Raw genomic sequence first — 72,089 nt, forward strand, 5'->3', positions numbered from 1 at the left:
GGAATGTTGTTCTCTTCCTAAGTAATTTCCTGTAGGATTTACCATCCGTTCTAATGGTAGCACATTCCTAACCTCTTAAAACAACCCTAATATTTCAGCCCAGTTTTAACTTGTTTGCGTCATTCTACACAGCAGCCACACTCCTGAATGTTCTAAACTGGCTATCCTCACTGTTTGTTGTTCTAAAGGCATCTGAGACATAGCTGGTTCTCTGTGGACTGCTGTCTCACACACTGCTGCCTGCCTCAGGGCAGAGTATCCAGGGAGTAGGGGGTAGGAGCCCAGGGTAGCTAGGGTGTAGGGATGCCCAGGGAGTAGGGACCCTGGGAGTATGGGGTAGGATGCCAGGGAAGTAGGGGGTAGGATGCCCAGGAGTATGCGGGCAGGTACTCAGGGAGTAGGGGTAGGGTATCCGTGGAGAGGGGTATGGATGCCCAGGTAGTAGGGGGTAGGGTACCCAGGGAGGTAAGGGGGAGGTACCCAGTGAGTAGGCATGTAGGGTACCCAGGGATAGGGGGGGTAGAGCGCCATGGATATGTGGGTAGTGTACGCCAGGGAGTAAGGGGTAGATACCCAGGAGTAGGGTAGGAGCCAGGGAGTAGGGGTAAATACCCAGGGGAGTAGGGGGTAGGATGCCCAGGGAGTAGGTGGGTAGGGTACCCAGGGAGTAGGGGATAGGATGCCCAGGGAGTAGGGGGTAGGGTGCCCAGGGAGTAGGGGGTAGGGTGCCCAGGGAGTAGGCGGGTAGGGTACCCAGGGAGTAGGGGGTAGGGTACCCAGGGAGTAGGGGGTAGAATACCCAGGGAGTAGGCAGGTAGGGTACCCAGGGAGTAGGGGGTAGGTTACCCAGGGAGTAGGGGGTAGGGTACCCAGGGAGTAGGGGGTAGGGTACCCAGGGAGTAGGGGGTAGAATACCCAGGGAGTAGGCAGGTAGGGTACCCAGGGAGTACGGGGTAGGTTACCCAGGGAGTAGGGGGCAGGATGCCCAGGGAGTAGGGGGTAGGGTACCCAGGGAGTAGGGGGCAGGATGCCCAGGGAGTAGGGGGTAGTGTGCCCACAGAGTAGGGGCAGGGTACCCAGGGAGTAGTGGACAGGATACCCAGGTAGTAAGGGGCAGGATACCCAGAGAGGTAGTGGATCTCCAGTCTACAGTAGACAAATACTTGTGTTTATAATCGTATCTTTCAAGGAAGAGGATCCCTCACAAGATCCATTTCAAGGAAGAGAATCCCTCACAAGATCCATTTCAAGGAAGAGGATCCCTCACAAGATCCATTTCAAGGAAGAGGATCCCTCACAAGATCCGTTTCAAAGGGAGAGGATCCTTCACAAGATCCATTTCAAAGGAAGAGGATCCCTCACAAGATCCGTTTCAAAGGAAGAGGATCCCTCACAAGATCCATTTCAAAGGAAGAGGATCCCTCACAAGATCCATTTCAAAGGAAGAGGATCCCTCACAAGATCCATTTCAAAGGAAGAGGATCCCTCACAAGATCCATTTCAAAGGAAGAGGATCCCTCACAAGATCCATTTCAAAGGAAGAGGATCCCTCACAAGATCCATTTCAAAGGAAGAGCATCCCTCACAAGATCCTCAGCCAACTATGGAAGATAGCCTGTCTGTGATCGCATATCCTCAGCCAGAAATGGAAGATAGCCTGTCTGTGATCGCATATCCTCAGCCAGAAATGGAAGATAGCCTGTCTGTGATCGCATATCCTCAGGCCAGAAATGGAAGATAGCCTGTCTGTGATCGCATATCCTCAGGCCAGAAATGGAAGATAGCCTGTCTGTGATCGCATATCCTCAGGTCAGAAATGGAAGATAGCCTGTCTGTGATCGCATATCCTCAGCCAGAAATTAACTCTGATGGGGCGGCAGGGTAGCCTAGTGGTTAGAGCATTGGACTAGTAACCGAAAGGTTGCAAGTTGAATCCCCGAGCTGACAAGGTACATCTCTGTCATTCTGCCCCTGAACAGGCAGTTAACCCACTGTTCCTAGGCCGTCATTGAAAATAAGAATTTGTTCTTAACTGACTTGCCTAGTTAAATAAAGGTAAAAAAAAAAAATGTTGTTGGAAGAACATATGAAGCCATGCCACACAGCATGTTACAATATCCGGTAATCATACGCATAATGTGTGGTTACGAGTAATAATACTGATAGAAACAATGAATTTTGTTCCATTGATTTGAATGTCTCTTGGACATTCGATAACGGTATACAGTAGGTGTAATTGTACATTTGAATATTCAAACTACTCTGTGTGCATATTTACACACACTAATTGAGCATGACATTTATTTTTTTGTCAAAATGTTTGACAGGGGTGCAAAATTCCACACCTAGTTAGTGTCATTATTATAGCCAAGTGTTGACACCTGTATCTTAAGAGGCTGCTTCATTTAATTTCAGCTTTGTGACAACAGCAAAACAATCTGTTACCTACAGTTGAAGATGGAAGTTTACATACACTTAGGTTGGAGTCATTAAAACCCGTTTTTCAACCACTCCACAAATTTCTTGTTAACAAACTATAGTTTTGGCAAGTCGGTTAGCACATCTACTTTATGTATGACACAAGGTATTTTTCCAAAAATGGTTTGCAGACAGATTATTTCATTTATAATTCACTGTATCACAATTCCAGTGGGTCAGAAGTTTACATACACTAAGTTGACTGTGACTTTAAACAGCTTGGAGAAATCCAGAAAACAATGGATTTATGAGCTTCTGATAGGTTAATTGACATCATTTGAGTCAATTTGAGGTGTACTTGTGGATGTATTTCAAGGCCTACCTTCAAACTCAGCGCCTCTTTGCTTGACATCATTGGAGAAATTTAAAAAATCACCCAAGACCTCAGAAAATAGATTGTAGACCTCCACAAGTCTGGTTCATCCTTGGGAGCAATTTCCAAATGCCTGAAGGTACCACGTTCATCTGTACAAACAATAGTACGCAAGTATAAACACCATGGGACCACGCAGCCGTCATACCGCTCAGGACTGGTGCACTTCAAAAAATAGATGTCATCATAAGGCATGAAAATGATGTAGATATATTGAAGCAACATATCAAGACATCACTCAGGAAATTAAAGCTTGGTCGCAAATGGGTCTTCCAAATGGATAATGACCCCAGGCATGCTTCCAAAGTTGTGGCAAAATGGCTTAAGGACAACAATGTCAAGGTATTGGAGTGGCCATCACAAAGCCCTGACATCAATCCTATAGAAGATGTGTGGCACAACTGAAAAAGTGTGTGCGATCAAGGATCCTACAAACCTGACTCAGTTACACCAGCTCTGTCAGGAGGAATGGGCCAAAATTCACCCAACTTATTGTGGGAAGCTTGTGGAAGGCTGCCTGAAACGTTTGACCCAAGTTAAACAATTTAAAGGCAATGCTAGCAAATACTAATTGTGTGTATGTAAACTTCTGACCCACTGGGAATGTGATGAAAAAAAAGCAAAAAATTATAATTCTCTCTATTATTATTCTGACACCTAAAACAGGGAATTTTACTAGGATTAAATGTCAGGAATTGTGAAAAACGGTGTTTAAATGTATCTGGCTAAGGTGCATGTAAACTTCCGACTTCAACTGTACCTTGTTGTGTTGAACAACATGCACCATTACTTGCACCATTACCATTACAAATAGCAGCACCTCGACTGTTATTGTCTGACAGAAACATACTATATGCTTTAAAATAGGTATATAAACATCGGCTGACGTAAGAAAGAGAGGATGACTCAAACCAGCGTCAGGCATATTGATGGAGAGAAAAAAAAACTTCACCATAGTCAACTCTAAATACAGGGAGTTGTCCTACAAATATTAACCACGTGGAAGGAACCTTAACAGGGGTTTTCAGAAAGAATATAGACAATAAGAGTGCTGGATTGATGAAGTAATACAATACATTGTCGTTAATGTGTGTAAAAGTGACCGTTATTGTCCGTTAAACTTGCCAATGAGAACCATTGGTGTCTGTCTCTGTCTGCGTCAGACTTTACGCGCATCACCGCATGTCATTTTCCACCAAGGAACTCGCGGTGATTTTGCATCTCTGCGCGCAGAGAGATGCTGGTTTCGGAGGTTGTGCCTGAATGAAGATTTGCCTTACTAAATGTGTGAATTTTTAATTGTTTTGAGAACAAATACTTTTGCTGTTGTACTTTGAATAAGGTAAGGAGGGCATTTACGATTCTTAATCCTTTCTTTCCATCTAGCAACGCATTAGGCTACTCGATTGCATCATGAAATATCTAGGCTAATAATAAGATAATCGTTAAAGTCAATGGAAAATAATTTTCATGTCTCACCTTTTCAAATCTGCATGATTGTTTCATAGGCTATTTCATACTGTAGCTTTGTCTTTTTGAAAGCGTTTGTCTTTTTTCCGTGCGATTTGAGGCTGAGCGCTCATTGGCGCGGTCACTCTAGGTTGCGGTGCTGTCCACAATATTTAGTTCGATTATAAAGCCCTACAATAAGCATCCCCGACGTTCAGGTATAGCATTTATTGAGTGATCAGGTCACATTTGGAGGAAATAGGCTACCGTGCTCTGTCTTTGGATGCATGGACATCTTATTCGGGGTTTTCTTACCTTGACCTTGGCGACGATTCATGAAATGTGTCCTCCAGCTGTGCACTGTTTGAAGCAATAGTGTTTATTTTTTTCCACAAGGAGTCACACACGACACAGTGTACCTGTGGACATTAGGCCAATTGGCTATGACATGATGGTGTCTCTCAGTTGAGTTGGGCCTGGAGGAGGCACCCCTAAGTGGGAAGATGCTAGATGTCAAGATGCTATGGGATTTCAACTCCGTTTTTAAAAAGTCCCAAATCCTCTCAAAACCACATGGAATAGAATAGTTTATATAGAATATAATAATTTGTTGTCTTCAGAAAAGGCAATTATTTCCCCCAGTATACAACAATATACTATAGTTTTGAGTTTGACATGGGATGTACTGAAACTGTCCAAGAACAAGTGATTAGACTCAATATGGGTGGACCATGGCCTGGATATATTTAATTCACTCCTAGCCTCTATCCCGGTTGTGAATAGGGTGTGATGTCTGGCAGGTTAGGGCTAGTTCACTTCTATTTTGTCACAGTAACACTATGTGATTGGCAGCAGTCCTTCCAAGAGATGACAATGACAGTCTGTGAGATAGTGAGAGGAGGAGAGGTTGGGTTTCACTGATGCTGCAGGGATGGAATGTACATGGAAGAACCATTGCCTAGCAACCCCATTTGGATAAAGTGGAGCATCTCCTCTAGAAATGGCACCACAAGGACCTGGACTGTTATGATTTAAGCAACAACTCTTCCCTGGAGAGATGGGGTCTTACTGGTTGGTCTGATTGCAGGTTTCAGCTATCTACTACTATCCAAATACCCTTCTTAACTTCATTTTGTGTTGTTTACACAGGGTTTGTTACGTAGCGTCACTACTCTCCACATGTATGAAGGATCCATCCAGTTATTTGGCCTACAGAAATGCCATGATTCATAGTTGATGAGCAGACACGACAACAGTCTGGTTGATAAGGTCAAGGCTAAAGTGACAGACAGTCAGACAGGTCCGAGGGCCCCAGGATACTGTAGCTCATTTCTCTCTCTCTCTCTCTCTCTCTCTCTCTCTCTCTCTCTCTCTCTCTCTCTCTCTCTCTCTCTCTCTCGCTCTCTTTCTCTCTCTCTCTCTGTTCCTCTTTCTTCCTCTCCATCTCTCTACACCCCCCCTCTCGCGTGTGCTCTCTCTCTCTTGCTCTCTCTCTCTTGCTCTCTCTCTCTTGCTCTCTCCCCTGTCTCCCTCTCTCTTTGTCCCTCTTTCTTTCTCTCACTCTCTTTCTCTCTCTCTCTCTCTCTCTCTCTCTCTCTCTCTGTTCCTCTTTCTTTCTCTCCATCTCTCTACTCCCCCTCTCTCGCGTGTGCTCTCTCTCTCTTGCTCTCTCCCCTGTCTTCCTCTCTCTTTGTCCCTCTCTTTCTTTCTCTCACTCTCTTTCTCTCTCTCTCTCTCTCTGACTTCCTACAGTGAGAAGTGAATCACTCAGTAGATTTTCATCTGATAAACTATCCCAACATCTACTAAACATAGTATTTAAGGCCAGAGGTTTCCAACTTGATCATGATTTGCGTACGCACCATAAATAGGAGGCCACTATAGGCCAGAAATAAATCATTGTCAAGTGTCAGTTGTGCAGAGGTGAGGACGGAGTCAGGTGCAGGACACAGAACCGAGTAAAATAACGTATTTTACTCTGAAAAATAAACAGCCAATAAATCCACGCAGGGATAGCAAACCCGAACACAAAAGACTAACACAAAACCAGGAACAAACACGCACAAAACATAATGAGAACCATAGGGTTAACACATGGAAACAGAAACGTAGATCGGTGGCAGCTAGAAAGCCGGTGAGGACGACCGCCGAACACCGCCCGAACAAGAAGAGGCACCAACTTCGGCGGAAGTCGTGACAATAATCTCTAGGCTATGTCACAAATAGCACCCTATTCCCTATGTAGTGCACTACTTTTGATAGGGCTCACTAACTAGTGCACTAACTAGTCCGACGAGCCTGACGGGAATGACATACTGCTTTCCCCTGAACAGGCCCAGATCCCCGTCATTTGCGGGAAGAGAAGGCGGAGAAAATGGGGCTGCTTTCTGAGAATTCGTAGGCGATCAAATAAATCCCCACTGCCTTCCATTCTGCTAGCAAACGTGCAATCTTTCGAAAATAAAATCGATGACCTACGCGGAAGATTAAACTACCAACGTGACATTCAAAACTGTAATATCTTATGCTTCACGTAGTCGTGGCTGAATGAGGACATTATCAACATGCAGTTGGCTGGTTATATGCTGTATCAACAGGATAGAACAACAGCGTCTGGTAAGACAAAGGGAGGCGGACTCTGTCTTTTTGTAAATAACAGCTGGTGCACGATACCTAAGAAAGACTGGTAAGGTAAGACAAGGGGAGGCGGACTCTGTCTTTTTGTAAATAACAGCTGGTGCACGATACCTAAGAAAGACTCTAGATTTTGCTCGCCTGAGGTTAAGTGTCTCATGATAAGCTGTAGACCACACAATCAGCCTAGAGAGTTTTCATCTGTATTTTTCATTTGCTGTCTACATACACCACAGACTGATGCTAGCACTAAGATCGCACTCAATGAGATATATTCCGCCAAAAGCAAACAGGAAAACTCTCACCCAGAGGTGGCGCTCCTAGTGGCCGGGGACTTTAATGCAGGGAAACTTAAATCAGTCTTACCAAATTTCTATCAGCATGTTAATTTAATGTCCAGCTGGAAAAAAACTTTGAACCACTTTTACTCCACACACAGAGATGCATACAAAGCTCCCCTCACCCTCCATTTGGCAAATCTTGCTTACAAGCAAAAATTAAAGCAGGAAGCACCAGTGACTCGATCAATAAAAAAGTGGTCAGATGAAGCAGATGCTAAGTTACAAGATTGTTTTGCTAGCTCAGACCGGAATTTGTCCCGGGAAGCACAGCCGAGAGCAAATAACACTGGCAAATAACACTGAAACATGCATGAGAGCACCAGCTGTTCCGGAAGACTGTGTGATCACACTCTCCGCAGCCTTCAGTCCATTGATTATTGATTTCCATTACCATTAATATTTATCTATTTCTTCTGCTATTGGTCACTATTATTCCTCTTTACATGTATATATTACCATTAGTATATTGAGCCTCCCGAGTGGCGCAGCTGTCTAAGGCACTGCATCTCAGTGCAAGGTGTGTCACTACATTCCCAGGTTTGAATCCAGGCTGAATCATATCTGGCCTTGATTGGGAGTCCCATAGGGCGGTGCACAGTTGGCCCAGCGTTGTCCGGGTTTGGCCAGGGTAGACAGATGTTGTAAATGAGAATTTGTTCTTAACTGAATTGCCTAGTTAAATAAATACTAAATATTACAAGAAGTATTTATATATTACCGCTATCACACAATTTTCAGCCCTGTATATAACTACCAGTACATTTTTATTGTATAAACCCACCTCAACCAATCCAGTACCCCTGCACATCGAATAAGGTACGGGTACTGACCTGTATATACAACCAGTCCTGTATCCCTGTACATTGAATAAGGTACTGAGACTGACCTGTATATACAACCACTCCAGTACCCCTGTACGTTGAATAAGGTACGGGTACTGACCTGTATATACAACCACTCCAGTACCCCTGCACGTTGAATAAGGTACTGAGACTGACCTGTATATACAACCAGTCCAGTACCCCTGTACGTTGAATAAGGTACGGGTACTGACCTGTATATACAACCAGTCCTGTATCCCTGTACGTTGAATAAGGTACTGAGACTGACCTGTATATACAACCAGTCCAGTACCCCTGTACGTTGAATAAGGTACTGGTACTGACCTGTATATACAACCACTCCAGTACCCTGTATGTTGAATAAGGTACTGGTACTGACCTGTATATACAACCACTCCAGTACCCTGTATGTTGAATAAGGTACTGGTACTGACCTGTATATACAACCACTCCTGTACCCCTGCATGTTGAATAAGGTACTGACACTGACCTGTATATAGAACCACTCCTGTACCCCTGCATGTTGAATAAGGTACTGACACTGACCTGTATATAGAACCACTCCTGTACCCCTGCATGTTGAATAAGGTACTGACACTGACCTGTATATAGAACCACTCCTGTACCCCTGCATGTTGAATAAGGTACTGACACTGACCTGTATATAGAACCACTCCTGTACCCCTGCATGTTGAATAAGGTACTGACACTGACCTGTATATAGAACCACTCCTGTACCCCTGCATGTTGAATAAGGTACTGACACTGACCTGTATATAGAACCACTCCTGTACCCCTGCATGTTGAATAAGGTACTGACACTGACCTGTATATAGAACCACTCCTGTACCCCTGCATGTTGAATAAGGTACTGACACTGACCTGTATATAGAACCACTCCTGTACCCCTGCATGTTGAATAAGGTACTGACACTGACCTGTATATAGAACCACTCCTGTACCCCTGCATGTTGAATAAGGTACTGGTACTGACCTGCATATAGAACCACTCCTGTACCCCTGCATGTTGAATAAGGTACTGACACTGACCTGTATATAGAACCACTCCTGTACCCCTGCATGTTGAATAAGGTACTGATACTGACCTGTATATAGAACCACTCCTGTACCCCTGCATGTTGAATAAGGTACTGACACTGACCTGTATATAGAACCACTCCTGTACCCCTGCATGTTGAATAAGGTACTGACACTGACCTGTATATAGAACCACTCCTGTACCCCTGCATGTTGAATAAGGTACTGACACTGACCTGTATATAGAACCACTCCTGTACCCCTGCATGTTGAATAAGGTACTGACACTGACCTGTATATAGAACCACTCCTGTACCCCTGCATGTTGAATAAGGTACTGGTACTGACCTGTATATAGAACCACTCCTGTACCCCTGCATGTTGAATAAGGTACTGACACTGACCTGTATATAGAACCACTCCTGTACCCCTGCATGTTGAATAAGGTACTGACACTGACCTGTATATAGAACCACTCCTGTACCCCTGCATGTTGAATAAGGTACTGACACTGACCTGTATATAGAACCACTCCTGTACCCCTGCATGTTGAATAAGGTACTGACACTGACCTGTATATAGAACCACTCCTGTACCCCTGCATGTTGAATAAGGTACTGACACTGACCTGTATATACTTTTATCCGTGTGTTTCTTTAACTCATCGTAGTTCTTGTGTTTTTTATTCTTACTTTAATGATTTTTTTCTACTTTCTATTACTATCTATATTGGTATCAGTGTATTGTTGGGAAACAGCTCTGAATGTAAGAATTTCACTGTACTGTTTTACACCTGTTGTATCCTGTGTACGTGGCGAATAAACATTGTAACTTGAATAGAATGGGCGTCTCAACTGACATTGCAAAAAATCCATTCCATTGCATGAGCCACATCAGTTAGTATAATTTGAATGAACATTCTACATTACCATGGAAATGATTGCATCACCACACCATACCACTCATACCATGAGTTTACCAGTCAAATCGCCAGGGTTAGAGCTTATAACCAAGCCTGTTTCATTCATTATCTTTCTATGTGTTCTGCGGCTGCATTGTGGTCATTCAGTCAGCTGTTCGTTCAACTGCAAAAAATGTAATAATAATAATAGTTTAAACTGTTATGACAGTCTTCATTCATAACCATCACGGTTACACGGTTATATTGTAATTGTGCCAGCCCTACCTAGAGTTGAAGTCAAAAGTTTACATACACCTTAGCTAAATACATTTAAACTCCGTTTTTCACAATTCCTGATATTTAATCCTAGTAAGAATTCCATGTCAGTTAGGATCACCACTTTATTTTACGAATTTGAAATGGCAGAATATAAGTAGAGAGAATGATTTATTTCAGCTTTTATCTATTTCATCACATTCCCAGTGACTCAGAAGTTGCATACACTCAATTAGTATTTGGTAGCATTGCCTTTAAATTGTTTAACTTGGGTCAAATATTTCGAGTAGTGTCATATATATATATATATGTAAACATTCATATACATGGCTCATATATTATACAGCGCCAAGCCAAACCACCTGACTCAAGTCATCTTACGTACCCCTGCTAAAACAGGAACTAGCTCACACAGCCAGCAATACAACTACCCCCCTAACACTATCCCCTCAGCTTTGTTGTCTCCCGACCCCAGGAAACAAAGACATTCCATCGCATGAACACATACACCCAGCCATAAAAACTGCCCCTCTACCTCACGAACCACTGACATAAACATCTCCTAGTATAAACACACATCTCACCCCCTCTACTGGTCGGGAGCTCAGAGAACAAGACTCTGCTGTGCACCAATGGGGCTTCTGATCTGGCTAGAGCAGGTCCGCCTCCAACCCTTTGGGACCAGTCAGAAGACCAACACGACAAGACTCCACCTACATATTCCATGTATAAAATCTGCTGTGACCAATGTCTAGGTCTCTTTTTCACCTGACTCCTTACCGAGTTAAATTAACTAGATCCGTGCACGTAAAACTGCAGGACGAGATATCTTTGACTCAATAAATTGCCTTTTGTTACAACTGAAATCCACTCTGTCCAGCGTCCGTGATTTGGTCCGTTATAAGTGAAATAATCTGTCTGCCAACAATTGTTGGAAAAATACTTGTGTCATGCAGAAAGTAGATGTCCTAACCGACTTGCCAAAACTATAGTTTGTTAACAATAAATGTGTGGAGTGGTTGATAAACGAGTTTTAATGACTCCAACCTAAGTGTATGTAAACTTCCAACTTCAAATGTATAGCACAGACCCCTCCCCCCATCAGATGTACTGGCTAAACCAACAACATAGCATCCCTCTGAGGAAAGGACAGGAAAGGAGCTACTGACTTGTCAAGCAGCCAGTCAGCCGACCACCCCAAGCAGCCAGTCAGCCGACCACCCCAAGCAGCCAACCAACCAACCAGAGATTAGAGGGTTTTACACAGTCTCCCTCCACAAAGTTACATTCAATTGCCCAATGCCGTGAGCTGATTTCCATTCAGACTCAATTTCTAGACAAATCTCCTTTAGCTATTACCTTAGACCTGGCATAATTAATGGGACTGACATAAATACAGCTGAATCATGCTGAAAGGCTCTTTGATCAAAACTACTGTGGTTTTAAAGAGCCCATACAGGAGGGGAGAGGAGACTGCTGTGGATAGTGTGTCTGTATTTGTCTAGTTGCATAAGATATAGACATTGAGCTTTTGTCGCTGTAAATTATCTGTGTTTTAAGGCATATACAGAGACATATTTGCAAGTCTGATTGTTTAGGACATAGAAAGATTTATCTAACCAACTCATAACTTGTCTCTTTCCAGGTTCAAGACAAAAAACATCTTTACGCCTCTATCTGTGGAATCTACCTTTTGACCATCTCTGACCCCTTCTGACATCGTACCCCTGACCCTAAACCACCCTCACCATCCACCGCCACCATGCCTAAAAACAGCAAGGTAACCCTGGGACTCCCTCACAGTGATCCCGTCACTGAGTCAGTGGCGGACCTCCTGACCCTGGCCGAGCCCCTGGACTATAAGAGCAGCCGGATGAGTATGGGTCTCAGCCCTGGGGCCCAGCCGGCCATGGGCAAGGGCCTGCTGCCTTCTCCAGGGGACGAGGAGGGGAGGCCGGCCTGGAACAGCAAGCTCCAGTACATCCTGGCCCAGGTCGGATTCTCTGTGGGGCTGGGCAATGTCTGGAGGTTCCCCTACCTGTGTCAGAAGAACGGAGGAGGTGGGTAACGCTGGGGAATCTGGGTATTGTACTTAGTTACTGGTGGGGATTCTGGATAGTGTAGTCACAGGGGGGGATATGGGTATCTTAGTCTTTGTCAGGATTATCTGTGGGGCTGGGAAATATTTGGAGATTCCCCTACCTGTGTCACAAGAACAGAGGAGGTGGGTTCTGGGTATTGTAGTCACTCTTGGAGTGGGGGAATATGGATACTGTTGTCACTAGTGGGGATTATGGATACTGTATTTTCTGTGGGGTGAGCCTCCCTATAGGCCTCACTATCGTATTGAGGTTCCTCTACCTAGGCCGGAAGAATGGAGGAGCTGGGTATTGTAGTCGGAGATTCTGGGCACTGTAGTTAATCTGCATACTGTAATTACTAATGAGGGTTTTTTGGAACTCTGTGAAGCAGTTACTGTGTTATAATAATGATGATGATAATGACGATCATGAAGACCCATGCTGTGTTTACTATGTATGTATCAGAACACCCTCATCCTTTACAGCTTTACAAGGCTTGAGAAAGTGCAGTTTGTTTTGATGTCACCAGTCACCCCAGGCTGGTGGAGAAATGGTGGGGGGTAAGAGCATCACATCTCTCGACAAGGCGGGTCATTGTTCTGGCAGACTGGACAGGTGTGAAATAGCAGGCAGTTGTAGCTGTCACTATTCACATTTTCTATGGTGTAGTAACAGGCTGAGTCAGGTAACATCCAATAGGTGACCCTGAGCATCTTGTTCACTTGTTGCAACAAGGATAAACATGGTGAAGGACTATAATACATTTGACTTCAAAGATATACTGCCCTTGGCTATACTAGTACTATAATACCCTAGTATCCCCTAGTACAGTGTTTCCCAAAACGCGAGGGATGGAAGGTGGGTGCGGGTCCCCCCTCCGTCTTAAAATCATTGAATCAGTATATATATATATATATATATATATATATATATATATATATATATATATATATATATATATATATATATTACGGTTACATACAGTATATACATACAGTAGCAGTCAAAGGTTTGGACACACCTACTCATTCAAGGGATATTGACTATTTTCTACATTGTAGAATAATAGTGAAGACATCAAAACTATGAAATAACACATTTGGAATCATGTAGTAATTTAAAAAAATTAAATTTATTTTATCTTTGAGATTCTTCAAAGTAGCCACCCTTTGCCTTGATGACATATTTGCACACTCTTGGCATTCTCTCAACCAGCTTCACCTGGAATGCTTTTCCAACAGTCTTGAGGGAGTTCCCACATATGCTGAGCACTTGTTGTCTGCTTTTCCTTCACTCTGCGGTCCAACTCACCCCAAAGCATCTCAATTGTGTTGAGGTCGGGTGATTGTGGAGGCCAGGTCATCTGATGCAGCACTCTATCACTCTCCTTCTTGGTCAAATAGCCCTTACACAGCCTGGAGGTGTGTTAGGTCATTGTCCTGTTGAAAAACAAATGAAAGTCCCACTAAGCACAAACCACATGGGATTGCGTATCGCTGTAAAATGCTGTGATAGCCATGCTGGTTAAGTGTGCCTTGAATTCTAAGTAAATCAAGACAGTGTCTATATTATATATTCTGTATACCACTCTAACCATATCACAACACTCAATGCAGCTTCAAATGCATTAAGAAAGAAAGAAATTCCTGATATTTGAAATGCATTCCAGGTGACTAAATCATTAAGCTGGTTGAGACAATGCCAAGAGTGTGCAAAGCTGTCATCAAGGAAACGGGTGGCTACTATATATAATATACATTTTGATTTGTTTAACAGTCTTTTGTTACTACATGATTCCATATGTGTTATTTCAATGTAGAAAATAGTCAAAATAAAGAAAAACACTTAATGAGTAGGTGTTCTATATATATATAAAGCATCTTTTTGAGGAACTCAGTCAGTCTCAACTTACTCTTAAAAGTCGTGTGCCATCAGGTGCCATTTCTAAACTGTTGTGTCCCAGTGAAACCTGACACCGTGGTAGCCTGTAACCTCAAGTCCAGGCTTGTCCTAGTGATGATTGATTCTGATGCTCCTTGACTACCCATTTGTGTCTCCCTACATCTCCTCCTCTCCTCTCCTCTCCTCTCCTCTCCTCTCCTCTCCTCTCCTCTCCTCTCCTCTCCTCTCCTCCTCTCCTCTCCTCTCCTCTCCTCTCCTCTCCTCTCCTCTCCTCTCCTCTCCTCTCCTCTCCTCTCCTCTCCTCTCCTCTCCTCTCCTCTCCTCTCCTCTCCTCTCCTCTCCTCTCCTCTCCTCTCCTCTCCTCTCCTCTCCTCTCCTCTCCTCTCTCTCTTCTCCTCTCCTCTCGTCTCGTCTCTTCTCCTCTCTCTCTCTCTTCCTCCTTTCCCCCCTCCTTCATGTTCTCTCTATTCTATTGCCTTTTGATGAAAGGCCAGTAGAGATGACATTGAACAAAGGCTACAGTATTACAGTGCTCAATTACAGCAGCAAAAAGCACCACTATATTATAAGCCCTCCATCAAAATAATTGTGTTCCAAAGACTAAAGAGCATTATAAACCTGGGCTTTCACTCTGCTGTGTTTGGATCCGCACAACCAGTCCAGGCCTCCTAGTCCCAGGTGTGTTATTACTGGGATTTGTTTTCTGGTCTCCTGGAATAGCAGCAGCAAGTGAGAGTTGGCTGGCAGCCAAGGTTGTGTTGATTAGGGTATTCATTAGGGTGCAAATGTGTTGTTTGTGAGTGTATGACGATGCTCTGTGTGCTCAGTGGAGCTAAAAGAGGGAGAGTAGAGAGGTACAGTTTAGTGCAAGACAGAGGGAGACAGGAAGTGGTGAGGCTGCAGAAGGCAGAGAGAGACAGGAAGTGGTGAGGCTGCAGAAGACAGAGAGAGACAGGAAGTGGTGAGGCTGCAGAAGGCAGAGAGAGATGGGAAGTGGTGAGGCTGCAGAAGACTGAGAGAGACAGGAAGTGGTGAGGCTGCAGAAGACAGAGAGAGACAGGAAGTGGTGAGGCTGCAGAAGACAGAGAGACAGGAAGTGGTGAGGCTGCAGAGGTAGGATAATAGAAAACATGACCATGACAAACCATTCTGTCTTTCTTGCTTGAGACATTTCTTTCAATGTGAAATATAGTGTTCTAGCCTTTTCCTTCCATCCAGAAGGCTGTTTCAATTTTACCTTTACTGACTTGTACCTAACCTTCTCCCTCTTCATTCTCCCTCTCCTTCTCATTCCTCTTTTTTCCACTTCTCCTTCCCATTCACTCTTCCCCATCCCCTCCCTCCACCCCCTTCCTCTCTCAGGTGCGTACCTGGTCCCGTACTTCATCCTCCTCATCCTCATCGGGATCCCTCTGTTCTTCCTGGAACTGGCGGTGGGACAGAGGATTAGGAGAGGCAGCATCGGGGTGTGGAACTACGTTTACCCTCAGCTAGGAGGCATCGGGGTCTCCAGTCTAATGGTGAGAGGCTTGCACACACACACTAAAGGACTGTGGCGGTCATGACATTTTGTCAGCCCGGTGAATGTCTGCTGGTGCAAATAACTGCTGGTCTCATGGTACTTGACCGTTAATTACAATAAACACGTTTAGCATCTCTAGGATTTGAGCCACTGGTGCGGACCTTTAGCACATCTACATTTTACATTTTTCTAATACATCCATTTGAATGTAGCCTACACCATCATACAATAAATCCATTATTTATTTAAGCAGGTTTAAAGAAATGTTATGATATGAAGAAAATTTTACCTATTTCAGAAGAACAGAATAGCATATTCTGAGACGACCTTATGTTGGGCCCTGATCTATGGCTATGCCATAGGCTGTGGGCTACTTTAGTTAATTTAGCAGACAAGATTGGTTTTCATTCCTGTAGTATCATTTTATAGTAAGAAGAATACAATTGAACATAGCTGAATAAAATATAAAATATCGTTTTTTCCCAAACAATTTTTGAGGGAATAATATAATAATAAAGCCTACTAATGTACAGTACACACCTACTCATTCAAGGGTTTCTTTATTTTTACTATTTTCTACATTGTAGAATTATCATGACACAAGGTGAGACCCAGATGTAGACACAGGAGGCAGATGGTTGGAGTCTTACAATGTTTATTAATCCAAAGGGGTAGGCAAGAGAATGGTTGTGGACAGGCAAAAAGGTCAAAACCAGATCAGAGTCCAGGAGGTACAGAGTGGCAGACAGGCTCGTGGTCAAGGCAGGCGGAATGGTCAGGCAGGCGGGTACAAAGTACAGAAACAGGCAATGGTCAAAACCAGGAGGACTAGAAAAAGGATAAATGCAAAAAGCAGGAGAACGGGAAAACCACTGGTTGTCTTGGAAACATACAAGACAAACTGGCACAGAGAGACAGGAAACACAGGGATGAATACACTGGGGAAAATCAGCGACACCTGGAGGGGGTGGAGACAGTCACAAGAACAGGTGAAACAGATCAGGGCGTACCCCACCTGTCGTCCTACCTGGGTGCATACCTGGCTGACCGGGGTGCCGGCGGTGGAATTGGCGATGAGGGCCAGGTCCAGGATGTCTTTAGCAGGTTTCCAGGTCTTGGTTGGCTCGCTCCGACTGACTGTTGGTTTGGGGATGGAATCTGGATGACAGGCTGGCCGACGGCCCAATAAGGGTGCAGAATGCCTTCCAGAATCGAGACGAGAACTGAGGACCCCGATCAGAGACCATGTCTACCGGGAGTCCGTGGATCCGGAAGACATGCTGCATCATAAGCTGAGCTGTCTCCTTGGCAGAAGGTAGTTTGGGGAGATGGATGAAATGGGCGGCCTTGGAAAACCGGTCGACTACCGTCAGAATGACAGTGTTGCCATCATACGGAGGAAGCCCAGTGACAAAGTCCAGAGATATATGAGACCAGGGACGATGAGGGACCAGTAGTGGCTGCAGGAGGACAGAAGGAGCTTGTCGTGGAGTCAATGTTCTGAGCACACACTGGGCATGCAGCGACGAAGGCTGAGACATCAGGAACCATTGTGGGCCACCAGAAGCGTTGTCAAAGGAAGGCTGGTGTATTTGACGGGACCCTGGATGACAGGTCAGCCTGGAGGAATAAGCCCATTCCAGGAACCGGGACTGGACTGGATTAGGGACAAAATTCTGGTTAGCCAGGCTCCCTTCAGGTCCAGGCTGGGATCGTTGTACCTCGCGGATCAGGTTCTCAATACCCCAATCCACAGTGGCAGCAAGGCATGAGGTAGGGAGAATGGTTTCAGAGGTCGAGGGTGTGGCAAAGGAACTGTATAGGCAGAGAGGGCATCAGGCTTCACATTATTTGACCCTGGGCAGTAGGAAATGCTGAAGTTGAATCTGGTAAACAAGTGGGCCCACCGTGCCTGCCTGGAGTTGAGGCGCTTGGCTGTACGGAGATATTCCAGGTTTTTATGGTCGGTCCAGACCAGGAATGGCTGTTCTGCTCCTTCTGGCCAGTGCCTCTACTATTCCAATGCCATCTTCACCACCAGGAGTTCTCGGTTGCCAACATCATAGTTCCTTTCAGCAGGATTGAGACCATGGGACAGGAAGGCACAGGGATGAAGCTTCTGGTCCTGGGCAGATCGCTGGGACAGGATGGCCCCCACTCCAACAACCGAAGCATCCACTTCCACCACAAATTGACGCGAGGGGTCCAGATGGATGAGGATGGGTGCTGTTGTGAACAGATGCTTCAGGTCCACAAAGGCTTTGTCGACATCTGGAGACCATTTGAACGGCAAATACACTGGGGAAAATCAGCGACACCTGGAGAGGGTGGAGACAATCACAAGGACAGGTGAAACAGATCAGGGCGTGACAAGAATCATAGTGAAGACATCAAAACTATGAAATAACACATATGGAATCATGTAGTAACCAAGAAAGTGTTAAACAAATCAAATATATTTTAGATTTTAGATTCTTCAAAGTAGTCACCCTTTGCCTTGATGACAGCTTTGCACACCCTTGGCAAAAAAAGCAAACTCGGCTCCATCCTTCAAAATACAAACCTGATGGCTTGTTCCTAACAAAACCCTTTGGTATTGCCAACCACTTGAATAACTTTTTTTGTTGACAAGATTAGCAAACTTAGGCCTGAAATGCAAACAACAAATGCTAAGCCTTCAGCACTGTAGTTTTGAGTTCTACAAAGTGGGTGTGGAAGAGGTGAAACAATTGTAGCTGTCTATGAATGAGGACAAACCACCTGGTACCCACAAAGGTTGGCACACAGTTCAGACACTCATCGGTACAAGACATGTAACCAGAGGTCTCTTCATAGTTCCCAGGTTCAGAACAGAGGCTGGGAATCACACGTTATTTAAATAGAGCCATGACTACATGGAACTTTATGCCATCCCAGGTAACTCAAGCTAGCAATAAAACCAGATTAAAAACCAGATCAAATAACACTTTACTGCACAAACGGGACTGTGAAGAGACACTGCCATTTTATCAATATTTGTATTATAATTTGCCCTGTATTATGTGTGTATTAAATGTATGTATTTCAGTCCTTGACTAATAGTGTTCTGTACTATGTCTTATGTCATCTTTCATGTGGACCCCAAGAAGAGTACGGCTAATGGAGGATCCTAATAAGTACAAAATGCCAAATATGCCTTCTGGCAATGCAAGAATAGAATAGTTTATTGTTCTCCAATGAGCAGCCAAGTCTGTCTCAAACATATACCATTCACCAGGACACGAAACAGCAGGTTTGATGTCATTGTCTCAGTTTACCTGACAGACGTGTGGTCTGATGAAACATTTTGCGTCCCTCAGAAGGCCTACCCACATTAGTGTCTCTAGAGAGTTCAAAGTAGACTGACATACAGACGTCAGCACTACCAGTCGCTTTCATCTGTCAAATGTCACACTCCTCCATCCTCAGTACTCTCAGGCAGAGGCTTCTGTCCAGGAGAAGATGTGTGCTCTGGATGTCTATGTTGCTATGTGGCTAACTGAAGGACCAAGAGGCTAGCCTGTCTGTCAAATACAGTTGACTTTAGAGCTCAGGTCACTCACCACAATCACATCTGCTATGTCCACAGTCAGCCAGCCAGCCAGTCAGTCAGTGAGTGACACAGTCAGTCAGTCAGTCAGTCACGCAGTCAGTCATTCAGTCAGTCAGCCAGTTAGTGACACAGTCAGCCAGTCAGTCAGTCAGTCAGTTAGTGACACAGTCAGTCAGTCAGTCCATCTGTAGTCAGTCAGTATCTAATAGCTAGCATACCAATGAAGCATTGTATTGGGCACACATCTTAGAATGAAGCATTGTATTGAGCACACATCTTAGAATGAAGCATTGTATTGGGCACACATCTTAGAATGAAGCATTGTATTGGGTACACATCTTAGAATGAAGCATTGTATTGGGCACACATCTTAGAATGAAGCATTGTATTGGGCACACATCTTAGAATGAAGCATTGTATTGGGCACACATCTTAGAATGAAGCATTGTATTGGACATGCATTCTAAGTAGTATTCTACTATAGCTATTGGAAATTGCAGACAGTGCAGGAGGCCCTATACAGTACTATGCAGTGCTGAGGCAGTGAGGGTTGAGGCGGGAGGGCACAAGGCATTGAGGTGTGAAGTGTAAGGTTTGAGGTGTTAGGCTTGAGGGTTGAGGCTGGAGGGCACGAGGCATTGAGGCGTAAGGTTTGAGGTGTTAGGCTTGAGGATTGAGGCGGGAGGGCATGAGGCATTGAGGCGTAAGGTTTGAGGTGTTAGGCTTGAGGGTTGAGGCGGGAGGGCATTAGGCATTGAGGCGTAAGGTTTGAGGTGTTAGGCTTGAGGGTTGAGGCGGGAGGGCATGAGGCATTGAGGTGTAAGGTTTGAGGTGTTAGGCTTGAGGGTTGAGGCTGGAGGGCACGAGGCATTGAGGTGTGAGGCATAAGGTTTGAGGTGTTAGGCTTGAGTTTTGAGGCGTGAGGTTTAAGGCGTGAGGGCCTGAGGCTTGAGGCAGTGAGGCGTGAATGTTGAAGCGTGAGGGTTGAGGCGTGAGGGTTGAGGCGTGAGAGTTTCAGGCATGAGGGTTGAGGCGTGAGGGTTGAGGTGTGAGGGTTTCAGGCATGAGAGTTGAGGCGTGGGGGTTGAGGCAGTGAGGTGTGAGGGTTGAGGCGTGAGTGTTTCAGGCATGAGAGTTGAGGCGTGGGGGTTGAGGCAGTGAGGTGTGAGGGTTGAGGCGTGAGTGTTTCAGGCATGAGAGTTGAGGCGTGGGGGTTGAGGCAGTGAGGTGTGAGAGTTGAGGCGTGGGGGTTGAGGCAGTGAGGTGTGAGGGTTGAGGCGTGAGGGTTGAGGTGTGAGGGTTTCAGGCATGAGAGTTGAGGTGTGGGGGTTGAGGCAGTGAGGTGTGAGGGTTGAGGTGTGAGGGTTTCAGGCATGAGAGTTGAGGCGTGGGGGTTGAGGCAGTGAGGTGTGAGGGTTGAGGCGTGAGTGTTTCAGGCATGAAGGTTGAGGGTTGAGGCAGGCTGGATGGACCTGGATGTTTATGTACCTACACTAGCATACCACGCAATGTATTGGACATGCATTCTAAATAATATGCTATGCCAGTATGTATACTGCAGTCATTCTGTCAGACCCTGGAATGGTGAGGCGTTATTCATATTCATACTAGCCTACCACTTAGAATGACACCATTATGCTCCTATTGATATTAGAATGTAACCACTGCAGTCGATAAATCAGTCCTGCAGGCTCTGCTGCAGAGGCAGATAGACAGTCAGCCAGGCCCTGCTGCAGAGGCAGATAAACAGTCAGCCAGGCCCTGCTGCAGAGGCAGATAGACAGTCAACCAGGCTCTGCTGCAGAGGCAGATAGACAGTCAGCCAGGCTCTGCTGCAGAGGCAGATAGACAGTCAGCCAGGCCATGCTGCAGAGGCAGATAGACAGTCAGCCAGGCTCTGCTGCAGAGGCAGATAGACAGTCAGCCAGGCTCGGCTGCAGAGGCAGATAGACAGTCAGCCAGGCTCTGCTGCAGAGGCAGATGAACAGTCAGCCAGGCTCTGCTGCAGAGGCAGATAAACAGTCAGCCAGGCCCTGCTGCAGAGGCAGATAGACAGTCAGCCAGGCTCTGCTGCAGAGGCAGATAGACAGTCAGCCATGCTCTGCTGCAGAGGCAGATAGACAGTCAGCCAGGCCCTGCTGCAGAGGCAGATAGACAGTCAGCCAGGCTCTGCTGCAGAGGCAGATAGACAGTCAGCCAGGCCCTGCTGCAGAGGCAGATAGACAGTCAGCCATGCTCTGCTGCAGAGGCAGATAGACAGTCAGCCAGGCCCTGCTGCAGAGGCAGATAGACAGTCAGCCAGGCCCTGCTGCAGAGGCAGATAGACAGTCAGCCAGGCTCTGCTGCAGAGGCAGATAGACAGTCAGCCATGCTCTGCTGCAGAGGCAGATAGACAGTCAGCCAGGCCCTGCTGCAGAGGCAGATAGACAGTCAGCCAGGCTCTGCTGCAGAGGCAGATAGACAGTCAGCCAGGCCCTGCTGCAGAGGCAGATAGACAGTCAGCCAGGCTCTGCTGCAGAGGCAGATAGACAGTCAGCCATGCTCTGCTGCAGAGGCAGATAGACAGTCAGCCAGGCCCTGCTGCAGAGGCAGATAGACAGTCAGCCAGGCTCTGCTGCAGAGGCAGATAGACAGTCAGCCAGGCCCTGCTGCAGAGGCAGATAGACAGTCAGCCATGCTCTGCTGCAGAGGCAGATAGACAGTCAGCCAGGCCCTGCTGCAGAGGCAGATAGACAGTCAGCCAGGCTCTGCTGCAGAGGCAGATAGACAGTCAGCCAGGCCCTGCTGCAGAGGCAGATAGACAGTCAGCCAGGCCCTTGTAACCTGGGACAGTGAGGGTTGAGATAGGCTGGATGTAACCTGGGACAGTGAGGGTTGAGGCAGGCTGGATGTAACCTGTGACAGTGAGGGTTGAGATAGGCTGGAAGTAACCTGGGACAGTGAGGGTTGAGATAGGCTGGAAGTAACCTGGGACAGTGAGGGTTGAGATAGGCTGGAAGTAACCTGGGACAGTGAGGGTTGAGATAGGCTAGATGTAACCTGGGACAGTGAGTGTTGACATAGGCTGGAAGTAACCTGGGACAGTGAGGGTTGAGATAGGCTGGAAGTAACCTGGGACAGTGAGGGTTGAGATAGGCTAGATGTAACCTGGGACAGTGAGGGTTGAGATAGGCTGGATGTAACCTGGGACAGTGAGGGTTGTGATAGGCTGGATGTAACCTGGGACAGTGAGGGTTGAGATAGGCTGGAAGTAACCTGGGACAGTGAGGGTTGAGATAGGCTAGATGTAACCTGGGACAGTGAGGGTTGAGATAGGCTGGATGTAACCTGGGACAGTGAGGGTTGAGATAGGCTGGAAGTAACCTGGGACAGTGAGGGTTGAGATAGGCTAGATGTAACCTGGGACAGTGAGGGTTGAGATAGGCTGGATGTAACCTGGGACAGTGAGGGTTGAGATAGGCTGGAAGTAACCTGGGACAGTGAGGGTTGAGATAGGCTAGATGTAAACTGGGACAGTGAGGGTTGAGATAGGCTGGATGTAACCTGGGACAGTGAGTGTTGAGATAGGCTGGAAGTAACCTGGGACAGTGAGGGTTGAGATAGGCTGGATGTAACCTGGGACAGTGAGGGTTGAGATAGGCTGGAAGTAACCTGGGACAGTGAGAGTTGAGATAGGCTGGATGTAACCTGGGACAGTGAGGGTTGAGATAGGCTGGAAGTAACCTGGGACAGTGAGGGTTGAGATAGGCTGGATGTAACCTGGGACAGTGAGGGTTGAGATAGGCTGGATGTAACTTGGGACAGTGAGGGTTGAGGCAGGCTGGATGTAACCTGGGACAGTGAGGGTTGAGATAGGCTGGAAGTAACCTGGGACAGTGAGGGTTGAGGCAGGCTGGATGTAACCTGGGACAGTGAGGGTTGAGATAGGCTGGATGTAACCTGGGACAGTGAGGGTTGAGATAGGCTGGAAGTAACCTGGGACAGTGAGGGTTGAGATAGGCTGGATGTAACCTGGGACAGTGAGGGTTGAGATAGGCTGGATGTAACCTGGGACAGTGAGGGTTGAGATAGGCTGGAAGTAACCTGGGACAGTGAGGGTTGAGATAGGCTGGAAGTAACCTGGGACAGTGAGGGTTGAGATAGGCTAGATGTAACCTGGGACAGTGAGTGTTGACATAGGCTGGAAGTAACCTGGGACAGTGAGGGTTGAGATAGGCTAGATGTAACCTGGGACAGTGAGGGTTGAGATAGGCTGGATGTAACCTGGGAAAGTGAGGGTTGAGATAGGCTGGATGTAACCTGGGACAGTGAGGGTTGAGATAGGCTGTAAGTAACCTGGGACAGTGAGGGTTGAGATAGGCTAGATGTAACCTGGGACAGTGAGGGTTGAGATAGGCTGGAAGTAACCTGGGACAGTGAGGGTTGAGATAGGCTGGATGTAACCTGGGACAGTGAGGGTTGAGATAGGCTGGAAGTAACCTGGGATAGTGAGGGTTGAGATAGGCTAGATGTAACCTGGGACAGTGAGGGTTGAGATAGGCTGGATGTAACCTTGGACAGTGAGGGTTGAGATAGGCTGGATGTAACCTGGGACAGTGAGGGTTGAGATAGGCTGGAAGTAACCTGGGACAGTGAGGGTTGAGATAGGCTAGATGTAACCTGGGACAGTGAGGGTTGAGATAGGCTGGATGTAACCTGGGACAGTGAGGGTTGAGGCAGGCTGGATGTAACCTGGGACAGTGAGTGTTGAGATAGGCTGGATGTAACCTGGGACAGTGAGGGTTGAGATAGGCTGGAAGTAACCTGGGACAGTGAGGGTTGAGATAGGCTAGATGTAACCTGGGACAGTGAGGGTTGAGATAGGCTGGATGTAACCTGGGACAGTGAGGGTTGAGATAGGCTGGAAGTAACCTGGGACAGTGAGGGTTGAGATAGGCTGGAAGTAACCTGGGACAGTGAGGGTTGAGATAGGCTAGATGTAACCTGGGACAGTGAGGGTTGAGATAGACTGGAAGTAACCTGGGACAGTGAGGGTTGAGATAGGCTGGATGTAACCTGGGACAGTGAGGGTTGAGATAGGCTGGATGTAACCTGGGACAGTGAGGGTTGAGGCAGGCTGGATGTAACCTGGGACAGTGAGTGTTGAGATAGGCTGGATGTAACCTGGGACAGTGAGGGTTGAGATAGGCTAGATGTAACCTGGGACAGTGAGGGTCGAGATAGGCTGGATGTAACCTGGGACAGTGAGGGTTGAGATAGGCTGGAAGTAACCTGGGACAGTGAGGGTTGAAATAGGCTGGAAGTAACCTGGGACAGTGAGGGTTGAGATAGGCTAGATGTAACCTGGGACAGTGAGGGTTGAGATAGACTGGAAATAACCTGGGACAGTGAGGGTTGAGATAGGCTGGATGTGACACCAGGAGCTCCGCTCTGCTCTGGAGCTATAAATACATAGAGGCCTAGAACACACAGAGGACTTTAATTATTCAGAGAAACTTCAGCTGTGGTTTGCCTGAGTGTCTGAGAGTGAATCACAGAGAAAAGCCGATTCATATGATAGCATTTCCTGTGTAGCTTTCTGTTGGTCTTTGCGTATCGGCTAGGAAAGCCATATGTATGTGTAACCAGCTAGACGACACCACCGTTTGGTTGATGGAAACTCTGATATGCTATGGGTTTCCCAAAACCCAGCCCTATCACATAAAAACACAGCCCTATCACATAAAAACACACAGCCCTATCACATAAAACACAGCCCTATCACATAAAACACAGCCCTATCACATAAAAACACAGCCCTATCACATAAAACACAGCCCTATCACATAAAACACAGCCCTATCACATAAAACACAGCCCTATCACATAAATACACAGCCCTATCACATAAAACACAGCCCTATCACATAAAACACAGCCCTATCACATAAAAACACAGCCCTATCACATAAAAACACAGCCCTATCACATAAAAACACAGCCCTATCACATAAAACACAGCCCTATCACATAAAAACACAGCCCTATCACATAAAACCCAGCCCTATCACATAAAAACCCAGCCCTATCACATAAAAACACACAGCCCTATCACATAAAAACACAGCCCTATCACATAAAAACACAGCCCTATCACATAAAAACACAGCCCTATCACATAAAAACACAGCCCTATCACATAAAAACACAGCCCTATCACATAAAAAAACACACCACAAAACAAACATTGTAGTTTGAGCAATGACAGACATTTCTTGGAAGAACTAAGGATTTGTTTTACCTTTCTCTCTCTGTCTCTCTCCAGGTGTGTGGTTTCGTGGGCCTGTACTACAATGTGATCATCGGCTGGAGTATCTTCTACTTCTTCCAGTCCTTCCAGTACCCGCTGCCCTGGGCAGAGTGCCCAATCAGAGTGGTCAACGGGAGCCAAGCCAGTAAGGTCACACAAGCAGCACAGTTTAGAACAGTACAGCAAATGAGAACACAGCGAGACACAGCACAGCATCATGTAGTACAACACAGTACAGCATCCTGTAGTATAACACAGTACAGCATCATGTAGTATAACACAGAACATCATCAGAGTAGTAATCACTTCATATGACATCGCAGCACGTTATATGACATCATATCACTTCATATGACATCGCAGCACGTTATATTTATTTATTTTATTTTTATTTTACCTTTATTTAACCAGGTTAGGCTAGTTGAGAACACCTTTATTTAACCAGGTTAGGCTAGTTGAGAACACCTTTATTTAACCAGGTAGGCTAGTTGAGAACACCTTTATTTAACCAGGTAGGCTAGTTGAGAACACCTTTATTTAACCAGGTAGGCTAGTTGAGAACACCTTTATTTAACCAGGTAGGCCAGTTGAGAACACCTTTATTTAACCAGGTAGGCTAGTTGAGAACACCTTTATTTAACCAGGTAGGCTAGTTGAGAACACCTTTATTTAACCAGGTAGGCCAGTTGAGAACACCTTTATTTAACCAGGTAGGCTAGTTGAGAACACCTTTATTTAACCAGGTTAGGCTAGTTGAGAACACCTTTATTTAACCAGGTAGGCTAGTTGAGAACACCTTTATTTAACCAGGTTAGGCTAGTTGAGAACACCTTTATTTAACCAGGTAGGCTAGTTGAGAACACCTTTATTTAACCAGGTAGGCTAGTTGAGAACACCTTTATTTAACCAGGTAGGCTAGTTGAGAACACCTTTATTTAACCAGGTAGGCCAGTTGAGAACACCTTTATTTAACCAGGTAGGCTAGTTGAGAACACCTTTATTTAACCAGGTAGGCTAGTTGAGAACACCTTTATTTAACCAGGTAGGCCAGTTGAGAACACCTTTATTTAACCAGGTAGGCTAGTTGAGAACACCTTTATTTAACCAGGTTAGGCTAGTTGAGAACACCTTTATTTAACCAGGTAGGCTAGTTGAGAACACCTTTATTTAACCAGGTAGGCCAGTTGAGAACACCTTTATTTAACCAGGTAGGCTAGTTGAGAACACCTTTATTTAACCAGGTAGGCCAGTTGAGAACACCTTTATTTAACCAGGTAGGCTAGTTGAGAACACCTTTATTTAACCAGGTAGGCCAGTTGAGAACACCTTTATTTAACCAGGTAGGCCAGTTGAGAACACCTTTATTTAACCAGGTAGGCTAGTTGAGAACACCTTTATTTAACCAGGTTAGGCTAGTTGAGAACACCTTTATTTAACCAGGTAGGCTAGTTGAGAACACCTTTATTTAACCAGGTAGGCTAGTTGAGAACACCTTTATTTAACCAGGTAGGCCAGTTGAGAACACCTTTATTTAACCAGGTAGGCTAGTTGAGAACACCTTTATTTAACCAGGTAGGCTAGTTGAGAACACCTTTATTTAACCAGGTTAGGCTAGTTGAGAACACCTTTATTTAACCAGGTAGGCTAGTTGAGAACACCTTTATTTAACCAGGTAGGCTAGTTGAGAACACCTTTATTTAACCAGGTAGGCTAGTTGAGAACACCTTTATTTAACCAGGTAGGCTAGTTGAGAACACCTTTATTTAACCAGGTAGGCTAGTTGAGAACACCTTTATTTAACCAGGTAGGCTAGTTGTGAACACCTTTATTTAACCAGGTAGGCTAGTTGAGAACACCTTTATTTAACCAGGTAGGCTAGTTGAGAACACCTTTATTTAACCAGGTAGGCTAGTTGAGAACACCTTTATTTAACCAGGTAGGCTAGTTGAGAACACCTTTATTTAACCAGGTAGGCCAGTTGAGAACACCTTTATTTAACCAGGTAGGCCAGTTGAGAACACCTTTATTTAACCAGGTAGGCTAGTTGAGAACACCTTTATTTAACCAGGTAGGCCAGTTGAGAACACCTTTATTTAACCAGGTAGGCTAGTTGAGAACACCTTTATTTAACCAGGTAGGCTAGTTGAGAACACCTTTATTTAACCAGGTAGGCAAGTTGAGAACAAGTTCTCATTTACAATTGCGACCTGGCCAAGATAAAGCAAAGCAGTTCGACAGATAAAACGACACAGAGTTACACATGGAGTAAAAACAAACATACAGTCAATAATGCAGTATAAACAAGTCTATATACAATGTGAGCAAATGAGGTGAGAAGGGAGGTAAAGGCAAAAAAGGCCATGATGGCAAAGTAAATACAATATAGCAAGTAAAATACTGGAATGGTAGTTTTGCAATGGAAGAATGTGCAAAGTAGAAATAAAAAATAATGGGGTGCAAAGGAGCAAAATAAATAAATAAATTAAAATTAAATACAGTTGGGAAAGAGGTAGTTGTTTGGGCTAAATTATAGGTGGGCTATGTACAGGTGCAGTAATCTGTGAGCTGCTCTGACAGTTGGTGCTTAAAGCTAGTGAGGGAGATAAGTGTTTCCAGTTTCAGAGATTTTTGTAGTTCGTTCCAGTCATTGGCAGCAGAGAACTGGAAGGAGAGGCGGCCAAAGAAAGAATTGGTTTTGGGGGTGACTAGAGAGATATACCTGCTGGAGCGTGTGCTACAGGTGGGAGATGCTATGGTGACCAGCGAGCTGAGATAAGGGGGGACTTTACCTAGCAGGGTCTTGTAGATGACATGGAGCCAGTGGGTTTGGCGACGAGTATGAAGCGAGGGCCAGCCAACGAGAGCGTACAGGTCGCAATGGTGGGTAGTATATGGGGCTTTGGTGATAAAACGGATTGCACTGTGATAGACTGCATCCAATTTGCTGAGTAGGGTATTGGAGGCTATTTTGTAAATGACATCGCCAAAGTCGAGGATTGGTAGGATGGTCAGTTTTACAAGGGTATGTTTGGCAGCATGAGTGAAGGATGCTTTGTTGCGAAATAGGAAGCCAATTCTAGATTTAACTTTGGATTGGAGATGTTTGATATGGGTCTGGAAGGAGAGTTTACAGTCTAACCAGACACCTAAGTATTTGTAGTTGTCCACGTATTCTAAGTCAGAGCCGTCCAGAGTAGTGATGTTGGACAGGCGGGTAGGTGCAGGTAGCGATCGGTTGAAGAGCATGCATTTAGTTTTACTTGTATTTAAGAGCAATTGGAGGCCACGGAAGGAGAGTTGTATGGCATTGAAGCTTGCCTGGAGGGTTGTTAACACAGTGTCCAAAGAAGGGCCGGAAGTATACAGAATGGTGTCGTCTGCGTAGAGGTGGATCAGGGACTCACCAGCAGCAAGAGCGACCTCATTGATGTATACAGAGAAGAGAGTCGGTCCAAGAATTGAACCCTGTGGCACCCCCATAGAGACTGCCAGAGGTCCGGACAGCAGACCCTCCGATTTGACACACTGAACTCTATCAGAGAAGTAGTTGGTGAACCAGGCGAGGCAATCATTTGAGAAACCAAGGCTGTCGAGTCTGCCGATGAGGATATGGTGATTGACAGAGTCGAAAGCCTTGGCCAGATCAATGAATACGGCTGCACAGTAATGTTTCTTATCGATGGCGGTTAAGATATCGTTTAGGACCTTGAGCGTGGCTGAGGTGCACCCATGACCAGCTCTGAAACCGGATTGCATAGCAGAGAAGGTATGGTGAGATTCGAAATGGTCGGTAATCTGTTTGTTGACTTGGCTTTCGAAGACCTTAGAAAGGCACGGTAGGATAGATATAGGTCTGTAGCAGTTTGGGTCAAGAGTGTCCCCCCCTTTGAAGAGGGGGATGACCGCAGCTGCTTTCCAATCTTTGGGAATCTCAGACGACACGAAAGAGAGGTTGAACAGGCTAGTAATAGGGGTGGCAACAATTTCGGCAGATAATTTTAGAAAGAAAGGGTCCAGATTGTCTAGCCCGGCTGATTTGTAGGGGTCCAGATTTTGCAGCTCTTTCAGAACATCAGCTGAATGGATTTGGGAGAAGGAGAAATGGGGAAGGCTTGGGCGAGTTGCTGTTGGGGGTGCAGTGCTGTTGTCCGGGGTAGGAGTAGCCAGGTGGAACATCATATCACGTCATATAACATCACAGTACGTCATTAGACATCACAGTACGTCATATGACATCACAGCACGTCATATGACATCACAGCATATCATATGACATCACAGCACATCCTATGACATCACAGCGCATCATATGACATCACAGCACGTCATATGACATCACAGTACGTCATATGACATCACAGTACGTCATATGACATCACAGGACGTCATATGACATCACATCACGTCATATAACATCACAGCACGTCATATGACATCACAGCACGTCATATGACATCACAGCACGTCATATGACATCACAGCACGTCATATGACATCACAGCACGTCATATGACATCACAGGACGTCATATGACATCACATCATATAACATCACAGCACATCATATACCATGACATCATATAACATCACGGTACATAAATGTCAACCACTGTGCAGTACAGCGTGGCTGAGATCTTGGGTACAGCTGAATGCACCACACCACATTACATTTTGCTACATTGGCCTACTGTAGTTTTCCATTCACTCTGCCTGCTCAGTACTGTATAGTCAACAATACATTACATCAAATAATACGATGTTTTACTGTTATATATAGTGAACAGCTGGTAATCTGCTGGTTGAGCAGAGAGAGGATGAGGTGGGATGCAGTCAGAACAGAGCTGGGATGGCTCTATACTTAATCTGACCTAAGAGGGCAGGTGTGATGCTGCGTACTGTCAGGAGGTATGGCCCAGTCTCTGAGTACCCAGCATGCCCTGCGATGACAGCAGGCAGCACATAGCAATCCAGACAGAGTCAGGGACCTTACGTCAGCATTAGCACGCATTAGCTCTTCCATGTTAGCATGCTAGTCTTAGGTCCCACACTGACCTTATGTTAGCATGCTAGTCTTAGGTCCCACACTGACCTTATGTTAGCATGCTAGTCTTAGCTCCCACAGCGACCTCTATGCAGATATTAACTATGTATACTTCACAGCTGTATATTTCGTACTTTCTCCCCCCTCTTTGCACACTCCCATATCTCCCTCTCCCCTCCTATCTTCCCCCGTCTCCCTTCTCACCTCCCTCCCTCCGCCCCTCCCTCTAGTCATCGAGCCGGAGTGTGAAAAGTCTTCTGCCACCACCTACTTCTGGTACCGGCAAACCCTGAACATCACCAGCACCATCGAGGACAGCGGAGGCCTCAACTGGAGAATGACCCTGTCCCTGTTCGCCGCCTGGCTCATAGTCTGTCTGGCAGTGATCAAGGGTATCCAGTCATCTGGGAAGGTAACAGGCCGAGAGATATTATCTAGAATACTTTGGAAAGTATTCAGACGTTTTTATGTTACAGCCTAAAATCGAAATTCTAAAATCGATTAAATTTCTTCATGAATCTACACACAATACCCAACAATGAAAAAGGCAAGAATAGGTTTTTAGACATTTTCTAAAATGTATATATAAAATTTAAACTGAAATATCACATTTATATAGTAAGTATTCAGACCCTTTACTCAGTACTTTGTTGAAGCACCTTTTTGGCAGCGATTACAGCCTCGAGTCTTGGGTATGACGCTACAAGCTTGGCACACCTGTATTTGGGAAGTTTCTCCCATTCTTCTCTGCAGATCCTCTCAACCTCTGTTAGGTTGGATGGGGAGAGATGCTGCACAGCTATTTTCAGGTCTCTCAGAGATGTTTGATTGGGTTCAAGTCCGGGCTCTGGATGGGCCACTCAAGAACATTCAGAGACTTGTCCTGAAACCACTCCTAATTTGTCTTGGCTGTGTGCTTAGGGTCATTGTCCTGATGGAAGGTGAACCTTTGCCCCCGTCTGAGGTCCTGGGTGCTCTGAAGCAGGTTTTCATCAAGGATCTCTGTACTTTGCTCCATTCATTGTTCCCTCAGTCCTGACCTGTCTCCCAGTCCCTGCCGCTGAAAAACATTCCCACAGTATGATGCTGCCACCACCATGCTTCACCGTAGGGATGGTTCCAGGTTTCCTCCAGACCTGAGGCTTGGCATTCAAGCCAAAGAGTTCAATCTTGGTTTCATCAGACCAGAGAATGTTGTTTCTCATGGTCTGAGAGTCTTTAGGTGCCTTTTGGCAAACTCCAAGCGTGCTGTCATGTGGCCACTCTACCATAAAGGCCTGATTGGTGGAGTGCTGCAGAGATGGTTGTCCTGGAAGGCACTCCCATCTCCACAGAAGAAATCCGGTGCTTTCAGAGTGACCATTATGTTCTTGGTCACCTCCCTGACCAAGGTCCTTCTCCACTGATAGGTCAGTTTGGCTGGGCGGCCAGATATAGGAAGAGTCTTGGTGTTTCCAAACTTCTTCCATTTAAGAATTATTGAGACCATTGTGTTCTTGGGGACCTTCATTGGTGTAGAAATGTTTTGGTACCCTTCCCCAGATCTATGCCACGACCCAATTCTGTCTCGGAGCTCTACGGACAACTCCTTCGACCTCATGGCTTGGTTTTTGCTCTGACATGCACTGTCAACTGTGGGACCTTATATAGACAGGTGTGTGGCTTACCAAATCATGTCCAATCAATTGAATTTACCACAGGTAGACTCCAATCAAGTTGTAGATACATCTCAAGGATGATCAATGGAAACGGGATGTAACTGAGCTCAGAGTCTTATAGCAAAGGGTCTGATTACTGTTTTGTTTTTTTCGCTTTGTCATTATGGGTGGGGTATTGTGTGTAAATTGATGAGGATTTAATTGTATTTTTTTCATCAATTTTAGAATAAGGTTGTAAACGTAACTAATTGTGGAAAAAGTCAAAGGGTCTGAATACTTTCCAAGTGCACCACTGTATGACTGGAAAGGTACAGGGCCAGGGGCATTGTCTTCCCGAAAGATACTGTATGCTGTTGTAACATGATTCTATCTGTGGTAAGACAGTGGGGGGAGGGGTTACATCCAGGTTTAAGCGATCCACTCAGTTGTTATTACTGATTATTAAGTGTGCTGGAGTTTTGACTTTTTCAAATACAGATATTTTCCTATGGACTTTCTATGTGTAAAATACAGTAGGAAGAGATTCACATCTTGTCGTGTATAAGTATATTCATTTTCATGAGCATTTTTATACTGGCTGAACTGTGACATAGCCTATGGTGAGAAAGGCTAAAATGTTAAAGCACAAAATACTATCTTTGTATTATCTTGTGTTAAACAATAGTATCTTTGTATTATCTTGTGTTAAACAATAGTATCTTTGTATTATCTTGTGTTAAACAATAGTATCTTTGTATTATCTTGTGTTAAACAATAGTATCTTTGTATTATCTTGTGTTAAACAATTCTATATTTGTATTATCTTGTGTTAAACAATTCTATCTTTGTATTATCTTGTGTTAAACAATTCTATATTTGTATTATCTTGTGTCATGGGAAGGAAGCAAAATGAATGAGCTTAGTCTGAAGAGTCTAGCAGGCACAGTGTTGTTCGATAATATGTTGGCTGGCCAACAACTCCATTGCTGCTTCCCAAATGGTGACCTATTCCCTATATAGTGCACTACATTTAACCAGAGCCCTATGGTAGCGTATTCCCTATATAGTGCACTACTTTTGACCAGAGCCTTGGTCAAACTTGAGAATAGGGTGCCATTTGTGATTCAGCCTAACAAAGTGCTTTCATCTCAGTCCAAACAATGAGTCATGATCACAACACAACAATCCAATCCACATTTTGGAATAGAGAAATATATAACAAGTTCTGACAGTTTGTCTGGATTCGAAATAGCACCTTATTCCCTGTACACTGAGTACAAACATTATTAACACCCACAGTTGTGTCAAGTTGGCTGGATGTCCTTTGGGTGGTGGCCCATGTTGACTCCAATGTTTCCCACAGTTGTGTCAAGTTGTCTGGATGTCCTTTGTGTGGTGGATCATTCTTGATACACACGGGAACATGGAGCTATTATTCAACTATAAATTACCAAAGTTATGATAGATTGCCATAGAGTTTATGTTAATTACCCACATTTTGAAGATTTCCGGGAACTTTAGTAAACTTTAGTAAACTACGTGTGTGTGTGTGTGTGTGTGTGTGTGTGTGTGTGTGTGTGTGTGTGTGTGTGTGTGTGTGTGTGTGTGTGTGTGTGTGTGTGTGTGTGTGTGTGTTTGTGCATTGTTTGTGCGTTCATACCTCTGTATGCACGTGTGTATGCATGTGTCTGTCTCAGTGTCTCTGTCTGTTCGAAGCATCACAATATGGTCCCTCTTCACTGTGAGGCCAGACTAGTTTGAGGCAGTCTGGTAGTGTCCGTGGTAATGGCGTGGTGGTTTCCATGGTAACAGTGTGGTTGTGTCCATGGTAACAGTGTGGTGGTGACCAAGGTAACAGTGTGACGTGTGTACAGTCCTCTGTCTGTCGCCCCTCTCAGGTGATATACTTTATGACGGTGTGTGTGTGTGTGTGTGCGTGTGTTTTTCTCCTATCAGGTGATGTACTTCAGTTCTCTCTTCCCCTACGTGGTGTTGATCTGTTTCCTCGTCAGAGGCCTGATGCTCAAAGGATCTGTTGACGGCATCGCTCACATGTTCACCCCAAAGGTACACACACACACACACACCAAATGTACACACACACACACATTCACACACATTCACACTCAACTAAAGGTAAACACACACACACACCAAAGGTACACACACACATTCACACACACACACCAAAGGTACACACACACACACCAAATGTACACACACACACACACCGACACACACATTCACACACACACACACACACACACACACACACACACACACACACACACACACACACACACACACACACACACACACACACACACACACACACACCAAAGGTACACACACAGACAGACACACACATTCGCACTCACAACACCAAAGATAAATACACACACACCATCCTTTATCTGTGGTACTGAGAATTACAGCTCCACAGATTCAACTCACCTGCATGTTGTGTATCCGAAGGTACAACACAGCCATCCAACATCCAACACAGCCATCTAACATCCAACACAGCCATCTAACATCCAACACAGCCATCTAACATCCGACACAGCCATCTAACATCCGACACAGCCATCTAACATCCAACACAGCCATCTAACATCCAAGACAGCCATCTAACATCCAACACAGCCATCTAACATCCAACACAGCCATCTAACATCCAACAGAGCCATCTAACATCCAACACAGCCATCTAACATCCAACACAGCCATCTAACATCCAACACAGCCATCCAACATCCAACACAGCCATCTAACATCCAACACAGCCATCTGATATCCAACACAGCCATCTAACATCCAACACAGCCATCTAACATCCAACACAGCCATCTGATATCCAACACAGCCATCTGATATCCAACACAGCCATCCGATATCCAACACAGCCATCCGATATCCAACACAGCCATCCGATATCCAACACAGCCATCTGATATCCAACACAGCCATCTGATATCCAACACAGCCATCTAACATCCAACACAGCCATCCGATATCCAACACAGCCATCTAACATCCAACACAGCCATCCGATATCCAACACAGCCATCTAACATCCAACACAGCCATCTAACATACAACACAGCCATCCAACATCCAACACAGCCATCTAACATCCAACACAGCCATCTAACATCCAACACAGCCATCTGATATCCAACACAGCCATCTAACATCCAACACAGCCATCTGATATCCAACACAGCCATCTGATATCCAACACAGCCATCTGATATCCAACACAGCCATCTGATATCCAACACAGCCATCCGATATCCAACACAGCCATCTTATATCCAACACAGCCATCTAACATCCAACACAGCCATCCAACACAGCCATCTGATATCCAACACAGCCATCCGATGTCCAACACAGCCATCCGATATCCAACACAGCCATCCGATATTCAACACAGCCATCTGATATCCAACACAGCCATGCAACATCCAACGCAGCCATCCGATATCCAACACAGCCATCCGATATCCAACACATAACATCCAACACAGCCATCCAACATCCAACACAGCCATCCGATATCCAACACAGCCATCTGATATCCAACACATAACATCCAACACAGCCATCCAACATCCAACACAGCCATCTGATATCCAACACAGCCATCTGATATCCAACACAGCCATCCAACATCCAACACAGCCATCTGATATCCAACACATAACATCCAACACAGCCATCTGATATCCAACACAGCCATCTGATATCCAACACAGCCATCTGATATCCAACACAGCCATCCGATATCCAACACAGCCATCTGATATCCAACACAGCCATCCAACATCCAACACATAACATCCAAAACAGCCATCCAACATCCAACACAGCCATCCGATATCCAACACATAACATCCAACACAGCCATCCAACATCCAACACAGCCATCTGATATCCAACACAGCCATCTGATATCCAACACAGCCATCCAACATCCAACACAGCCATCTGATATCCAACACATAACATCCAACACAGCCATCTGATATCCAACACAGCCATCTGATATCCAACACAGCCATCTGATATCCAACACAGCCATCTGATATCCAACACAGCCATCTTATATCCAACACAGCCATCTAACATCCAACACAGCCATCCAACACAGCCATCTGATATCCAACACAGCCATCCGATATCCAACACAGCCATCTGATATCCAACACAGCCATCTGATATCCATCACAGCCATCCAACATCCAACACAGCCATCTGATATCCAACACATAACATCCAACACAGCCATCTGATATCCAACACAGCCATCTGATATCCAACACAGCCATCCAATATCCAACACAGCCATCTGATATCCAACACAGCCATCCAACATCCAACACATAACATCCAACACAGCCATCCAACATCCAATACAGCCATCCGATATCCAACACATAACATCCAACACAGCCATCCAACATCCAACACAGCCATCTGATATCCAACACAGCCATCTGATATCCAACACAGCCATCTAACATCCAACACAGCCATCCGATATCCAACACAGCCATCTAACATCCAACACAGCCATCCGATATCCAACACAGCCATCTAACATCCAACACAGCCATCTAACATACAACACAGCCATCCAACATCCAACACAGCCATCTAACATCCAACACAGCCATCTAACATCCAACACAGCCATCTGATATCCAACACAGCCATCTAACATCCAACACAGCCATCTGATATCCAACACAGCCATCTGATATCCAACACAGCCATCTGATATCCAACACAGCCATCTGATATCCAACACAGCCATCTGATATCCAACACAGCCATCTTATATCCAACACAGCCATCTAACATCCAACACAGCCATCCAACACAGCCATCTGATATCCAACACAGCCATCCGATGTCCAACACAGCCATCCGATATCCAACACAGCCATCCGATATTCAACACAGCCATCTGATATCCAACACAGCCATGCAACATCCAACGCAGCCATCCGATATCCAACACAGCCATCCGATATCCAACACATAACATCCAACACAGCCATCCAACATCCAACACAGCCATCCGATATCCAACACAGCCATCTGATATCCAACACATAACATCCAACACAGCCATCCAACATCCAACACAGCCATCTGATATCCAACACAGCCATCTGATATCCAACACAGCCATCCAACATCCAACACAGCCATCTGATATCCAACACATAACATCCAACACAGCCATCTGATATCCAACACAGCCATCTGATATCCAACACAGCCATCCGATATCCAACACAGCCATCTGATATCCAACACAGCCATCCAACATCCAACACATTACATCCAAAACAGCCATCCAACATCCAACACAGCCATCCGATATCCAACACATAACATCCAACACAGCCATCCAACATCCAACACAGCCATCTGATATCCAACACAGCCATCTGATATCCAACACAGCCATCCAACATCCAACACAGCCATCTGATATCCAACACATAACATCCAACACAGCCATCTGATATCCAACACAGCCATCTGATATCCAACACAGCCATCTGATATCCAACACAGCCATCTGATATCCAACACAGCCATCTGATATCCAACACAGCCATCCGATATCCAACACAGCCATCTTATATCCAACACAGCCATCTAACATCCAACACAGCCATCCAACACAGCCATCTGATATCCAACACAGCCATCCGATATCCAACACAGCCATCTGATATCCAACACAGCCATCTGATATCCATCACAGCCATCCAACATCCAACACAGCCATCTGATATCCAACACATAACATCCAACACAGCCATCTGATATCCAACACAGCCATCTGATATCCAACACAGCCATCCAATATCCAACACAGCCATCTGATATCCAACACAGCCATCCAACATCCAACACATAACATCCAACACAGCCATCCAACATCCAACACAGCCATCCGATATCCAACACATAACATCCAACACAGCCATCCAACATCCAACACAGCCATCTGATATCCAACACAGCCATCTGATATCCAACACAGCCATCTGATATCCAACACAGCCATCCGATATCCAACACAGCCATCTTATACCCAACACAGCCATCTAACATCCAACACAGCCATCCAACACAGCCATCTGATATCCAACACAGCCATCCGATATCCAACACAGCCATCCGATATCCAACACAGCCATCCGATATTCAACACAGCCATCTGATATCCAACACAGCCATGCAACATCCAACGCAGCCATCTGATATCCAACACAGCCATCCGATATCCAACACATAACATCCAACACAGCCATCCAACATCCAACACAGCCATCCGATATCCAACACAGCCATCTGATATCCAACACATAACATCCAACACAGCCGTCCAACATCCAACACAGCCATCTGATATCCAACACAGCCATCTGATATCCAACACAGCCATCCAACATCCAACACAGCCATCTGATATCCAACACATAACATCCAACACAGCCATCTGATATCCAACACAGCCATCTGATATCCAACACCGCCATCCGATATCCAACACAGCCATCTGATATCCAACACAGCCATCTGATATCCAACACAGCCATCCAACATCCAACACAGCCATCTGATATCCAACACATAACATCCAACACAGCCATCTGATATCCAACACAGCCATGCAACATCCAACGCAGCCATCTGATATCCAACACAGCCATCCGATATCCAACACATAACATCCAACACAGCCATCCAACATCCAACACAGCCATCCGATATCCAACACAGCCATCTGATATCCAACACATAACATCCAACACAGCCATCCAACATCCAACACAGCCATCTGATATCCAACACAGCCATCTGATATCCAACACATAACATCCAACACAGCCATCTGATATCCAACACAGCCATCTGATATCCAACACAGCCATCTGATATCCAACACAGCCATCTGATATCCAACACAGCCATCCAACATCCAACACATAACATCCAACACAGCCATCCAACATCCAACACAGCCATCCGATATCCAACACATAACATCCAACACAGCCATCCAACATCCAACACAGCCATCCAACATCCAACACATAACATCCAACACAGCCATCCAACATCCAACACAGCCATCCGATATCCAACACATAACATCCAACACAGCCATCCAACATCCAACACAGCCATCTGATATCCAACACATAACATCCAACACAGCCATCCAACATCCAACACAGCCATCCGATATCCAACACAGCCATCTGATATCCAACACAGCCATCCGATATCCAACACAGCCATCCGATATCCAACACAGCCATTTTATATCCAACACAGCCATCTGATATCCAACACAACCATCCGATATCCAACACAGCCATCTAATATCCAACACAGCCATCCAACACAGCCATCCGATATCCAACACAGCCATTCGGCATCCAACACAGCCATCCAGCACTATCTCCGACTCCTTCTCAAACACAGGGCTACGGCTGTCATCACACTCAGACTAGAGAGCGGCTGTCATCACACTCAGACTAGAGGGCGGCTGTCATCACACTCAGACTAGAGAGCGGCTGTCATCACACTCAGACTAGAGAGCGGCTGTCATCACACTCAGACTAGAGAGCGGCTGTCATCACACTCAGACTAGAGAGCGGCTGTCATCACACTCAGACTAGAGAGCATTGGTACAGAGCATCACATTCTGAGAGGAGAGAAAGGTTTCCTTATATGGCAGTGCGGCAGGGTAGCCTAGTGGTTAGAGCGGACTAGTAACCGAAAGGTTGCAAGTTTGAATCCCCGAGCTGACAAGGTACAAATCTGTCGTTCTGCCCCTGAACAGGCAGTTAACCCACTGTTCCTAGGCTGTCATTGACAATAAGAATTTGTTCTTAACTGACTTGCCTAGTAAAATAAAAAAAAAGTTAGAGTCACAGGGCAGTGTCTGTCTGTTTGTCTGTCTGGACTGGATTCTATGTAGGGAAACTCTAGTCTCAGGGCACTGTCTGTTTGTCTGTCTGGACTGGATTCTATGTAGGGAAACTCTAGTCTCAGGGCACTGTCTGTTTGTCTGTCTGGACTGGATTCTATGTAGGGAAACTCTAGTCTCAGGGCACTGTCTGTTTGTCTGTCTGGACTGGATTCTATGTAGGGAAACTCTAGTCTCAGGGCACTGTCTGTTTGTCTGTCTGGACTGGATTCTATGTAGGGAAACTCTAGTCTCAGGGCACTGTCTGTTTGTCTGTCTGGACTGGATTCTATGTAGGGAAACTCTAGTCTCAGGGCTGTGTTTGTTTTGCAGTCTTTTGTTCCTCTTGCATCCCATTCTTTGCAGGGATAGGAACGTTGATCCTCACTCTTAGATAGCTAGATAGAGGAGTGTTTTAGTGAAAAATTTTCTTTGAATGACACTCAACCATAATTCATGTATTCAATGCCTCCGTGCTGGATGTCTGGATCCTTAGAGTGACGTCAGACTGAAAGTGTGAAATTGTGGTTGTTGTCTCCCTCCAATGGCTGACTTAGGTACTCGCACTAGATAATGTCTTACTCCTCTTGTTAAGTGCAAAAGGACAGGCCATGATTGTGTGGAACATTACATAGTTACCTCTGACCTCTAACCCCAGTTGGAGAAGATGCTGGAGCCCCAGGTATGGAGGGAGGCAGCCACCCAGGTGTTCTTCGCTCTGGGCCTGGGGTTCGGCGGGGTCATAGCCTTCTCCAGCTACAACAAGCGGGACAACAACTGTCACTTTGACGCAGCGCTGGTCTCTATCATCAACTTCATCACCTCCATCCTGGCTACGCTGGTGGTGTTCGCCGTGCTGGGGTTCAAGGCCAACATCATGAACGAGAAATGTGTTGTGGAGTGAGTATATCTAGCCCAGATATGTTTGTGCTGTCTTCTAGAGTTAATCTACTGTATAACCAGTCGTTCCTCTTGAATATTGACTTAATATGATGTGTTTTTTGGCAGGGTTGGGGAGTAATGTATTACATGTAATCTGTTACATGTAAGGGATTACAAAAAAAAAAACGGTAACTGTAATCCGTTATGTTACCTGCAAAAATATTCTAATCAGATTACAGATACTTTTGAAAAACTAGATGATTACTTCGAGAATTACTTTTAAATTCAGAAAGGATGTTTGGGAAAAAAAATCTTTGACCCTTCTCTGTTTTCTCAATGACATTCAAATCAGCATTGAAAAAAGGAACAAGTTTAAATTTGTTCCACCTGAGCGAGTCTGACCACAAGTCAGAGACCACTATGATGTCAGAGACCACTATGATGTCAGAGACCACTATGATGTCAGAGACCACAAGTCAGAGACCACTATGATGTCAGAGACCACAAGTCAGAGACCACTATGATGTCAGAGACCACAAGTCAGAGACCACTATGATGTCAGAGACCACAAGTCAGAGACCACTATGATGTCAGAGACCACTATGATGTCAGAGACCACTATGATGTCAGAGACCACAAGTCAGAGACCACTATGATGTCAGAGACCACTATGATGTCAGAGACCACTATGATGTCAGAGACCACTATGATGTCAGAGACCACAAGTCAGAGACCACTATGATGTCAGAGACCACTATGATGTCAGAGACCACTATGATGTCAGAGACCACTATGATGTCAGAGACCACAAGTCAGAGACCACTATGATGTCAGAGACCACTATGATGTCAGAGACCACTATGATGTCAGAGACCACTACGGTGTCAGAGACCACAAGTCAGAGACCACTATGATGTCAGAGACCACTATGATGTCAGAGACCACTATGATGTCAGAGACCACTATGGTGTCAGAGACCACTATGATGTCAGAGACCACTATGATGTCAGAGACCACTATGATGTCAGAGACCACTATGATGTCAGAGACCACTATGATGTCAGAGACCACTATGATGTCAGAGACCACTATGATGTCAGAGACCACTACGGTGTCAGAGACCACTATGATGTCAGAGACCACTACGGTGTCAGAGACCACTATGATGTCAGAGACCACTATGATGTCAGAGACCACTACGGTGTCAGAGACCACTATGATGTCAGAGACCACAAGTCAGAGACCACTATGATGTCAGAGACCACAAGTCAGAGACCACTATGATGTCAGAGACCACTATGATGTCAGAGACCACTATGATGTCAGAGACCACTACGGTGTCAGAGACCACTATGATGTCAGAGACCACTATGATGTCAGAGACCACTACGGTGTCAGAGACCACTATGATGACACACCAAATGTGTTTGATGGATCGCGGGAAAAGAGCAGGAATAGGCTTTTGTAGGCTACAATCCAAGTTAATGTCTTCCAATGGTGCGACTGCTAGCGGCAACCAAAGATTATACAATTTGAATAAATGCTTGAAGTTAAGAATGACAGCAGTGGTGTAGACTATGGCGATACGGATATCACTTATTATTGATATCTACATAGCATAGAGCATTGATGTGAATCATACTGCTGCTCTCTCATTTAGCTATTTGAGCCTTATGCATTGTGGTTGTTACGGATGGCTGTTCACAAATCTAAATGTGTATTTGAACCCAATAATGGTTTGAATTCAAGAAGTTTAAGATGCCTATCGATAATTGTTTTTGAAACCAGTGGACAGCCAGTGAAAAATGCTCTCTTGCGACAGCTGCATAGTGCGGATCCCAGCCTATGGGATAACAGCTGCATAGTGCGGATCCCAGCCTATGGGATAACAGCTGCATAGTGCAGACCCCAGCCTATGGGATAACAGCTGCATAGTGCAGATCCCAGCCTATGGGATAACCGCTGCATAGTGCAGATCCCAGCCTATGGGATAACAGCTGCATAGTGTGGATCCCAGCCTATGGGCTAACAGCTGCATAGTGTGGATCCCAGCCTATGGGATAACAGCTGCATAGTGTGGATCCCAGCCTATGGGATAACAGCTGCATAGTGCGGATCCCAGCCTATGGGATAACAGCTGCATAGTGTGGATCCCAGCCTATGGGATAACAGCTGCATAGTGTGGATCCCAGCCTATGGGATAACAGCTGCATAGTGTGGATCCCAGCCTATGGGATAACAGCTGCATAGTGTGGATCCCAGCCTATGGGATAACAGCTGCATAGTGTGGATCCCAGCCTATGGGATAACAGCTGCATAGTGCAGATCCCAGCCTATGGGATAACAGCTGCATAGTGTGGATCCCAGCCTATGGGCTAACAGCTGCATAGTGTGGATCCCAGCCTATGGGATAACAGCTGCATAGTGTGGATCCCAGCCTATGGGATAACAGCTGCATAGTGTGGATCCCAGCCTATGGGATAACAGCTGCATAGTGTGGATCCCAGCCTATGGGATAACAGCTGCATAGTGTGGATCCCAGCCTATGGGATAACAGCTGCATAGTGCGGATCCCAGCCTATGGGATAACAGCTGCATAGTGCGGATCCCAGCCTATGGGATAACAGCTGCATAGTGCGGATCCCAGCCTATGGGATAACAGCTGCATAGTGCAGATCCCAGCCTATGGGATAACAGCTGCATAGTGCAGATCCCAGCCTATGGGATAACAGCTGCATAGTGTGGATCCCAGCCTATGGGATAACAGCTGCATAGTGTGGATCCAGCCTATGGGATAACAGCTGCATAGTGTGGATCCAGCCTATGGGATGTCAGCTGCATAGTGTGGATCCCAGCCTATGGGCTAACAGCTGCATAGTGTGGATCCCAGCCTATGGGATAACAGCTGCATAGTGTGGATCCCAGCCTATGGGATAACAGCTGCATAGTGTGGATCCCAGCCTATGGGATAACAGCTGCATAGTGTGGATCCCAGCCTATGGGATAACAGCTGCATAGTGTGGATCCCAGCCTATGGGATAACAGCTGCATAGTGTGGATCCCAGCCTATGGGATAACAGCTGCATAGTGTGGATCCCAGCCTATGGGATAACAGCTGCATAGTGTGGATCCCAGCCTATGGGATAACAGCTGCATAGTGTGGATCCCAGCCTATGGGATAACAGCTGCATAGTGTGGATCCCAGCCTATGGGATAACAGCTGCATAGTGTGGATCCCAGCCTATGGTATAACAGCTGCATCTAATTCATGCTGATAAAAAGGCCTAATGGACACATGCTCAAACTTGTACACGTTTTATAAACTTAAAGGGGCAATCTGTAGTTGCTACATCCATTTTTTGACTTATAAATTATATATATATATAAATATACAGTTGAAGTCGGACGTTTACATACACCTTAGGCAAATACATTTAAAGTCCGTTTTTCACAATTCCTGACATTTAATCCTAGTAAAATTCCCTGTTTTAGGTCAGTTAGGATCACCACTTTATTTTAAGAATGTGTAATGTCAGAATAATAGTAGAGAGAATTATTTATTTCAGCTTTTTTTCATCACATTCCCAGTGGGTCAGAAGTTTACATACACTCAATTAGTATTTGGTAGCATTGCCTTTAAATTGTAGAACTTGGGTCAAATGTTTTGGGGAGCCTTCCACAAGCTACCCACAATAACTTGGTTGAATTTTAGCCCATTCCTCCTGACAGAGCTGGTGTAACTGAGTCAGGTTTGTAGGCCTCCTTGCTCACACACACTGTATCAGTTCTGTCCACAAATTTTCTATAGGATTGAGGTCAGGGCTTTGTGATGGCCACTCCAATACCTTGACTTTGTTGTCAACTTTGGAAGTATGCTTGGGGTCATTGTCCATTTGGAAGACCCATTTGCGACCAAGCTTTACCTTCCTGAGTGATGTCTTGAGATGTTGCTTCAATATATCCACATCATTTCCATCCCTCATGATGCCATCTGTGAAGTGCACCTGTTCCTCCTGCAGCAAAGCACCCCCACAACATGATGCTGCCTCCCTTGTGCTGCACGGTTGGGATGGTGTTCTTCGGCTTGCAAACATAACGATGGTCATTATGGCCAAACAGTTCTATTTTTGTTTCATCAAACCAGAGGACATTTCTCCAAAAAGTACAATCTTTGACCCCATGTGCAGTTGCAAACCAGACTGGCTTCTTTATGGAGGTTTTGGAGCAGAGGCTTCTTCCTTGCCTATCGGCCTTTCAGGTTATGTCGATATAGGACCCGTTTTACTGTGGATATAGATACTTTTGTACCTGTTTCCTCCAGCATCTTCACAAGGTCCTTTGCTGTTGTTCTGGGATTGATTTGCACTTTTTGCAGCAAAGTACATTCATCTCTAGGAGACAGAACATGTCTCCTTCCTGAGCGGTATGATGGCTGCGTGGTCCCATGGTGTTTATACTTGCGTACTATTGTTTGTACAGATGAACGTGGTACCTTCAGGCATTTGGAAATTGCTCACAAGGATGAACCAGACTTGTGGAGGTCTACAATTTTTTTTCCTGAGGTCTTGGCTGATTTCTTTTGATTTTCCCATGATGTCAAGCAAAGAGACAATGAGTTTGAAGGTAGCCCTTGAAATACATCCACAGGTACACCTCCAATTGACTCAAATGATGTCAATTAGCCTATCAGAAGCTTCTAAAACCATAGCATTATTTTCTGGAATTTTCCAAGCTGTTTAAAGGCACAGTCAACTTAGTGTATGTAAACTTCTGACCCACTGAAATTGTGATACAGTGAATTATAAGTGAGATAATCTGTGTGTAAACATGTAAAATGACTCGTGTCGTACACAAAGTAGATGTCTTAACCGACTTACCAAAACTATAGTTTGTTAACAAGAAATTAGTGGAGTGGTTGAAAAACAAGTTTTAACGACTCCAACCTAAGTGTATGTAAACTTCAGACTTAAACTGTGTATATATACACTACCGGTCAAAAGTTTTAGAACACCTACTCATTCAAGGGTTTTTTCTTTATTTCTACATTGTAGAATAATAGTGAAGACTTCAAAACTATGAAATAACACATATAGAATCATGTAATAACCAGAAAAGTGTTAAACAAATGTAAATATATTTTATATTTGAGATTCTTCAAAGGAGCCACCCGTTGCCTTGATGACAGCTTTGCACACTCTTGGCATTCTCTCAACCAGCTTCATGAGCTACTCACCTGGAATGCATTTCAATTAACAGGTGTGCCTTGTTAAAAGTTAATTTGTCAAATTTCTTTCCTTCTTAATGTGTTTTGACAAGGTAGCGGTGGTATACAGAAGAGAGCCCTATTTGGTGAAAGACAAGTCCATATTCTGGCAAGAACAGCTCAAATAAGCAGAGAAACGACAGTCCATCATTACTTTAAGACATGAAGGTCAATCAATACAGAACATTTCAAGAACTTTTAACCTTTAACCTTTCTTCAAGTGCAGTCACAAAAACCCTCAAGCGCCAAACTCTAATAATTTTGTCAAGCTCAAATAGCTTAACCAACCATCTATTGTCATTGTAAAATAGAGTCAATCTTTTTCAGCACTATCCCCACCCACTTTCCTACCTGTTACTATGAATGCAGCTAGATGAAATCACTATCTCACAATTAACACTAATACTTTCCTCCTCTCCGCTCTCCTCCTTTCTACAGGAATGGTGAGAAGATCCTAGGTTACCTGAACACAGGTGTGTTGAGCCATGATCTGATCCCTCCCCATGTCAACTTCTCTCACCTGTCAGCTGTGGACTATCAGGAGATGTATGGAGTGATCAAGACTGTCAGGGAGGACAGCTTCAGTCAGCTTGGACTGGACCCCTGTATACTGGAGGACGAACTCAACAAGGTATGTTGGGTCTGGACCCCGTATACTGGAGGACGAAATCAACAAGGTATGTTGGGTCTGGACCCCGTATACTGGAGGACGAAATCAACAAGGTATGTTGGATCTGGACCCCTGTATACTGGAGGATGAACTCAACAAGGTATGTTGGGTCTGGACCCCTGTATACTGGAGGTCAAACTCATCAAGGTATGTTGGGTCTGGACCCCTGTATACTGTAGGATGAAATCAACAAGGTATATTGGGTCTGGACCCCTGTATACTGGAGGTCAAACTCAACAAGGTATGTTGGGACTGGACCCCATATACTGGAGGTCAAACTCAACCAGGTATGTTGGTCTGATTTGGTTTAGAGGTGAATTATTTAATTTATTTTACATTTTCACAAGAAATATATATTTTTTTGTGGCCTTTGATGTAAATCTATAGTCCTGATTATTTGAGTCCTGCTTTCGGTCTGGGGAACAAGCCTATAAAGTAGAGATTTCATACTCTTATCAACACCCAAAGCACTTCCAACATCATCTACAACCACTTTTAGATTGAAAACAGTCGTCTCATTATATGAAGTGAAATACAGTGAAGACACATGGATAAAACATCTCTCTTTCCTCATCTCTTTCCCTCCCTCTCTCTTTCTCTAGGCAGTGCAGGGAACAGGCCTGGCCTTCATCGCCTTCACTGAGGCCATGACCCACTTCCCTGCCTCTCCCTTCTGGTCTGTCATGTTCTTCTTCATGCTGATTAACCTGGGGCTGGGATCCATGATCGGCACCATGACAGGGATCACCACACCTGTACTGGACGCCTTCCCCAAGATCCGCAAGGAGTTCCTCTGTGGTGAGGCTTCTATTGGTTGTTTGGATGATTCTCTATCAGTCAGAAGTCAAAGGTCAGCCAATGGCTGTTGAAAGAGACTATATGTTGTAGGCCTTACTTTGAATTGGTAAGCATCCGAAATGTAGTCATATAAACAGCCTGACGTCTTTCTTTCTCTAGTCCTCCTCTCTCAGTAGGCAGTTGCATCGTAGTCTTATTCTGTGGTCTGTAGGTATGATTATTAATGTTTCCTCCTCCTCTTCCTCCTCCCTCCTTCTCAGTTGGTTGTTGCATTGTGGCGTTCTTCTGTGGCCTGCTGTTCGTCCAGCGCTCCGGGAACTACTTTGTGACCATGTTTGATGACTACTCAGCTGGCCTGCCTCTCACTGTGGTGGTTATGCTGGAGAATATATCTGTGGCCTGGATCTACGGCACCAAGAGGTACTGGATGCGTAACATGACACAAGGAACGTACATATTACCTTACAGCAGTGCCTAGGAGAAATAGCTTTATAAAATTGATTGTGTTCAAAATTCTCTTTTGTTCATCCCCACATTAATCTTTCCTTCCTTTCTTCCTTCCTTTCTTCCTTCCTTCATTCCTTCTTTCTTTCTTTCTTCCTTCCTTCCTTCCTTCCTTCCTTCCTTCCTTCCTTCCTTCCTTCCTTCCTTCCTTCCTTCCTTCCTTCCTTCCTTCCTTCCTTCCTTCCTTCCTTCCTTCCTTCCTTCCTTCCTTCCTTCCTTCCGTCCTTCCTTCCTTCCTTCCTTCCTTCCTTCCTTCCTTCCTTCTTTCCTTCATTCATTCCTTCTTTCTTTCTTTCTTTCTTTCTTTCTTTCCTTCCTTCCTTCCTTCCTTCCTTCCTTCCTTCCTTCCTTCCTTCCTTCCTTCCTTCCTTCCGTCCGTCCATCCTTCCGACTTCTCTCTCTCTCTCTCTCTCTCTCTCTCTCTCTCTCTCTCTCTCTCTCTCTCTGTCTCTCTCTCTCTCTCTCTCTCTCTCTCTCTCTCTCTCTCTCTCTCTCTCTCAGGTTCATGCAGGACCTAGAGGACATGTTGGGTTTCAGACCTTACTCTTTCTATTTCTATATGTGGAAGTACGTATCTCCTGCCTGTCTCACCGTGCTCATCGTTGCCACTGTGATAGAGATGTCCGTCAGTCCTGCTGGGTACAATGCCTGGGTGGAGGAACTGGTCAGTGAATCTTTACCTTTGTTACACCAGTTTAGCTCTAACGCATTTGTGCTAATCCATCCCATTTCACCTAACCGGAATCTCATTCTTAGTCCAATGACTACCAAAGTGGCAATCTTTTTCATGGTACTTCGAGCCCGGATGGGTTTTGTACGGCATGGTTCTCTTTGAAGCATCTTTTGTATTCACACATGCATTTACTTTCCCTTTAAAATGATTTCCTCTTGGTCAATGGTTAACTCACCCTCATCTTCCTCGTCACGGACTGCTTCACTTTATATAAATTGTCTTTAGAAGTATTCACACCCTTTTTAATTCGCTTTGTAAAATTGTTTCTAAATTAATTTAAAAAAAATTAGAAGCTGAAATGTCTTGAGTCAGTAAGTATTCATCCCCTTTGTTATGGCTGACAAATCTGTCGTTCTGCCCCTGAACAGGCAGTTAACCCACTGTTCCTAGGCTGTTATTGAAAATAAGAATTTGTTCTTAACTGACTTGCCTAGTAAAATAAAATATATAGCACAGATTCAACCAATGCCTCGCAAAGAAGGGCACCTGACTGGTAGATGTTTGACAACATACCAAAAAAAGTGGATACTGGATATGCTTTTGAACAGTACAAGGGTAAAGTTATTAATTAGGTTTTGATGGTGTATCAACACACCCGGTCACTTTCTAACTTAGTTGCCAGAGAGTAAGAATAATAACATACCAAAACATGCATCCTGTTTGCAACAATATGCATCCTGTTTGCAACAATATGTATCCTGTTTGCAACAATATGTATCCTGTTTGCAACAATATGTATCCTGTTTGCAACAATATGCATCCTGTTTGCAACAATATGTATCCTGTTTGCAACAATATGTATCCTGTTTGCAACAATATGTATCCTGTTTGCAACAATATGCATCCTGTTTGCAACAATATGTATCCTGTTTGCAACAATATGTATCCTGTTTGCAACAATATGTATCCTGTTTGCAACAATATGTATCCTGTTTGCAACAATATGTATCCTGTTTGCAACAATATGTATCCTGTTTGCAACAATATGTATCCTGTTTGCAACAATATGCATCCTGTTTGCAACAATATGCATCCTGTTTGCAACAATATGTATCCTGTTTGCAACAATATGTATCCTGTTTGCAACAATATGTATCCTGTTTGCAACAATATGCATCCTGTTTGCAACAATATGCATCCTGTTTGCAACAATATGTATCCTGTTTGCAACAATATGTATCCTGTTTGCAACAATATGTATCCTGTTTGCAACAATATGCATCCTGTTTGCAACAATATGTATCCTGTTTGCAACAATATGTATCCTGTTTGCAACAATATGTATCCTGTTTGCAACAATATACATCCTGTTTGCAACAATATGTATCCTGTTTGCAACAATATGTATCCTGTTTGCAACAATATGTATCCTGTTTGCAACAATATGCATCCTGTTTGCAACAATATGTATCCTGTTTGCAACAATATGTATCCTGTTTGCAACAATATGCATCCTGTTTGCAACAATATGTATCCTGTTTGCAACAATATGTATCCTGTTTGCAACAATATGTATCCTGTTTGCAACAATATGTATCCTGTTTGCAACAATATGCATCCTGTTTGCAACAATATGCATCCTGTTTGCAACAATATGTATCCTGTTTGCAACAATATGTATCCTGTTTGCAACAATGCAACAATATGTATCCTGTTTGCAACAATATGTATCCTGTTTGCAACAATATGTATCCTGTTTGCAACAATATGCATCCTGTTTGCAACAATATGTATCCTGTTTGCAACAATATGTATCCTGTTTGCAACAATATGTATCCTGTTTGCAACAATATGTATCCTGTTTGCAACAATATGTATCCTGTTTGCAACAATATGTATCCTGTTTGCAACAATATGTATCCTGTTTGCAACAATATGTATCCTGTTTGCAACAATATGTATCCTGTTTGCAACAATATGTATCCTGTTTGCAACAATATGTATCCTGTTTGCAACAATATGTATCCTGTTTGCAACAATATGTATCCTGTTTGCAACAAGGCACTATAAAAAAAATATTGCAAAGAAAATGAACTTTTTAGTCCTGAATAGAAAGTGTTATGTTTGGGGCAAATCCAACACAACACATCACTGAGTACCACTCTTCATATTTTAATTTGTGGTGGTGGCTGCATCATGTTATGAGTATGCTTGTCATCAGCAAGGACTAGGGAGTAAAATTCCAAAATAAAAATGACAGAATAAAGCAAAGCACAGGCAAAATCCTAGAGGAAAACCTGATTCAGTCTGCTTTCAAATTCACATTTCAACCTAAAACACAATGCCAAATCTACACTGGAGTTGGTTACCAAGATGGCATTCAAATCAAATCAAATTGTATTGGTCGCATACACATGGTTAGCAGATGTTATTGTGAGTGTAGCGAAATGCTTGTGCTTCTAGTTCCGACCGTGCAGTAATATCTAACAATCTAACATTGAATGTTCCTGAGTGGCCTAGTTACTATTTGAAAATGGCTTTCTAGCAATGATGAACAACCAACTTGACAGAGCTTGAAGATTTTTCTAAAGAATAATGGACAAATGTTGTACAATCCAGGTGTGAAGGGCTCTAGAGACTCACCCAGAGAGACTCACAGCTGTAATCGCTGCCAAAGGGGATTCTAAAATGTATTGACTCAGTGGGGTGAATACTTATCCAATTTGTCTTCCACTTTAACATTACAGAGTATTTTGTGTAGATGTTTTTACCCAAGATTACAATTAAATCCATTTGAATCCCACTTTATAACACAACAAAATGTGGAAAACGTCAATGGGTGTGAAACATTTCTGAAGGAACTGTATATTCCATCTGTGTTTGTATTTACTGTCCAATCAGTTTATTGTGTGTTTGTATTTACTGTCCAATCAGTTTATTGTGTGTTTGTATTTACTGTCCAATCAGTTTATTGTGTGTTTGTATTTACTGTCCAATCAGTTTATCGTGTGTTTGTATTTACTGTCCAATCAGTTTATCGTGTGTTTGTATTTACTGTCCAAACAGTTTATTGTGTGTTTGTATTTACTGTCCAATCAGTTTATCGTGTGTTTGTATTTACTGTCCAATCAGTTTATCGTGTGTTTGTATTTACTGTCCAATCAGTTTATTGTGTGTTTGTATTTACTGTCCAAACAGTTTATCATGTGTTTGTATTTACTGTCCAAACAGTTTATTGTGTGTTTGTAGGTCATATACACTTGTTTCTTGTGTTTTTATGCAGTTGCAAACCAAACCCAATTTCCCAATATTGGGACACTAAAAGCTTTTCTGAATCTGTATCTCAATGTCTCAATCTTCACTCTCCTCCTCTCCCCTCTTCTTCGTCCTCCCTCTCCTCTCTCCTCTCTCTCGTTCTCCCTCTGCTAGGCGTCGGAGAAGTTCCTCTCCTACCCTCCGTGGGCTCTGGGCGTAGCCTACTCCCTCATCATCGCCGCCATGCTTCCTCTCCCCTGTGTCTTCATCGCCCGCCACTTCAACCTTCTCTCTGACGGCTCCAACAAGCTGTCTGTCTCCTACCGTAAAGGCATGACCAAGGACCTCTCTGGTCTAGAAGAGGAGAACGAGTCCCGCTTCATCCTCGGTAAAGGCACCCCCAGCCCCAGCCCCTCGCCCATGCCTTCTCACCGCCCCTACCTGGGGCCCGGCGGAGCCCAGGAGATGACCAACGCGGCTGGATATGGTACCGGGACACCGACCAAGACGGGTTATCAGAATATTCATTCGCCAGAGTCCGAACTATGATCGATCTGACTGACTGAAGCACAAGAAACCCTATCTATCAAACCCAACACAACCCCTCCAGAGACAGAGAGAGAGAGAGAAAGAAAGAGCATATCTGTAAAGCACAGCCCCCCCTCTCTCTACTGTTCACCTAGCTGTAAAGCACAGCCCCCCCTCTCTCTACTGTTCACCTAGCTGTAAAGCACAGCCCCCCCCCTCTCTCTACTGTTCACCTAGCTGTAAAGCACAGCCCCCCCCCTTTCTCTACTGTTCACCTAGCTGTAAAGCACAGCCCCCCCCCCTCTCTCTACTGTTCACCTAGCTGTAAAGCACAGCCCCCCCGTCTACTGTTCACCTAGCTGTAAAGCACAGCCCCCCCCCCTCTCTCTACTGTTCACCTAGCTGTAAAGCACAGCCCCCCCCCCTCTCTCTACTGTTCACCTAGCTGTAAAGCACAGCCCCCCCTCTCTCTCTACTGTTCACCTAGCTGTAAAGCACAGCCCCCCCCCCCCTCTCTCTACTGTTCACCTAGCTGTAAAGCACAGCCCCCCCCCCTCTCTCTACTGTTCACCTAGCTGTAAAGCACAGCCCCCCCCCTCTCTCTACAGTTCACCTAGCTGTAAAGCACAGCCCCCCCCTCTCTCTACTGTTCACCTAGCTGTAAAGCACAGCCCCCCCCCCCTCTCTCTCTACTGTTCACCTAGCTGTAAAGCACAGCCCCCCCTCTCTCTCTACTGTTCACCTAGCTGTAAAGCACAGCCCCCCCCCTCTCTCTACTGTTCACCTAGCTGTAAAGCACAGCCCCCCCCCTCTCTCTACTGTTCACCTAGCTGTAAAGCACAGCCCCCCCCCTCTCTCTACTGTTCACCTAGCTGTAAAGCACAGCCCCCCCCCTCTCTCTACTGTTCACCTAGCTGTAAAGCACAGCCCCCCCCCCTCTCTCTCTACTGTTCACCTAGCTGTAAAGCACAGCCCCCCCCCCTCTCTCTACTGTTCACCTAGCTATAAAGCACAGCCCCCCCCCCCTCTCTCTACTGTTCACCTAGCTATAAAGCACAGCCCCCCCCCCCTCTCTCTACTGTTCACCTAGCTATAAAGCACAGCCCCCCCCCCCCCTCTCTCTACTGTTCACCTAGCTGTAAAGCACAGCCCCCCCCCCTCTCTCTACTGTTCAACTAGCTGTAAAGCACAGCCCCCCCCCCCTCTCTCTACTGTTCACCTAGCTGTAAAGCACAGCCCCCCCCTCTCTCTACTGTTTACCTAGCTGTAAAGCACAGCCCCCCCCCCTCTCTCTACTGTTCACCTAGCTGTAAAGCGAAGCCCCCCCCCCGTCTACTGTTCACCTAGCTGTAAAGCACAGCCCCCCCCCCTCTCTCTACTGTTCAACTAGCTGTAAAGCACAGCCCCCCCCCCCCTCTCTCTACTGTTCACCTAGCTGTAAAGCACAGCCCCCCCCCTCTCTCTACTGTTCACCTAGCTGTAAAGCACAGCCCCCCCCCTCTCTCTACTGTTCACCTAGCTGTAAAGCACAGCCCCCCCCCTCTCTCTACTGTTCACCTAGCTGTAAAGCGAAGCCCCCCCCCGTCTACTGTTCACCTAGCTGTAAAGCGAAGCCCCCCCCCGTCTACTGTTCACCTAGCTGTAAAGCGAAGCCCCCCCCGTCTACTGTTCACCTAGCTGTAAAGCGAAGCCCCCCCCCCGTCTACTGTTCACCTAGCTGTAAAGCGAAGCCCCCCCCCCGTCTACTGTTCACCTAGCTGTAAAGCGAAGCCCCCCCCGTCTACTGTTCACCTAGCTGTAAAGCGAAGCCCCCCCCCGTCTACTGTTCACCTAGCTGTAAAGCGAAGCCCCCCCCCGTCTACTGTTCACCTAGCTGTAAAGCGAAGCCCCCCCCCCGTCTACTGTTCACCTAGCTGTAAAGCGAAGCCCCCCCCCGTCTACTGTTCACCTAGCTCCCCATAACATAGAACATCTCTGAGCCTAAACACACTTTCATTCTATTCTAAAACAACCTTCCCCACATCGCCCCTAATCCAAACAAAACCATGGCCCTAAGCAGAGCCACTACCAATGTTGATGTCAGTCCTCGTCCTACATCACTCAGAGGCACAAACGAAGAAGGAGGGCCTCCATTTGAATTCAGCCTTAGAAGGCAGGCAGTGGGTGATTCATCTGAACGCAGATAAGCCAAGCAGCTAGCGTTTGATCATCAGGCAGTGTGTGTGTGTGTGTGTGTGTGTGTGTGTGTGTGTGTGTGTGTGTGTGTGTGTGTGTGTGTGTGTGTGTGTGTGTGTGTGTGTGTGTGTGTGTGTGTGTGTGTGTGTGTGTGTGTGTGTGTGTGTGTGTGTGTGTGTGTGTGGTAGTGCTCCCCAGCCAGTCCAGGTGACCCCTAGTGTTATAAATAGATGTGATACCCATGTTGGCAACCGGCCCCGGCAACACAGTGCCATGGTGATGAATCCTCTTGTGATGTCATGGAGGAAGGCACACACACACACAAGAGGGAATACACACACACACACATATAAGAGGGCATGTTGTTGCGCTTTGTCAACCAGCTGTTACCAAGCTGGGTTGTGTTCATTAGGGAAAACATTTTTAAAAGCAGAGTGAAACCAGCTGTTATCAAGCCGGGGTTGTGTTCATTTGGGAGGAAAAGCAGAGTGAAAACAACTGTTAAAAAAAACAATTGAAACAGGGAGGTACAGCCTGAATGTGTACTAAGGTACTACCTGAAAATGTGAGCACAGATTGTAGTTTACCGTTGCAACATGTTTTGCTACGGTGTGACCTATTGAACACTACCCAGGTGTGCCGCAAGCCATTATATATGTTGATATCTGTTGACCATCGTTCAGAAATGGATCAATGGGAAATGTAGGGTTAATTGTTATTGTACATTCCTCTAATCATGTTCTTCGATAAGCACTCTGATCAATCAATGGCACTAATAATAGATTTATTTATGTGAATTGTCAAGTAAAAAAAAAAAGCCTATTATTTAAATGGTTGAGATACTTGTATGATAGTGTGTAATAATAATTATGTGGATAATGTGTAGTCTATAATACTGTAGTGTACAAAACTTTTTTGTTGTTGCAATAGAAGACTTGAGCCACAGGGTGGCGCTGTTGGCCACCAGAGGAGTACCTGACATAATCTGTGTGTTTCCTGCCTCTCCATGAAGACAGTGATGACACACACAGAGCACACTGTGGCTCTCTCCTTCATCGCACTGATCTGCAAGAACTGACCAGGTTAAGCATTTTCCAAACAGTGCAGATGAAGGGGGGAAAATTATGAGAGGGAGGATTTTTAAGAGATTGAGAATGAGATACATCCAAGCTGTTGCTGGCAGCCAGCCCAGAGATGCTTCGATTCTAATGTTGATACAGGCTATGGTCAACCTGTTGATGGTTTATACTGTTGATACAAGCTATGGTCAGCCTGTTGATGGATTCTAATGTTGATACAGGCTATGGTCAACCTGTTGATGGTTTATACTGTTGATACAGGCTATGGTCAACCTGTTGATGGATTCTAATGTTGATACAAGCTATGGTCAACCTGTTGATGGATTCTAATGTTGATACAAGCTATGGTCAACCTGTTGATGGTTATACTGTTGATACAAGCTATGGTCAACCTGTTGATGGTTTATACTGTTGATACAGGCTATGGTCAACCTGTTGATGGATTCTAATGTTGATACAAGCTATGGTCAACCTGTTGATGGTTTATACTGTTGATACACGCTATGGTCAACCTGTTGATGGTTTATACTGTTGATACAAGCTATGGTCAACCTGTTGATGGTTTATACTGTTGATATAAGCTATGGTCAACCTGTTGATGGTGCCTGAATAGCATATCTGTGTCTGTCTGCTAAGCCTTTTTAAAGTCGTCTTTATGGAGACATTCTATAGTGTTGTTATGTAGTCTGTAGTCCCAGCCACGTCAGCACTTTACAGCAGGTAGAGACCCTGGAGTTGAACATTAAGGACTTTATAGCAGGTAGAGACCCTGGAGTTGAACATCAAGGACTTTATAGCAGGTAGAGACCCTGGAGTTGAACATCAAGGACTTTATAGCAGGTAGAGACCCTGGAGTTGAACATCAATGACTTTATAGCAGGTAGAGACCCTGGAGTTGAACATCAATGACTTTATAGCAGGTAGAGACCCTGGAGTTGAACATCAAGGACTTTATAGCAGGTAGAGACCCTGGAGTTGAACATCAAGGACTTTATAGCAGGTAGAGATCCTGGAGTTGAACATCAAGGACTTTATAGCAGGTAGAAACCCTGGAGTTGAACATCAAGGACTTTATAGCAGGTAGAGACCCTGGAGTTGAACATCAAGGACTTTATAGCAGGTAGAAACCCTGGAGTTGAACATCAAGGACTTTATAGCAGGTAGAAACCCTGGAGTTGAACATCAAACACTGATTGAACAGTAAACCACCGACAGATCATGTCTTGTCTGTCTGCAGCAGTAGTTACAACTGGACTGTCATTAAATGTTAGTTTTTTTGTTGATACTATTAGAAGTGATAGACCTGTAATGATGGCCACACAATACAGAATACCCAGCACACAAATAGCACAGGATCTAAAGTGCAGGCACAAACATAGAAGCCCTCTCGATTGTGCATCACAGCCACATGTTGCTCGGGACTGCTTGTGGATCACAGCCACAGGCTGCTAGGGACTGCTTGCAGATCATAGCCATGGGTAAATTATGGATTACCAATTAGAGAGCTAGAATCACTTGAACTATTATTGATGGAGGGAGAGGGAGAGGGAGAGGGGGGGGGGAGAGAGAGAGAGAGAGAGAGAGAGAGAGAGAGAGAGAAAATATTAACCATCATACAGTACTCAAATCCAATCACATTTGATTAGTCACATGCACCTAATACAACAGGTGTAGACCTTACAGGGAAATGCTTACTTATGAGCCCCTAATCAACAATGCAGTTAAATAAAAACAGAATAAGAAATAAAAGTAATAAGCAATTAAAGAGCAGCAGTAAATTAACAATAGCGAGACTATATACAGGGCGTACCGGTACAGAGTGAATGTGGAGGCTATATACAGGGCGTACCGGTACAGAGTCAATGTGGAGGCTATATACAGGGCGTACCGGTACAGAGTCAATGTGGAGACTATATACAGGGGGGTACCGGTACAGAGTCAATGTGGAGGCTATATACAGGGGGTACCGGTACAGAGTCAATGTGGAGGCTATATACAGGGGGTACCGGTACAGAGTCAATGTGGAGACTATATACAGGGGGTACCGGTACAGAGTCAATGTGGAGGCTATATACAGGGCGTACCGGTACAGAGTCAATGTGGAGGTTATATACAGGGGGGTACCGGTACAGAGTCAATGTGGAGGTTATATACAGGGGGTACAGGTACAGAGTCAATGTGGAGGCTATATACAGGTGGTACCGGTACAGAGTCAATGTGGAGGCTATATACATGGGGTACCGGTACAGAGTCAATGTGGAGGCTATATACAGGGGGTACCGGTACAGAGTCAATGTGGAGACTATATACAGGAGGTACCGGTACAGAGTCAATGTGGAGACTATATACAGGGGGGTACTGGTACAGAGTAAATGTGGAGACTATATACAGGGGGGTACCGGTACAGAGTCAATGTGGAGGCTATATACAGGAGGTACCGGTACAGAGTCAATGTGGAGGCTATATACAGGAGGTACCGGTACAGAGTCAATGTGGAGGCTATATACAGGGGGTACCGGTACAGAGTCAATGGGGAGGCTATATACAGGGGGTACCAGTACAGAGTCAATGTGGAGGCTATATACAGGGGGTACCGGTACAGAGTAAATGTGGAGACTATATACAGGGGGGTACCGGTACAGAGTCAATGTGGAGGCTATATACACAGGAGGTACCGGTACAGAGTCAATGTGGAGACTATATACAGGGGGGTACCGGTACAGAGTCAATGTGTGGGGGTAGAGTTATTAAAGTGACTATGCATAGGTGACAACAACAGAGAGTAGCAGCGGTGTAAAGGAGAGGGGAGGGGGGCAAAGCAAATGGCTAGCCATTTGATTAGATGTTCAGGAGTCTTATGGCTTCGGGGTAGAAGCTGTTTAGAAGCCTCTTGGCAGCTTCTGCCAAAGTGTGGTCTCTGTCTGGTCTGACACTACCCAGGGGGAGCTGGCTGTCTGGTTTGACACTCCCCAGGGGGAGCTGTCTGTCTGGTCTGACACTACTCAGGGGGAGCTGGCTGTCTGGTTTGACACTCCCCAGGAGGAGCTGTCTGTCTGGTCTGACACTACCCAGAAGGAGCTGTCTGTCTGGTTTGAGACTCCCCAGGGGGAGCTTTCTGTCTGGTCTGACACTACCCAGGGGGAGCTGTCTGTCTGGTCTGACACTACTCAGGGGGAGCTGGCTGTCTGGTTTGACACTCCCCAGGGGGAGCTGGCTGTCTGGTTTGACACTCCCCAGGGGGAGCTGGCTGTCTGGTTTGACACTCCCCAGGGGGAGCTGGCTGTCTGGTTTGACACTCCCCAGGAGGAGCTGTCTGTCTGGTCTGACTCTACCCAGGGGGAGCTGTCTGTTTGGTCTGACACTACCCAGGGTGAGCTGGCTCTCTGGTTTGACACTCCCCAGGAGGAGCTGTCTGTCTGGTCTGACACTACCCAGGGGGAGCTGTCTGTCTGGTCTGACACTACCCAGGGCGAGCTGGCTGTCTGGTCTGACACTACCCAAGAGGAGCTGTCTGTCTGGTCTGACACTACCCAGGGGGAGCTGTCTGTCTGGTCTGACACTACTCAGGGGGAGCTGTCTGTCTGGTCTGACACTACCCAGGGGGAGCTGTCTGTCTGGTCTGACACTACCCAAGAGGAGCTGTCTGTCTGGTCTGACACTACCCAGGAGGAGCTGTCTGTCTGGTCTGACACTACCCAGGAGGAGCTGTCTGTCTGGTCTGACACTACCCAGGAGGAGCTGTCTGTCTGGTCTGACACTACCCAGGAGGAGCTGTCTGTCTGGTCTGACACTACCCAGGAGGAGAGAGACAAGAAGGTGTTTATTATGCACAAGGGCCCGATTCCGACGTAGGAATTCATTCCTTTCCTACACACTTCTCAGTAGTTGGTATTCAGACTTACCTTATGCAGATGCATAACTGGCTTTGCAGACGTGGTTCCCTTGCGAGCGTTGAATAAATGTAATTCAACCACTTACAAACCCTCTCACTCGCTGACCAACAGATTTTCTTGAGGAGTATTCAATCAAAAGAGTTTTCAGGACATTTATCTTAAGCCATCCCTTTACAGTGTACCTTTAATTAGAATAATTAGAATTGAATTAGAATACATGAATATGGTCGACAGACTAGAATACATAGAGAGACAGGTTCAGAATATTAGGGATCCATTTTTAAAAAGCCATCTAAAAATCTGCATATTTGTCTCGGTTTCAACACCAAGTGGTAGATACATTTTTTTTTTTAAATACTCTCATTAAGGCACAATTTTATATTTATTTGTATAACCAGGTTTGGAGATCTCTAAGCACCTAATATATTGATAAATCAAAAATACAGTGGTTTGATTCATTCTGAAAATGTGTCACATTCAGTTCTACAACCCATGATAACGTTGGAAGATTAGTGTACATAGAATTATAATAGGGACAATAGTGTACAATAGTAGGCTATATTCTCCTCGATTTCCTGCACTAGCCATAGAACTGTGTGATGTCACAGCCAAGTATTGCACTGTGTCAGGGTCAAATCTCTCAATAACATTTAAATTAGCCTACATGTCTTTATATATATATATATATTACTATATATTACTATATATATATATATATTACTATATTATATATTACTATATTATATATTACTAATGATACTCAGCAACAACGCCGTGGTCGTGAAGGAGTTTACAGAGGACGAAAATGAAGGTAAATTAAACAATTGGGGCGGCAGGGTAGCCTAGTGGTTAGAGCGTTGGACTAGTAACTGGAAGGTTGCAAGTTCAAATCCCTGAGCTGACAAGGTACAAATCTGTTGTTCTTCCCCTGAACAGGCAGTTAACCCATTGTTCCTAGGCCGTCATTGATACAAACAAATAAGAATTTGTTCTTAACTGACTTGCCTAGTAAAATAAATAAAAAGTAATTAAACAGAATGATATTGTAGGCTACACCAACTGAAGGGAAGGAAGTGTTTAAATTGGCATTGTAATATGTGTGGTTATTAGGCCTACTGACAGTCAATAGTGGTGTTTAACATGATAGAGACAGAGAAAGTCAAGGTAGCCTATAATTACAACGTTTCAGAGTGCCCATACCTGCAAGATGTACAATTCCAAACCTGCATAAACAAGTCAGCTAATAACAAATCCTTATTTTCAATGACAGCCTACCTGGGAAGAGTAGGTTAACTGCCTTGTTCAAGGGTAGAACTTCAGATTTTGTTCCCTTGTCAGCTCGGGGATTTGATCTTGCAACCTTCCGGTTACTAACGCTGTAACCACTAGGCTATCCTGCCGCCCCAACAGACTTATTGTTGATATGCTTCATTTTCTTGTTGCCATATGACTGGTTTCACATTTGTCTCCAGTGATCATATGGTTCAATAGCTCTAAAACCTCATTTATATTTACATTTCCCGTATCCAAAACGGATTTACTCAAATACCTAACTCTTGTCGATAGCTCTTATTAAATTGGTGTTATTTCAATCTGAAAAAAGACAAATAAATGAGATACCTTTTCCTCACCTTTTATTAATGGTTTCCTTGCACATAAAGGTGGTAGAATTACTTTGGGAATTAAGTCAGAATACCATCTATCTGTAGGCACACCATCAATCTCCACCCTAAACGAGTAGTGTGTGAATAGCACCGATGTGAATCGAAATAGTGGCCAGGGCTTTTACTCGACAATTTGCCTAAAATAACTTTCAATTCCCTAAATCACTTATTGAGGTGATGTAATGTCAACTCCAGATGGCCTGTATGTATTATCATCACTGTCTCATTACTGCCTTGTACAAGTACAATAAATGAAACATGTGTAGACTAACTCGATTTGTCTCAACATGACAGTGATAGTGTATTCATTTACTTAGTAGTGATAATATGCTTTATTCTGTGATTTGATCAATAACTAAACTACAATACTTACGAGGGGAAGCCCAGGAATGTATCATTTGATGTTAGAGGATTCCTCACCCTGAAATGAGTCCTTATGCCCCATTCACTTCCATTGAGTGTTATAGCTAGTAGTAGCTGTAGTTAGCTACAGTGTGTATTAGCTGTTTGAAGAAAAAAGTTTCTCCTGGCCCATAGACGGCTTTCAGGGTGAGGAACCATGGAACATCAAGTTGTAGAATTCTGAACCTACCCCTTTTATTCTGTATATTTACTCTGTAGGCATTGATGTACATTCTGTCCCTTCACAATGAAGTTATCTATAGTGTAAGTGACCAGGAGAATACTTGAGCTGTATATAATAATTGTATATTTTGAGATATTTCAGATTTTTGTACGTAATGTACCCTTATTGTGTCTGAATATTTATGATGTAAAAAATATTCGTGTGAAATTGTTGTTTTCAATCCAAATAACTGGAGAAATTGTACTTTGGCGTGTGTCTGTGTGCGTGCTCTTGTGTGTGAGTGAGTATGTGGTGTGCTTACGTGTATGTGTGTGTGTAAGTCTGGTGTGAGTGAGTGTGTGATTCTGTGTTCATGTAGATGTCATTGTTCAAACTGGTTGTGTGTTTCTTGATTTCCACCTTCAGTGTTGTGTGAGCTTTACTGACTGTAATCAAGTAGATATGACTCACTTGTAATGACTTGGGACCACTGACTTCTTTAAGCAATCTGTACGTGTTCTGTGTCTCTTCAGCTGCTCTACGGGACAACTCTCTGTTCTCCACACAAATTACAACTTGAACATGGAATAAAATAGTGTGAGAATTCAGGAGTGTCAATACTAGTAACAACCAATGTTTTTTGTCTTAGACAAAAACATTGAGGGAAAAGTAAATAAAAGTTAGGACTTTTATGAACCACGTTATACTGTGTGTTGGTAGTGTCATTTATTTGAATACATTTGATTTTATTTCATTCGAATGGGATTGTCACGTGTGCTCTCTGGTTTGGAGTCTAACATTGTTATCTGTCTGTCAACAAGCAACTTGGAGTCTAACACACTATGTCTGTTTTGTTAACTAGCAGAAACTGAAGCTACAGTAGCTTGTTGGGGGGGGGGGGGGGTTCTTCTATTCCCTTGCCGAGGCTACAGTAGCTTGTTGGGGGGGGGGGGGGTTCTTCTATTCCCTTGCCGAGGCTACAGTAGCTTGTTGGGGGGGAGGGGGGGATCTTCTATTCCCTTGCCGAGGCTACAGTAGCTTGTTGGGGGGGAGGGGGGGATCTTCTATTCCCTTGCCGAGGCTACAGTAGCTTGTTGGGGGGGAGGGGGGGATCTTCTATTCCCTTGCCGAGGCTACAGTAGGGAGAGATATTCTCTTTGGACATTGACCGTTTTATTGAGTGAAGTCAAAGAAGGATTCCCAGAAATGAATACAACAGTGACCCTTGGATGTGGAAATATAACTCTACAAATCCCATTATCGTCTGAGACAGATGTCACACCCTTTCAGCTCACTATATATCAGACTCAAGGTCCTGCGTGTCTCAGTTGCTAGAGCGTGGCATTTCCAACCACAGGATCGTGGGTTTGATTCCCGCTGGGGTCACCCATACCAATGCTATGTGTGCGTGCATGATGGTAAGGATGAAAACGTCTGCTGAATGGCATATAGTAGTATTATAAGGATTAATTGGTAGATAAAATCAGAATGTTGTTTGTTCAGAAACCCCATCATTTCGCGACTACTTGACCGCTAATTGTTACACCTCTCTGGTCAGGTCTGGTCTGCCACAAATTGGCCCAGATCTGACCCACATCCGACCCTAATGACGACACTCTTCTCTGGACTACACAGGCCCACCCTCTTCTCTGGACCGAGAACCATAATCCCTATTCTCTCAGTTGACTGAATGGGGGTTGAAGGTCACTGACAAGCCCACCAGAAAGACACAGCAGCCATATAGAGGGCTTTGGGACACACGCACATGTAAATACCCATATACGCACTCACACACACTCACGTGTTCACACAAAATGCTCATAGAATTGGGACAGGTACAGGGTGTGTGTGCATGGTATTAAATATTTACACCCTTTGAAAGCAATACTGGAGAGGTATTTTTTGACTGGAGTTAACCTCGTCTGACTGGTGTTAACCTCGTCTGACTGGTGTTAACCTCATCTGACTGGAGTTAACCTCGTCTGACTGGTGTTAACCTCATCTGACTGGAGTTAACCTTGTCTGACTGGAGTTAACCTCATCTGACTGGAGTTAACCTCGTCTGGTGTTAACCTCGTCTGACTGGTGTTAACCTCGTCTGACTGGAGTTAACCTCGTCTGATTGGAGTTAACCTCGTCTGACTGGTGTTAACCTCGTCTGGTGTTAACCTCGTCTGACTGGCGTTAACCTCGTCTGACTGGAGTTAACCTCGTCTGACTGGAGTTAACCTCGTCTGATTGGAGTTAACCTCGTCTGACTGGTGTTAACCTCGTCTGGTGTTAACCTCGTCTGACTGGTGTTAACCTCGTCTGGTGTTAACCTCGTCTGACTGGCGTTAACCTTGTCTGACTGGAGTTAACCTCGTCTGACTGGTGTTAACCTCGTCTGACTGGAGTCAATAACATGCACTGATGGTTTTAATCACAAAACCACAAAATGTTGAGTACCTCATCTAAAATCCTACAAATGGGATTTCTATTCAAAGTGGGGTGTGGGAAATGAGAGATGGCAGTACTTCCCTGTAACACTCTGCTGCCCACAGCAGCATCACTATGCCTTGGAGGCCAGCTGGGCCCTTGGTCTGGAAGCTAGCTGACATTGGAACTGCAACAGACGGTGAGAATATGACTGGTAGTTTTCCACCCCCACGTCCACTGTCTTCTTGTCCTTCTTAAGAGGAAGTGGGGCTAAGAGTGTAAGAAAATGTTTATAACTACCAAGAGCCTCTTCCTAGATTCTAGATCAGGTGGACGGACATTGGAAAAATGGGAAGTGGCCTCTTGGCTTGATATTTCGGGCACACAGACACACATACACACAGAGAGAGACAGACACACACACATACACACACACACAGAGAGAGACAGACACACACACACACATACACACATACACAGAGAGAGACAGACTCACACACACATACACACACACACAGAGAGAGGCAGACACACATACACACACACACACAGAGAGACAGACACACATACACACACAGACACACACACACACAGACACACTCACACATACACACACAGACACACATACACACACACACAGAGACACGCACACACACACACAGAGACAGACACACACACACAGAGACAGACTCACACACACACACACAGAGACAGACACACACATATACACACACACACACACACACACACTCATTCTGTTGTCCTGGTGCTCTGACCAGATAAAGATCTGGACTGGAACCTGCAAGACGGCACATCGTCCTCCGTCATTAACTATAAAGATGGGAATCCCATTAGCGTGTGTGCCTGCCTGTGTATATATCTATGTGTCAGTCATGGTTAGGTCAGTATTTCTGTTGTCATGGATACCCCAGAAGAGGCATGCTGCCGTGCTGCTGTTCAAAGACCACAGGAACACAGAGGTTAAGAATGGAAGAGTGTGACGCAGCGATGAGGGACAATACTGTTGACATTTACACACACAACCTGTCTGCCAAGTCAACAGTGTCAGAAACATTTCCTGCTCTGGCAGGAACTCTACGTACATCTACACAATAACAGAAAACACACACACACACACTGTTGACTCATCTCTTGCTAGGTGGCAATTGTGTAGGTTAGGTTTTGATTAAATTCATAACTCAAAGTGCCAACAGGAGACATGAGGCACAGACTTATTCCAACCTGACAGATTTTGTCGTCACAGATACTTGATGTTGTTTGTTGTACTCTACTGTTAGTTTACATATCATATTGAGATCGAGATCGGGATCAGGTCATTTAAGTCTGTATGTGTGTGTATATATTGTACATGTGTGTGTGTGTGTGCATGCGCGCGTGCGTGTACGTGTGTGTGTGTGCATGCATGCGCAGTGCGTGTGTGTGTGTGTACGGGTGTGTGAATGTGTCCTCCTGATCCTGTGTAAACCAGCAGCCACTTACTACAAGTGAGTAGGCAGCAGGAGATTGCTGATGTCATCCAACAACACCACATAATAACAGCTCTGCTCTACGATTGATGGATGTAGGACTGTGTGTGGTGTGTGTTTATTTGTTGTTCTTGTGGGGATCAGAAGTCCTCACAAGCATAGTAAAACAAGGTGGGGACATTTCGCCGGTCCCCAGAAGGACCATTTCTATTTTAAGCTTAGGACTTAGGTTTATGGTTAGGGTTTCAATTAGGGTTAAGGGTTAGGGAAAATAGGATTTTGAATGGGAATCTGCTGAGGCTAAATTAGCCTGTATGTGACAATAACTGCTTCCAAATGAGCCATTATTACATTTCCTCATCCATTTCCAGAGAACACACAACGGGTCATGTTTTTGGTTGGATTTAGGAGTGGGGTTTAACACTAGAACCGCCAAGGGCCACTTACGTTTCATTTTAGAAATTAAAATGATCCTGCTCCTTCCCTGACTCTTCCTAAATGTTTGTATTTTCCAACTTCACTTAATTCAGAAATCACAAACAGAAGTATTTAGAGCCTTTTTACCAGTTTCTTCCCCCACATATTCCTGACTTAACCCTCCAAGACAATGTGCTGTAGGTTGTTGGTACCCAGCCAGGCTCCTAGACAATGTGCTGTAGGTTGTTGGTACCCAGACACCCACCAAGACAATGTGCTGTAGGTTGTTGGTACCCAGACACCCACCAAGACAATGTGCTGTAGGTTGTTGGTACCTAGACACCCACCAAGACAATGTGCTGTAGGTTGTTGGTACCCAGACACCCACCAAGACAATGTGCTGTAGGTTGTTGGTACCCAGACACCCACCAAGACAATGTGCTGTAGGACATTGGTACCCAGACACCCACCAAGACAATGTGCTGTAGGACATTGGTACCCAGACACCCACCAAGACAATGTGCTGTAGGACATTGGTACCCAGACAGGCTCCAAGACAATGTGCTGTAGGACATTGGTACCCAGTCAGGTGTTAATACGTCTCTCTCCTCACTGAATGAAGGACAAATGGATGAACAGGAGATAATTGTGCACCTTACTTCACAATTTAATTTACATTAGGCCCAACTAAATGGAGGTTGATTTTCATTTAGACAGACAATAGTGTAATGATAAGTTTGTGTTACGCTTATTTATCAACGGCTGTTTCATGCTGAAACAGGAAAGGGCCTTCCCCATATTGTTGCCACAAAATCAGAAGTAAATAATTGTCTACAATGTCATTATATGCTGTAGCGTTAAGATTTCCCTTCACTGGAACTACGGGGCCTAACCCAAACCATTAGAAACAGCCCCCGACCATTATTCCTCCTCCACCAAACTTTACAGTTGGCACTATGCATTAGGGCAGATAGCGTTCTCCTGGCATCCACCAAACCCAGATTTGTCCATTGGAGTGCCAATTGGTGATACATGATTCATCCCTCCAGAGAACGCATTTCAACTGCACCCATGGCACCGAGCTTTACGCCACTCCAGACGACGCTTGGCATTGTGCATGGTGATCTTAGGCTTGTGTGCAGCTGGGAAACCCATTTCATGAAGCTCCGACAAACAGTTCTTGTGCTGAACGTTGCTTTCAAAGGCAGTTTGGAACACTGAAGTCAGTGTTTTTATATACTTTTTGTATACATAGTGTATGTCGGGCAATTAAATAATCCTCCTCTACCCTACTATTGCTATTGCTAGTGCTATTGGCAAACTAACAATCATTGGAAAACAGACTGGATGAGCTCCCGTTGGAGAGTATTCTATCAACGGGACCTGAAGAACTGTAATATTCCATGTTTCTCAGAGTCGTTGCTGAACAAGGACATGGATAATATACAGTCAATATACATATACAATATACAATATACAGGGTAACACACATCTAGATGGTTTTTCTATGCATCGTCAAGTGTCGGGTAAAGTTAGGGGGGAGGGGTGTATCACTTTGTTAGCAATGTCCAATATTGAGGAAGTCTTCTTGCCTGAGTTAAAATACCTAATTATAAACTGTAGGCCATACTATTTAGCGTATATCATTTTTTTAATGGCCTCAAACCGATGCTGGCACTAAAGAGTGCACTCAACGAGCTGTATAGGGCCATAAGCAAACAAGAAAATGCTAATCCAGAAGCGACACTCTTAGTGGCCGGGGAATTTAACCGAAATCCATTTGACCTCATTTCTACCAGCACATCACCTGGGCAACTAGAGGAGACAAAGCTTTAGAGGACCACCTTTACTCCACACTCAGAGATGTAAACAAAGCTCTCCCTCGCCCTCCATTTGGCAAATCTGACCATAACTATCCTGATTCCTGCTTACAAGCAAAAACCTCAAACAGGAAGTACCAGAGACCCGCTCAAATCTGAAGTGGTCCGATGAAGCGGATGCTAAGCTACAGGACTGTTTCGCTAGCACAGACTAGAACATGTTCTGGTATTCATCCTATGGCATTGAGGAGTTTACCACATCAGTCACCGGCTTCATTAATAAGTACACCGATGACGTCGTCCCCACAGTGACCGTACTTACATATCCCAACCAAAAGCCATGTATTACAGGCAACATCCTCACTGAGCTATTAGCTTGAGCTGTTGCTTTCAAGGAGCGGGACACTAATATAAGAAATCACACTACAACCTCCGAAGAATCACCATACAGGCAAAGTGTCAATACAGGACTAAGATCAAATTATAGTACGCCGGCTCTGACGCTCGTCAGATGTGGCAGGGCTTGCAAACTATAACGGATTACAAAGGGAAACCCAGCCAAGAGATGCCCCAGTGACATTAGCCTACCAGAGGAACTAAATGCCTTCTATGTTCGCTTCAAGGCAAGCAACACTGAACCATGCACGAGAACACCAGCTATTCTGAATGACTGTGAACACGCTCTCCGTAGCCGATATGAGTTACACCTTTAAACAGCTTAACATTCACAAGGCCGCAGGGCCAGACGGATTACCAGGACGCATACTCAAAGCACCAGCTGGCCAGTGTCTTTTCATTTGTATCTATTATGTATCCCCATAAGTATACCTTAAATATTTTACTGCTTTCATTAATTATTTGATTTGAAATAGAGTTCCATGTAGTCATGGCTCTATGTGCACCTCCCATAGTCTGTTCTGGACTTGGGGATTGTGAAGAGGCCTCTGTCTTGTGGGATAGGTGTCTGACCTGTGTGCTAATAGTTTAAAACAGACAACTCAGTGCATTCAACATGTCAATACTTTTCACAAATATAAGTAGTGATGTGATGTCAATTTCTCCTCTACTTCGAGCCAGGAGAGATGCATATTATGTTAGCTCTCCATGTACATTTAAGGGCCAGCCGTGCTGCCCTGTTCTGGGCCAATTGCAATTTTCTTAGTCAGCAGTAGTCCAGGTGCTACAAACCTAGGGCCTGTAGGACCTGCTTTGTTGATAAGAAAGAGCAGTCTTTAAGAAAGAGCAGCGCTTTATTATGGACAGAACTCTCCCCATCTTAGCTACTGTTGTATCAATATATTTTTACCACGACAGTTTACAATCCAGGGTTACTCCAAGCAGTTTAGTCTCCTCAACTTGCAAAATGTTCACATTATTCATTACAAGATTTAGTTGAGGTTTAGGGTTAAGTGAATGATTTGTCCCAAATACAATGCTTTCATTTTTAAAAATATTTTTTTAAATATTTAGGACTAACTTGTTTTTTTTCCACCAATTCTGAAACTGATTGCAACTTTTTGTTAAATGTTGCAGTGATTTCACTTGCTGTGGTAGCTGATGTGTATGGTGTTGACTCATCTGCATTCATAGACACATACTGTAGACTTTACTCAGATCCAGTGGCAGCTCATTAGTAAAGATTGAAAAAGTAAGAGGCTTAGACATCTGCCCTGGGGAATGCCTGACTCTTGAAAAAATTAAAGGAGAGCTGCACACTCCAGGAGCTCAATAATTTAATAACCAACGTTTCGATAGACAAACTGTCCTCATCAATGTAATTATTAAATTATTGTGATGTGTGATATCAAAATGACGCCAAACAAAACACTAAACACTTCAAAATCAAACTGTTGTGCACTTGAGTGAGGACCCAAAAGCGATTTAACAAAAACAGAGTCCTTTAATGTAAAAACACAGGGAAGACATAGATCCTCTTCAGATGTAGAAAATGGCAAAATAGACAACCCTCAGAGAGGGCGACAAATGAAACAGAAAGTCCTTCTGATATTTACAAAAGAGTCCCCGTCTTAGCAGCAGAGGAGAATAGCTGGGTTGCGGCGACAGACTGCTGGTCTCTCTGGGTAGGCGCGGGTCGTAGCGGACAGAGGTACCTGATCACACGTAGCATCAGAAGAACAGGCAGATTCCGACAGGATGGGACAAGGGTGAAGCAAACAAGACGATAGTTTGGTTCTGGCATGAGAAACTCAAACGAGAATCTGACAAAGAAAGAAGCAGGAACAGAGAGAGAAATAGAGACCTAATCAGAGGGAAAAAGGGAACAGGTGGGAAAAGGGTGAACGAGGTAGTTAGAGGAGATGAGGAACAGCTGGAGGAGGAGAGAAAGAGAAGGTAGCCTAATACGACCAGCAGAGGGAGACAGAGTGAAGAGAAAGAACAGGAACAAGACATAATATGACAAGACATGACACAAACCGTGAAGCTCAAAAGCGAGTCAACCTCCCACAAACACAGGTGGGGAAAAAAGGGTACCTAAGTATGGTTCCCAACCAGAGACAACGATAGACAGCTGTCCCTGATTGAGAACCATACCCGGGCCAAAACACAAAGAAATAGAAAACATAGAACACAAAACATAGAATGCCCACCCCAAGTCACACCCTAACCAAACCAAAATAGAGACATAAAAAGGATCTCTAGAGAAACATCTGAAAAGGAAACATAACCAATACTACCTGATAACAGAAGAAGAAGCTCTACAAAGGGTAAGTAATCAGGAAGTAATGAAGTCCTGGTGTGACTGATAATGAGACGCAGGTGTGCGTAAAGATGGGTTGCCAGGATCGGTGGTTAGTAGGCCGGGTGACGTCGAGCACCGGAGAGGGGGAACGGTGTCTCTTCGGGAATGTTGCATTGCTACCACTGTGTCATCAAATGTATTATCTAAATGAGTTTCAGAGATAGTCAGAATATGAATGTTACACATTGGAAAAAAGCAAGTGAAATAGGTCATTAACTAAAGTGAAATAAACAATACAAAAATGTACAGTAAACATAACACTCACAAAAGTTCCAAAAGAATAAAGACATTTCAAATGTCATATTATGCACATATAGTTAAAGTACAAAAGGGAAAATAAAGAAACATAAATATAGATTGTATTGCACTGAGGCTAGGTAACACGGTCACCACTGATAAATCCATGATTATCGAAAACTTCAATAAGCATTTCTCAACGGCTGGCCATGCCTTCCGCCTGGCTACTTCAACCTCGGCCAACAGCTCCGCCCCCCCCGCAGCTCCTCGCCCAAGCCTCTCCAGGTTCTCCTTTAACCAAATCCAGATAGCAGATGTTCTGAAAGAGCTGCAAAACCTGGACCCGTACAAATCAGCTGGGCTTGACAATCTGGACCCTCTATTTCTGAAACTATCTGCCACCATTGTCGCAACCCCTATTACCAGCCTGTTCAACCTCTCTTTCATATCGTCTGAGATCCCCAAGGATTGGAAAGCTGACGCAGTCATCCCCCTCTTCAAAGGGGGAGACACCCTGGACCCAAACTGTTACAGACCTATATCCATCCTGCCCTGCCTATCTAAGGTCTTCGAAAGCCAAGTCAACAAACAGGTCACTGACCATCTCGAATCCCACCG

General features: G+C 44.8%; 1 protein-coding gene across 2 annotated transcripts; it reads left to right on the forward strand.

The window, feature by feature from the left end:
• The first annotated feature begins 4,062 nt into the window (after positions 1-4,062).
• Positions 4,063-57,952, forward strand: LOC109875721 (sodium-dependent neutral amino acid transporter SLC6A17). Of its 2 annotated transcripts, XR_004205294.1 has the most exons (13): positions 4,063-4,193; positions 11,978-12,392; positions 15,678-15,835; positions 25,713-25,842; positions 30,968-31,149; positions 34,331-34,441; positions 41,041-41,282; positions 46,966-47,158; positions 47,800-47,995; positions 48,256-48,415; positions 49,001-49,163; positions 52,602-57,289; positions 57,370-57,949. XR_004205294.1 is itself a non-coding variant. In XM_031804174.1 (12 exons), the coding sequence occupies exons 2-12, from the start codon at positions 12,095-12,097 to the stop codon at positions 52,974-52,976; spliced, it is 2,208 nt and encodes a 735-aa protein (XP_031660034.1). In that variant the 5' UTR covers positions 4,063-4,193; positions 11,978-12,094; the 3' UTR covers positions 52,977-57,952. The 2 variants fall into 2 exon arrangements, 1 of the variants encoding a protein (XP_031660034.1); XM_031804174.1 differs by having other exon boundaries at positions 52,602-57,952.
• Positions 57,953-72,089: the final 14,137 nt, after the last annotated feature.

Source organism: Oncorhynchus kisutch, linkage group LG24 (genome assembly GCF_002021735.2).
Source record: "Oncorhynchus kisutch isolate 150728-3 linkage group LG24, Okis_V2, whole genome shotgun sequence".
In the NCBI taxonomy this organism is placed as follows: domain Eukaryota; kingdom Metazoa; phylum Chordata; class Actinopteri; order Salmoniformes; family Salmonidae; genus Oncorhynchus; species Oncorhynchus kisutch.

Excerpts from the sequence above, each read along its gene's own strand:
- LOC109875721 (XM_031804174.1), top strand. The coding sequence starts at position 12,095 with ATGCCTAAAAACAGCAAGGTAACCCTGGGACTCCCTCACAGTGATCCC. Across the intron at positions 12,393-15,677 it reads GTGTCAGAAGAACGGAGGAG|GTGCGTACCTGGTCCCGTAC; the intron begins GTGGGTAACGCT and ends TTCCTCTCTCAG. Across the intron at positions 34,442-41,040 it reads CTCACATGTTCACCCCAAAG|TTGGAGAAGATGCTGGAGCC; the intron begins GTACACACACAC and ends CTCTAACCCCAG.